Source organism: Gigantopelta aegis, chromosome 4 (genome assembly GCF_016097555.1).
Source record: "Gigantopelta aegis isolate Gae_Host chromosome 4, Gae_host_genome, whole genome shotgun sequence".
Lineage (NCBI taxonomy): Eukaryota > Metazoa > Mollusca > Gastropoda > Neomphalida > Peltospiridae > Gigantopelta > Gigantopelta aegis.
Window position 1 is genome coordinate 65,153,168 of NC_054702.1, and position 72,089 is coordinate 65,225,256.

Below are 72,089 nucleotides of genomic sequence, written 5' to 3' on the forward strand. Positions count from 1 at the left end.
CTCTCTCTCTCTCTCTCTCTCTCTCTCTCTCTCTCTCTCTCTATCTAATGCACGTTCTTCTCTTTCGTACTCAAGCTTTTTAAAAGCTAATTGTTGTTCCACACTTAACTCATTTATCTCTATCTCTGGAACAATCTCACTGTCTTCCATAACAGGCCTATCACCAAAAACTTCCTGGATAATAATTGTCTTTATATCACCTAAGGTTTTAGCTGATGTTAAATCTTTTATGCACCATTTCACAGACAGAATAGCACATACCACGGCCTTTGTTACACCAGTTGTGGCTGGCTGGAACGAGAAATAGTCCAATGGGTATCTTTCAGTCGAGCACTGAGGAATGACCCCCTCCTCCTCTCTAATGTTTGCGGACCCAATTTCAACAAAACTGACCAAAATCATATAGGCTTGTGTTATGTTTATACTTTGTAATCCCATATTATAGCAAGTAGAGACATGTCACATTATTTTACATCACCCACTATTGATAAAGAAATAAATGAGTCTGCCACTTATAACCTAAGAGATCGCAAATGTTCAGCAGAAAATTCTTTATTTAATTAAAATACGTGTTCTGGTTGAAGAATCGCCTATAAGTCAAGTCTACACGCATAAAATACGCCGCGGCTGTCTTTCTGTTGTTTTGTGAACCGAATTCAGCAGAATCGTTTCCCTGTTTACGTCATCACAGCCAGTAAACGTCGTGACCTTTTGAAATGTTAGCATATTCGTGTCCAAGTTGATGGATTGAGTAGGTCTCTATGGGAAACGCGGATGGTTTATTTGACACTGTGTATGAAAACAGTCGTATTCCACTGGCAACAGATCGATACGGACATTCAACCACAGGTTTGATGAGACCTTTTTTTATGTGTATCGGGTCTCAAGTTAATATCTGTTCAAAGTATGTTCAAGGCTGCCTTGTACTAAATTAAAGAGTTCCGGGTCAAAAAAGTTTGAGGTGCATCGTCAACTATTTACGAAGTAAAGACAGCTGCGGTTTTGATTGGTAGTAATATATGTGGTATTAATTAGTGATGCAAATGTTATTATCTATTAGTAATAAATTAATACACTTTTAATTGGAATACATTTGTTTTGTAGTATATACTAGAAATTGAAAATTGATACCAGAGAGAGAGAGAGAGAGAGAGAGAGAGAGAGAGAGAGAGAGAGAGAGAGAGAGAGAGAGAGAGAGAGAGAGAGAGAGAGAGAGAGAGAGAGAGACAGACAGACAGACAGACAGACAGAGACAGAGTCGGTGCTAATAAAAACGTTCATTAACTATATCTTAAATCTCATGTGACCCGTGATTTCAATGTAGGTAGATTAAATGTGAGGTGCCACACATACATTTTATTGGTCTGAGCTACCGCCTGGGCGTGTTGATAATTTGATAAGCTGCTTTTATCAATTTTATTAGAAAACGTTAACATCATCGGCAATGGAATTTGATTTGGTCCAAGTAATCCTGAATTGGAATTTAGCTCAGTGGTAGAAAGCTCGACTGGGGTGTGATGGGTGATCACCCAATTGGCTCTTCCCATTCCAAACACCATCCCATAACTAGTATACTGAAAGCCGTGGTATTCGCTGCATATACAATTTTACATATGCAAATGATCTCTTCTGTTAATTAAACTGTATACGAACACATACTAGCCACTAATTAAACATGTGTTGACTGTCATAGCACAGGGTTCCTAACCTAATATATAATAAAGACCTTGACTTTTGTTTTGAAAATCCATGTCATGTTATCTTCTCAGATCCACGATGACGTCAGTACTATACCAATTTAATGTTGACTTTTTAATAACACAAACACAGCAATCTGTTTTTCAACTATTTTATTCGTGTTTATAGCACTTCTTTTAAACATCACAAAACACGAATACAAAGGACACTGATAACCTATAATTATCTAGTTATTTAGTCTGAAGCAATAGTTACCCTAAAATTAATTAAATTAAAAAAGAATAGGCTACAATTGCAATAGCTAAACCAGATCGCGAACGACAAATGCTATGGGTTTAATCGAAACGTATTTGTTAAACGCACAACAAAATGACTTTAAATATTGTGTATATTGTATTAATTCGTAATTTTTCTAACATTATATATTTTCTGTAGTAGCTGAAAGCTATTTTTGAAGTTGACTAGACGATTTGCTTACAGTTAATTTTTGTAAATTTAATTACCCAAAATTGTCTACAAGTAGGCTACTTGTTGCGCGCACGCACACACATAAACAAAACAAAATAAAAACACACGCACGCACACACGCAAACACGCACTCACACACGCAAACACACACACACAGCAACCATACACGCAAGAAAACAAAAATAAGATCAGTAACTGTCCAGCAGGAAAAGTAAAACAATTATAAATTTTTAAAATAACTGTCGAGCAAAAACACAACAAAATTCGTTTACTCAATTTACTAGGCTATTCTTCAAAGTTCATAATTATACTAGACACTTTTGTACATGCATTTCCAAGCACTAAGATATGTTTATTTTATGTTAATATTACCACAACAAACATGTTCGCATTACTGTTATACAATGTATAATCTTGACAACATCATTCGCATTACTGTTATACAATGTATAATCTTGACAACATCAACTAACTTTCAACATAGCTACCACTAAAATACACATCACAAATATTCAGTATCTTACAAATCGTATGTTGGTACGAATACATTAAGTCCAATGAATATGAATGAGAACAAAATGCGCATGCCAGTATTTTATAATAATAATAATTACGTTATTTAGGGTATTATTTACGTAGCACAGAGGCGGTTTTTATTGATCTTCAGAAACTAAATGGTCACGTTCAACGGAATATGAAGAACCTCATATATTATCAACAATAAAAGTATATATTTTTGCTTCATTAAAGTGCAATAATTGAGGCATGATTATACAGTTGTTGGTCTGGTACATCTTGAATTACAATTTCAGTAATGTGAAAAAATTAAATGATGCTAATAATTTGTGATGATTAATTATTTAATAGAGCAGTTGTAGTTTGAGACCATGACCCTTAACAAGAAACACAATACCTTGACATTGAGTCTTATGTGCCCAATGGTGGCCTTTAAATAAAACAGTTTTTTTTTTTTTTTTTTTTCACATATAATTATGTTTTACGATGGACCTAATCGCAACTTGCAGGAACTCTTTCACTAACCACAGTTTTTGCTAGCGTTTTATATTTAACAGTAAAGCAGCTGTTATTTAAATACACAACATTGGACACAACTGACAAGGATTATTGAACATCGATTTCAACAGTTACTTTTTACAGCTTCTTCCATAAATAATAAAGACAGCAGTTTAACCATTTCACCCATAATACACCCGGCATTAACCTCCAGCATCAAGACTGTATGCTCGGTAATTTCGAATCGGGTATATTATTCAAGTTAACGTGGAAGGAAAAGTCGTTTATGCACCCTGACGTTATGGTGTCAATGTTTCTAGAATCTTCCACGACGCTGTTTACGCCGGTTGCCGACGATTCTCTGGCTTTAATAAAGTCTTCGATCTTTAGAGGAGGTCTCTGGTTTTGAGTCCTTTCAGCAGTGCGAGGCGTCAAAACATCTAAGTCGATTGACTCATTGTCTATAAGATTGTCGTCTGCTGCTATTGTTGAGTTATCCACTGAGGAGTCAAGTCTGAAGGAATATAATTCCACGTCAGTTTCACTGTCCTGAATAGGAAACAACAGCACTTGAAGATTGAAAAGAACATTACGCAGTCTACTAGCTGTAAACCCAGGGTCTGACTGAAGCTCTATTTGGAGGAGGTAACACTCAAACTGAGTGGGTGCTGTAAGCAGGGTTATACATGTAGCAATTCAACTCTTGATGTTCTGGATAGGAAACAACAGCACTTGAAGATTGAAAAGAACATTACGCAGTCTACTAGCTGTAAACCCAGGGTCTGACTGAGGCTCTATTTGGAGGAGGTAACACTCAAACTGGGTGGGTATTATAAGCAGGGTTATTTATACATGTATCAGTTCAGCTCTAGCTGTCATGAATAGGAAACAACATCACTTGAAGATTGCAAACAACAAATATGTAGTCCACTAGTTGTAGACGCAGGGTCTGGTTGAATCTCTGTTTGGAGGAGGCAACACTCCAACTGGGTGGATACTGTAAGCAGGGTTATACATGTATCAGTTCTATTCGCATTTTTCTGGATAGGAAATAACAGCACTTGAAGATTGAAAGGAACATTACGCAGTCTATTAGCTGTATACCCAGGGTGTGGCTGAAGCTCTATTCGGAGGAGGCAACACTCAAACTGGGTGGATACTGTAAGCAGGGTTATACATGTATCAGTTCTATTCGCATTGTTCTGGATAGGAAATAACAGCACTTGAAGATTGAAAGGAACATTACGCAGTCTATTAGCTGTATACCCAGGGTGTGGCTGAAGCTCTATTCGGAGGAGGCAACACTCAAACTGGATGGATACTGTAAGCAGGGTTATACATGTATCAGTTCTATTCGCATTGTTCTGGATAGGAAATAACAGCACTTGAAGATTGAAAGGAACATTACGCAGTCTATTAGCTGTATACCCAGAGTGTGGCTGAAGCTCTATTCGGAGGAGGCAACACTCAAACTGGATGGATACTGTAAGCAGGGTTATACATGTAGCAATTCATCTCTCGCTGTCCTAGATAGGAAACAACAACACTTGTAGGTTCGGGGCAAAACGTGCAATCTACTAACACTGTTGAATCTTGATCCTGCTGAAGGAGGTAACACTCAAGTGGGGAGTAGGGTGTGTATTAAAAGCAAGGTATACAGATTCTGGGTCGAATTTTGCTGTTCTGGATAGGAAACAACAACACGTGAAGGTTTAGGGCGAAACGTGCAATCTACTAACACGGTCTGTTCAATCTTGGTCCTGCTGAAGGAGGTAACACTCAAGTGGGGAGTGGGGTGTACAGATTTCGGGTCGAATTCTTCTGTTCTGGGTAGGAAACACGGTACTTCTTCTAACATTGTCTGTTGAATCAGAGTCCTGCTGAAAGAGGTGACACCCAAGAGGAGGGGGCTGATAATTGAAAGCAAGATGTACAGGTTTTAGGTCGACTTCTGTCGTTCTGGGTAGGATATAACAACAATTTAAGCTTGGATAAAACCTACAATCTACTAGCACTGTCTGTTATTAAAGGCAACACTCAAAGGGGTGAACACAGTTAGCAAAGTGTAAGCAAATTCTGTCTTAGTTTGAGTCTCATCGTTCTAAACCTTGAACATTGGGAAAAAGGACACTGTATACATACAAGGTTTGTGAACTCGGGGTCTTGTTGGAACTATAAATAAAAGAGGACACACTCGAATGTGGTGGATATCATATTTTAGCAAGCTGAATGTAATTCATTTGAATAACCGTGTGACCGTCCTCAAACAGGAAACAATATGTGGAAGTAACAAATAACAAAAAAGTCTACAGTCATCACAGTGTCCTGCTGTAGGTCTAATTACAGAAGGCAACACTCAAAGGGCAGGTTGGATAATATACAAGTTGGCTACACGCAATTCAGTTTCGTTTCTCATCCACTTCACCTCTTCACCATCTCGAAGTAAACTTGAAGGTTAAAGCCAGGTGCTTTAACAGCATCGCATGTAAAGTCTCAATCGTGCAGAATCTCTGGTTATAGGAGGAGGTAACATTTAATCGGGGGTGAATCATATAATCAAGATATGTTTTTATTACTTCGCCATCCATCAAAGGAAACAGAACTTGAAGGTTGAAAAAAGGGTGTACTTCTCTATAGAAGAGTTAACACTCAAAGGGTTGGACATTGTAAGTAAAGTGTACACTGAAGCCAGGAAGTGGAAAAAAAAAATCCAAAGGTTATGACGTCCACGTGGTTAAGCAGGTGATGATAAAGGTTAAAAGGGAGGAACGGTGTTGAAAACGATGACGGAACCATTTCATACGGCCGTGAGGTCATCTTTTCCCGTGAGGGGCTTGGACACAACGACAATGTCTTTCTGACCTAGTACCTTAACATGGAACATCCCTTCTCTCTGCTTGCACAGTTCCTCTTTGGCCACCTTGGCGATACGGCAGCTGATTACCGTAGAGATGATGCATACCAGACACTCGATGCCCGCCGTGCCGAGCGCTATGAAGATCAACACGTCCTTGTTCTCCTTCTGGAAAGTGTGGCCGTCCGTGGTGTGGTTTATCAATCCGAGTCTGAGCAGCTGGATACTGACCACGGCCGTCACCAAGGAGACCACGGAGAATGCGGTGAAGCACATTATCTGAAATGGGGAAGGAGGATGCTGTAAATTACGTTTGATAGAGCTTTGGTCACATTGTCGTTTTGTAATCTACAAAACCATTAGCATCACAGAATTGCATCTCTTTGAATAAGCGATGGATTATGGATGAAGGGTGGTGGATGGATGTATGGATGGATGCATAGGTGGATGGATGGATGGATGGATGGATGGATGGATGGATGGATGGATGGATGGATTGACGAATGAGTGAGAGGGTAGGCGCTTTAGATGGGTGGATGGGTCATGGGTGGATATGTATGGATGATGGATGGATGGTTGGATGGATAAGTAGATGCATAGATGGGTGTGTTGGATAACTGGATATCATTGGTACGGATTGAAGGTGTATTTGGGGTAGGTGGGTAGATTGATGGAAGGAATGGGTTTGGATGGATGGATGGATGGATGGATGGTTGTTTGGATGGATGGACAGATGGATGGATGGATGGTCGAATGAGTGGGAGGGTTGGCGCTTTGTATGGTTGGATAGGTCATGGATGGATATGTATGGATGGGTGGATGTTTGGATGGATGGTTGGATGGATGGATGGATGGATGGTGGATTTGGGGTGGGTGGGTAATTGGATGGAATGAATGAGTTTAGATGGATGGATGGATAGATGGATGGAAGAATGGACGAATGGGTGTGTTGTTGGATGGATGGGTGGGTGGATGGATGAATGAGTGTGGAGGTAGGAGCTTTAGATGGGTGGATGGGTCATGGGTGGATATGTATGGATAATGGATGCACAGATAGGTGTGTTGGATAACTGGATGTCATTGGTATAAAGATACAATCGAACATAATTCCAACTTACAATAAACTTTATACAGGGCATTTATTTATCTTTGCATCCATTTAAACTTCTAGGATGCTGTTATGACCTTGCCATTGCACCACCCAGACAATAACAGAACGGCATAGTTTTCTACTAGTTAAAAGTTCGTATTGTTTAAAGACATCACTAGAGCAAGCGGCTATTGGGTGTCAAACATTTGGTAATTTTGACATATAGGCTTAGAGGAAACTCGCTATTTTTAGATACTGTACAGATATCGGAAGTTGAATCTCATAAGCATCTGGGCCTGACATTTCAACGATCAGAAGACTGGCATTATCACATAAACAGTCTTATCAATAAAACAAGTAAAATGATAAACTGCCTCAGGTCTTTTAAATATCGTCTTTTTAGAAAGTCATTAGAAATAATATATAAGTCATTTATTCTTCCAATATTTGATTATGCTGATATTATTTGGGATAACTTCTCCTTTCAGTTAGCAGAAAACCTTGAAAATATTCAGTTAGATGCTCTTAGAACAATTTGTGGTGCTGTTAGGGGAACTTCACACGATCTTATTTATAAAGAAACCGGTTTCGCACCACTCTCAAAAAGGCGTGAACAACACAAATTATGCATGATGTTTAAACTGTCAAATAACTTGTTACCTACTTATCTAGCTCTTCATTTACCATTACATGTCGGTGAAACAAATCCATACTCTTTACGTAATGCAGATCACTTGAATACTTACTTTTGTCGTACAACGCTCTTTGCAAATTCGTTCTTTCTTTCGTCAGTTAAATTATGGAATAATACGTCTTCTAATTTCAAAAACTGTAAATCACTAACTAGGTTCAAACATGCAATTAATGTAACTGAACCTATTCCATCATACTTTTATTATGGTGAAAGACGTCAGCAGATACTTCACTGTCGACTTAGAATGGGTAACAGTAACCTAAATGGTCATAAATTTCAGGTCATATCTTGGATAATCCAAAATGTGTTTGTGGGCATCATGTGGAAGATGCCGAACATTTCTTGTGTCATTGCTTTCTGTTCAGGGTGCATCGAAATACCCATCTACAGAAATATCTACATGTTAACTATAACATTTTATATTTTGGCGATCTACACTTAACTAATCAGAAAAATATAGACATTTTTAAATCCGTTCATGACTTTATTGTAAGCTCTAAACGTTTTGGAACTTATTAGCACTTTTACATTTCTCTACCTGTATTATTTCTATGTACTTGCCTGTCCTTTCTGTAGCTCACTTTTATGTTATTCATCTACTATTATGTTTTATTATTATTATTGTCAGTTATTAATTGTACTTTGTCTGTCATCTTGTCTGTTTGTTTTTAACAAAAATGTAGGGAAAGGTCCTAATATAGACTTGTAGCCTGTCGACCAATCCCACCAGCAAATGGAATGAAATATTGTTTAAACTAAACTCGCTACATTTTGTCATTAGCAACAAGGACAAATCATAGTTTATATGCACTTTACACAGGCAGGACAGTACATGCCATGGCCTTTGATATAGTACTAATAATATATTAGGAGCTATATGTGCAGAAATGGAGCAATATGGAAATAATTAGTTAACGAATGTTAAACAGGAATTTATTGCACATGGCCTAACTTATACATGGAACTTAACTCGTGTGGAAAAGAAAAAAAAAGAAGAAAGAAATGTTTTATTTAACGACGCACTCAACACATTTTATTTACGGTTATATGGCGTCAGACATATGGTTAAGGACCACACAGATTTTGAGAGGAAACCCGCTGTCGCCACTACATGGGCTACTCTTTCCGATTAGCAGCATGGGATCTTTTATTTGCGCTTCCCACAGGCAGGATAGCACAAACCATGGCCTTTGTTGAACCAGTTATGGATCACTGGTCGGTGCAAGTGGTTTACACCTACCCATTGAGCCTTGCGGAGCACTCACTCAAGGTTTGGAGTCTGGATTACAAATCCAATGCCTCGACTGGGATCCGAAGCCAGTACCTACCAGCCTGTAGACCGATGGCCTAACCACGACGCCACCGAGGCCAGACGTGTGGAAATGAGTATTTACAATGTAAATAAGGAAAGGTTATGTCATGTGTTTAAGCAGCCATGTTATAACAGAATAACGGCAACGTAATAGATGCATCTGTATCAATATTTGGTCAATGAATTTAACTTAAAGACTTATCTTTAAAAAAACATCAGGCATTTGTCATTTAAAAGAAATAGCCAAAATTATAAATTGTGCTCATAAGTCAAATATAGAATTGTGTAGATACAAAAACAGTGAAATATCTCAAAGAATATACACACTTAATTTGTTTTTAAATGAAATAGACAATGAGTATTATTTTATTCATAACTCTCCAATGTCCTAGATTCATTAGTCTAAGAACTAAATTTATAAAACATTTTTACCAGAACAGACTAGAACAGAACTTTATTACACTCAGACCAAAGACGTCCACGAGTTTTCAAACGTATTGTCACTGAGTGAATGATAACACTTTTATTTCACAGATAGTTTAAGATATTTCACTAAATGTTACATAATAAATTATATAATGTTAGTATTGTTGTACAATAGAGAACCTGTACCCAGGTAGCACTATAGTATATTTCACCTCTGGTTATGTTCAATAACGACATATATCTAATTAATTTATTAGTCAGTAAAGTATTTATTCATTATATCTTTGTTTATATAATGTCGATAAGTTGTAAAAATGCAAAGCAATAAAGAATTTGAATTTGATATACCAGTCGTAGGGCACTAGTTAGGAAAAGAAGAAAAAACAAATGGGTCGACCAAGGGAGATTCGATCCTACAATCCATGTACCTCAGGTGAGCGCTCTACAAAAGCAGCATCTTCTTCTTAACTTATTTTCGTGCTTATATTCAATTAAGGTTCAAGCACGCTGTCATGGGCACATACCTCAACCATCTGGGCTGTCTGTCTATGACAGTGGGTTAGTTGTTGGTGGTTAGTGAGAGAGAGAAGAGGTTGTAGTGGTCTTACACCTACCCAATGAGTCGTTAAAACTCGCTCTAGGTTGGAGCCGGTACCGGGCTGCGAACCCAGTACCTACCAGCCTTACGTCCGATGGCTTAACCACGGCATCACCAGAGGAGCTACATTACGCCCCGATTTGTACCAGAATCGATTTATTCGGCGCCAAAACGTTTTGAATAATTACCCGCATCTCGCAAAACATATATCGATTTTTTAATGGAAAAAGAAGACTACTATATTTAAATTTTAATAAATAGTATTGAAAAGCAGTGACTCAAGAACGGAAATGTTTCGTTCAGTATTGTCAGACCATAAATCATTAATGAGAGGAAATTGCATTTTATAATTAAACCGACTAGAAGAAGGAAGTCGTTCGCCTGTTGTTTTACGTGTTCTCCTGTCGATCTGTATTGTTTAAAGGGACTGTTCTGCGTTTCCTGCATTGTAAGATGTTTCCGACTAATAACATATTTTAACGTCTAAAAATACGCATCAAATATATTTTCTTGTTTAGAATACCAGTGTCTGTATATTCAGTGTGTTTCTGGTTGTCTTAATATTGACGCTATTTTTGTATTACAATCTTTAATAAACAGAACTCTGAAAAATAGGAAGCGATTATATTGCTGTTTTGTAGACTACAAAAAGGCTTTTGATTTTGTAAACAGACAAAATTTGTGGTATAAATTAATTCAACAGGGCATAGGAGGAAAATTGTTATCTCTTATAAGATCTTTATATGATAATGTTAAGTGCTGTGTAAAATATAATGACGTAGTTTCTGATTATTTCGTATGTAGAAACGGTCTATTACAGGGAGAAGTACTATCACCAATATTATTTTCCATGTACGTTAATGATTGTGAAATGCAATTTTTATCAGACAGTTGTCCATATGTTGAAATACAAACGTTAAATATATTCTTAATAATGTACGCTGATGATATGGTACTTTTCTCCGAAACTCCAGGCGGATTACAATCAATGTTAAATTCACTTGCAAATTACACCCAAAAATGGGATCTTACCGTCAATACAAATAAAACAAAAATAGTTGTCTTTAGAAATGGGGGAAAAGTAAGAAAGAACGAGAAATGGTCATATAATGGCCACCAATTAGAAGTTGTAGATGAATTTAATTACCTTGGATTATTACTTCGTTTCAATGGCAAATTTAATAGTACACAAAAAAGACTTGCTGAACAAGGACTCAAAGCCCAATATTGGATATCAAATATCTGTAGTAAGAATTTCTTTAATATTGAAACAATGTTAGCCGTGTTTGATACTTATGTCAATAGCGTTCTTAGTTACGGATCTGAAGTCTGGGGTTTTCACTCAGCTCACGATATTGAGAAAGTACATATACAATTTTGTAAAAAAGTATTGGGTGTGCATAAAAGAACATGCAATTATTTTGTTTATAACGAATTAGGGCGATATCCTTTAGCAATTATCAGAAAACTTAGAATTTTTAAATATTGGATAAAGCTTAGTAGTACCAGTAACTGTATCTTAAAAGCTATATATGAGGAAATGTATCAGTACGGAGATACCTGGTTAACGAACATTAAACAAGAACTAGATACGCTTGGGCTAAGTTATATGTGGGACTCGACCAATATCAATTCTAGTTTTTATGTCATAATAAAAGAACGAGTATATGATGTTTTTAAGCAAAATGCCTATAGTACAATAAGGACATCGCCAAAGGGATTGCTATATCAGCACTTATTATTAAATGGATTTACTTTACAAACCTACCTTACAAAACCAATAGAATCTCGCAATTTAAGACAAATAACAAAAATGAGAATTTGTGCACATAAATTAAATATTGAGTCTGGTAGGTATAAAAATATCGAAAGGGCACAAAGAATATGTACTTTATGTAACTGTAATGAGATTGAGGACGAATTTCATTTTATCCTTCAATGTCCAAGATACGAAACTTTAAGAAAGAAATTCATTAAAAAATACTACTTTAAGCATCCCAGTACTTTGAAATTAATACAACTCTTATCAACCGGAAACAATAAAGAGATAAACAACCTAGGAAAATATTTATTACAAGCAAACAGAACTAGGGATCAACTATTACTGGAAATAAACTAATATGTTCTCATTTTATCATTACCCTAGCCGCTGAGGATAACCTGTAAAATAACTTATCTTTATTCTGTTTTGTTTTTTCTATTATATATGTGTGTTTGTGTGTTTGAGTGTGTATTTGTGTCTGCGTGTGTGTGTGTGTGTGTGGGTATGTGTGTGTATCTATGTATATATGTAAGTCACTCTCCACCATTGTTCCGCACTATTGTATATATTAATGTTTGTTCATTGTTATAATGCTGATAAGTTGAACAACTTAAAGCAATAAAAGAACTTGAACTTGAACTAATATTTGTAAGAAGCCCAAACTGGATTTTGTCTTCAAATAATTTCGTAGGTACGGAGAAACAAAAGAGGAAATAAAATGAAATTTAACCTAGTACAAATACTAGAACGATCAGAAACACGCTTAATATACAGCCACTATGCAGAAAAATATATTTGATATGTAATTACAGTCGTTAAAACGTCTGTTAGTCGATAACATCTTAAAAATTGCAGCGAACTCAGGACTGTCCCTTTAAGTTCGTTCTGTGTGGCTGTATACTTGGTCACGGCAGTTCGTTCAATCTATGTACGTCTTTGCTTAAGTATTCGGTCGTCTTCAGACGGTTTCCGCCAGTGGAATTAAATTAAAAAGTTATTTAAAGATCGCCCTACTTGAACAAATACCTTGATCTTCATTTGGTCAAACCTGATTTGTTCAGGAGATGGCACGGTTGCCATGGGTCAAGACAAAAATGGTTATAACGCATGCAGTCTAGAAATACATTGGGGTGGAGGGGATCAGTTTTGAAAAATCCACTTGTTTACAGCTAGACTAAACGGATGTAAGAAAAGAAAGAAATGTTTTATTTAACGACGCACTCAACACATTTTATTTTCGGTTATATGGCGTCAGACATATGGTTAAGGACCACACAGATATTGAGAGAGGAAACCCGCTGTCGACACTTCATGGGCTACTCTTTTCGATTAGCAGAAAGGGATCTTTTATATGCACCATCCCATAGACAGGATAGCACATACCACGGCCTTTGATGCACCAGTCGTGGTGCACTGGCTGGAGCGAGAAATAGCCCAATGGGCCCACCGACGGGGATGTGAGGGAGGAGACCACTTACAACAATTAAATATTTGACCAAGTATTTTATCTCTAAAATATCATACCAGTATTAGCTAAAATCATTATAAATGTAATTGAAAGTTTCCATGTTTTCAGTTTACGTTTAAAGTTTCGTGTCACTTTTATTAACATAGAACTTTCAAGTGGAAAAACTAAGTATGTAAGAATCTCAAAATCTGAACATTTATGAAATCACAACTTGCCTTAATAATATATCAGCAGAATTATAAAATTATATTCTCCCATCACTAGTGAATAAGCTCAAAGTAAATCATCTAATTTTAAAAATACAAAGTACAGTTTAGATCGAGTTAAAACTCTCGAAATGGTAATACGACGTTACGTTCGTTCCACGTTGGGTTTCTTTAAATATATCTTTTTATATTTATATACAGTAACAAGATTAGCAGATTTGGGTCCTACAGGTATGTAAAATAATTTTAAGTAAACGCTAAATAGCTTGTAACATTACACCAATACACGTATCAAATTGTTCGTGAGAAAATACAAAAATGTTTTCCCCGTTATCAGGGCCAGTGGAATGAATTTGAAAGTGAGGAGGTCACTGTCATTTCGATGGTCTGGGGGATGATAATACATCAATTTGAGGGCCCGAACCTGTTCATGCTCCCCCGAAAAATATTAGAATTCTAGGTGTTAAAATACGGTATTTGTAGCCGTCTGGGTACAGTAACAGGGAAAAGTGGGAAGCATGGCCGCACACCTCCTCTCTGGTCCATGACCCCTGTTTGTGACTGTACTGTGAGGTGATAATTATAATTTTATAGTACAGTCATAACTTTGTTTCTACATGTATGCTGTCGATACAAAAGTCAAATAGTTTTCATTTACTGTTAGCATGCATAAACCGAGATGGAAAACAAACTTACCACATAGGAAGACTTCTTCCGGGTACAGAGTATTCCAAGAATTCCAGTGATGATGAACTGGAAATGAAAAAGATCATATTTCCTACCATTAAGACATTAAAATATCAATATTAGTACTACTATAATTCATCAATATCATAATCATCAACATCAACATCAACATCAACATCATCATCATCATCATTATTATCATCATCACAACTATCATCGTTACCATCATCATCATCATCATCACCATCACCACAATCATCATTATCATTATCATAATCATCATCATCATCACCATCACCACAATCATCATTATCACCACCATTATCATCATCATCATCATCAAACTCCACAACAACCAAGCATTTTCAGAAGCAAATACTGATTTACAGTTCATGATCCATAATCCCAAAGGTGCCCACAAATGTCGTAACGACCACAAATGTCGCAACGACCACAAATGTTGCAATGTAACGCCCACAAATGTCGTAATCGACCACAAATGTCGCAAAATCGACCACAAATGTCACAAAGGTCTCCAATCTAATTAAAATTAGCTCCACTATTACATGTGGATCTAACACCAGCCAGTTGGAGCTCATATCCACCAATCAAAACCTTACTTGCAGAATCCTGCCAGTGATTTAAAACTAACAACACTGCGTAGTCCCCAATGTCCAGGTAACATTTCGTCTGTAAATAATAATTTAAATATTGACCAATCACACTTCGCCTTTTATAACGTTATTTGGGAGCATACAAATTCTAAAAATATCGGGCGAGTCTATTTTAGTGGCCGCAGTACAGCGAACCATACCAATACGTACGGGGTGGGTTATCAGTTTTCAGTTTTACATTACACATTATTTATTTTATAAAATAAAACATGTTTTCTAAGGCATTCGTAATTCACACGAAACATGTCGTATACCCTCTGGATAATTCGGAATGTTTTCAAATTATTTTTAAATCACTGGCAGGATTCTGCAAGTAAGGTTTTGATTGGTGGACATGAGCTCCAACTGGCTGGTGTTAGATCCACATGTAATAGTGGAGCTAATTTTAATTAGATTGAAAGGTCTCGACCACAAATGTCGCAACATGATAACCACAAATGTCACAACCACAAATGTTGCAACTCATCAACCACAAATGTCACAATTTACATTGGCGGTTTTTGTGATTTTTCTTCTTTTGTCGTTTTGGGGCGATACACTTAGATCAAATATAGTGTCCCTTGCTCGGCAGGATCACAGGTTCAATCCCCACTGTAGCATCTCCTAAAGTGCTACATTATTAGCACCAACTTAGTGGTTTGAAAACTCGATAATAAATCAATATTACATTGAAAAAAAAATACTCTTGTACTATATTCAGCACTATATAAGTAATGTTCGTGTGAACAAGACTGACATGTTCGGTTGAACCTGTTACATGGACATTTTGATTTAACAACCACTCCTCTATAGCGGGCATTTCACACACTACCTTATGCATCTATTTTAATTGTATATAACGACCACCTGCTAATAGAGTTGACTTTTTGTAACTTCCTTTGTAAAGCAGCAATACAGAGATTTTACAGGAGAATGCCTAGAAAGTAAAAAATATGTGCATAATCCATTTGTTGAGGAAGTGTCCACTCATGGTGCAGTGAGTCGTCAGATCGATCTCACCCAGTGGACCCATTGAGCTATTTCTCGTTACAGCCAGTCACCACAATTGATGTAATAAAGGCCGTAGTATGGTGCTAATCGGAAAGAATATCACATGTGCTTATGACATCTCTCTCTCTCTCTCTCTCTCTCTCTCTCTCTCTCTCTCTCTCTCTCTCTCTCTCTCTCTCTCTCTCTCTCTCTCTCTCTCTCTCGGTCAATCAAATACTGAATGTATACAATTTCCTACGAACTGTGATATCATAATAGTAGGACGAGTTCAGCGGAAGAGCGTCCGAATGCGGTTCGAGTAATGTAAGGTCGATCCTCCTCGTTGGACTCATTTAGTTAGGAGCGGGACGTAGATCTGAGGTAGAGCGTCCGCTCACGGTACGGTGAGACGTCGGATCGATCCCACCTGGTGGACCCTTTGAGCTATTTCTCGTTCCAGCCAGTGCTCCACAACTGGTGTAAAAAAAAGCCGTGGTATATGCTATCCTGTCTGTAGGATGGTGGATATAAAATATTCCTTGCTGCTAATCGTAAAGAGTAGCCTATGTGGCGGTAGCGGGTTTCCTTTCTATCATAATGGTCATTAAACACATGCCTGACGTCATATAACCATAAATAAAATGTGTTGAGTGCGTCGTTAAATAAAAAAAAAATTCTCTTTCTCTCATTTAGTTATGTCATGTGTTCCAACCAGTGATCAATAAATCGTACATCAATGGACCGTGCTATATGCTGTATATATATATATATATATATATATATATATATATATATATATATATATATATATATATAAGAATTGAACGTGAAATTTTTTGAGTTTCATGCTAGTATGAAACGCAAAACCGCTTTACACACTGTATGAATGGCGTAGCGCGTTAGCGCGAAGCCATTCATACTAAAGTGTGTTCTATAATGGGACTCAGTTGCCCAGGAAGGTATATCTGTGGACTTTTTTCGATGATATTATGCACCTGTTCTGGATCACCATCAAGAGATACGTAATGGATGCCATGTGTCCCAAAATAATGACCGGTATCATGTCATCAAATGTTGATGAGCCAGTAGGACTGATCAGAGTGGTACCATGTTGAAGCGATGAAATAACCAAAATCTGAACATTGTATATCTCACTTACATCTGATCCCCAAATGTACCATCTTTTTCCATTTCTGACAGGTACTGCTCACTTGATACAGTGAGGCTTGCGTTCCACCTTGTAACGTTTCCAATAGCCATAGCGCTTTGCGCCAAATACGGGTGAAGCTTTAAGTATTTTACAATTTCTTGCCTCAAGGTTTCGGCAGATCTATACACTCCGTGTTTTTGGAGCTGATGTGCAATTGCACTGAACTGGCAATTGCCATCCCTAGCGGGGTAAAACACTATGCTTAAACCAAACTGTTCAGAAATATCTTGCAATGCATCGTTGTGATATTTGGATATAAGATACTTAGATTTTCTAGTCTTAAGTCTTTTACCAATTTCTTGGATCCGCTGAAATTGCACCGTAGCCGCTGTCATATTTTTTACTGAAACTATACTTGTATTACGTGAACCGGATGATGTTTTAAAAGTCACTTTGTACATATGTGTGTCTAGATTTCGTTTAACAACATGAGCTTTCAAAATTCTTTGTTTTCGTTGTATTTTATACCTAGAATTTTTATATTTTATGAGAACAGAGTCACCCACTTCATAAATAGGGGTACGCATTCCTCGCATACGAGATTTAAAATTCTGTTCATTGCATTCGAGGGTGGCCTTATAGGCCTTAGCTCTGTATTCTTTTAAATGATGTAACCATTTATTTACATTACTTTTGCTTGGATCTTGTATTCGTTTCCGTCCGATAAAAATTTGAAATGGTGTTTTCCATTTGAGACATTTACGTGACGTTTCGTTTAATATCGTTTCATACTGTGACAACTGTTTTGCCCAGTTAACCCCTAAACCTCTCCCCATCGCTATCAGATCGAACGCAATTTTATTGCGAAGTGTTCTATGGCATCTTTCTACCTTTCCTTGTGCCTGCGGATGGTATGGTCTGCTTGCTATATCTTTTATTCCCATTTTCCTTAGAAATCGTTTTACTGCCCCTCGGAATTCACCACCTTTGTCATGTTGCACAATTACTGGCAATCCGAACCACTGAAATATATTTTGCAGTTCATGTTTCACAGAAGCACTTCTTTTGTCAGATAATGGTCGAAGTCATGTATATCTCGTAAAAATGTCCATTACTGTTAGTATATACTTATATATGTTGCCTTTGTGCCGCACACTGTCTTTAGTCATGTCTAGTAAATCGATTTGTAGATGACCATACACACGTTTACATGTCACTGAACGAAGGGGTGCTGCGTTCGAAAAGCGAACTTTTAACATACGATTTATACGATTTGTTTCCAGATGATGACGTATGTTCGTTTCCCCTAAGCCACAAAACTTTTTCTAAGTTTATGATGTAAACTTCTCATTCCACTTCCTTTGCTTTGAGTAAATTCAGAATTTATGATTGATAAGATTTCCGACTGCTTGACAACTGGTTTACCTTTAAACAATAATATAAAACGATTTCCTTCCACGTAATAACTGTAATAGTCTTTATAGCGGTAGAATTGTCTTAAAGCATTCGCCTGTTTGTTTGTTCTTTCTTTAACGGGGATATTAAAGTCTTCCCTCAAAATCTGAACAAGAGTGTCATATATATCGTCGTCCATTGCAGAAACACCTCTTTTCCCTGCACTGTCCACTACTTCGAATGTTAATATTAGCAACGAAAGAATTATAAGTGTATCGATACTCATCATTAATGGTATTTTCAAATGTATCGACATTGAAATTCCTAATGAAAACTGCTAAATTGCTTTCGCACAATTAAACTGGCCAATGCCCAACAGTTATTGTTACACTGCTGGTTATACCTATTTCCCCCACTGGGGGTATAGAACGTATTAGGCTTTTCGGGAAAGACACCTATATCATACTGATGAACTGTAAAAACGCAACACTGATTTAGTAATATAGATTTTCTTATTTGACGCTCAGAGTGAAATTAACCAACTATTGTGATATGCTGAGATACACGAGTGTAGAAAATGGATACACGAATGTAGAAAATGATATGCCTGGTTCATTCGTATAGGTCTGATACATTGTAATTAAATTTTCAGTATTTTATATGTCAGTTTCCAAGTTGGTGTTGCGTTTTCATAGTGCATCACTATATCATCGGTTAGTTAGTGGTAATTGATGTGCCGCTTTCATCTTGCATGTTCAGTAACAAAGTTTGCCGACCCTTTGAATGCCAGACATAAGAGATTCATGAAGGCTTTGCAAATATATTTCAAACATTTTTATTTTATTTGAAGTGTTAAATTTACCGACTGAAATTATTAGGCTGTTAACTACGCCAATTATAATTGTATAACACTGCTTCGCTAAGACCTTAGTGTAAATGAAAATAGCGGTCCGGGGGATACACAATAAAATATCCAGAGTGTGAATATAGACAGAGACAGACAGAAAAGAGAGACCGAGAGAGAGAGAGAGAGACAGAGAGAGAGAGAGAGAGAGAGAGAGAGAGAGAGAGAGAGAGAGAGAGAGAGAGAGAGAGAGAGAGAGAGAGAGAGAGAGAGAGAGAGAGAGAGAGAGACACGCACTCAACACATTTTATCTATGGTTATATGGCGTCAGACATAGGTTAAGGATCATTTTGATAGCGAGAAAGGAAACCAGCCGCCGCCACATAGGCTACTATTTTCGATTAGCAGCAAGGGATCTTTTATATGCACCATCCCATAGACAAGATAGCACATACCACGGCCTTTGATACACCAGTTGTGGAGCACTGGAGAGAGAGAGAGAGAGAGAGAGAGAGAGAGAGAGAGAGAGAGAGAGAGAGAGAGAGAGAGAGAGAGAGAGAGAGATTTAACGACGCATCCCTAATGCTCAGCACATGGGATAATTTTTCCGATTAACAGCAAGGGGTATTTTATATTCACCATCCCGCAGACAGAATAACAAATATCACGGCTATTACTACACCAGTTGTGGATCACTGGCTTGAAGGAGAAAGAGCTCAAATGGTCCACTAGGTGGAATTGATCTGATGACCCAATGCACCATGAGTGGATGCTCGTGCGCTGAGCTACGTCCCTCAACAAATGGATTAGACACATATTTTAACTTACTAGTTAGGTCTTCTGCAAAATCTCTGTATAAATGCTTTACAAAGAACTTTTAAAATAGTCAACTTTATTAGCAGGTGGTCGCTATATATAGATTAAAATAGATGCATTTGTATACGTAATGTATAATGTGAAATGCCCGTTTTAAATTAGTTGTTAAATAAAGGTGGCCATTATAGCAGATTCGTCCCAACATGTCAGTCATGTTCACACTAACATTACTTATATAGTGCTGAACATGGTACAAGAGTCATTTTATTCAACAATGCTTTTTTCAGTGTAATATTGATTTATTATCGTGTTTTCAGACCACTAAGTTGGTGCTAATAATGTAACATTTTAGGGTATGCTACAGTGGGGATTGAACCTATGATCATGCCGAGCATACATTCAGTATTTGATTGACCAAAATATATGGAGAGAGAGAGAGAGAGAGAGAGAGAGAGAGAGAGAGAGAGAGAGAGAGAGAGAGAGAGAGAGAGAGAGGGGGGGGGTGTTATTAGCACATGGGATATTCTTTCCGATTAGCACCACACCACGGGCTGGATAGCACATACCACGGCCTTTATTACGTCAGTTGTGGTGACTGGCTGTAACGAGAAATAGCTCAATGGGTCCACTAGGTGAGATCGATCTGACGACTCACCGCACCATGAGTGGACACTTCCTCAACAAATGGATTATGCACATATTTTTTACTTTCTAGGCATTCTCCTGTAAAATCTCTGTATTGCTGCTTTACAAAGGAAGTTACAAAAAGTCAACTCTATTAGCAGGTGGTCGTTATATACAATTAAAATAGATGCATAAAGTAGTGTGTGAAATGCCCGCTAAAGAGGAGTGGTTGTTAAATCAAGATGTCTATGTAACAGGTTCAACCGAACATGTCAGTCTTGTTCACACGAACATTACTTATATAGTGCTGAACATAGTACAAGAGTATTTTTTTTCAATGTAATATTGATTTATTATCGAGTTTTCAAACCACTAAGTTGGTGCTAATAATGTAGCACTTTAGGAGATGCTACAGTGGGGATTGAACCTGTGATCCTGCCGAAGCAATGGACACTATATTTGACCTAAGGGTATCGCCCCAAAACGACAAAAGAAGAAAAATCACAAAAACCGCCAATGTAAATTGTGACATTTGTGGTAGATGGTTGCGACATTTGTGGTTGTGACATTTGTGGTTATCATGTTGCGACATTTGTGGTCGAGACCTTTGTGACATTTGTGGTCGATTTTGCGACATTTGTGGTCGATTACGACATTTGTGGGCGTTACATTGCGACATTTGTGGTCGTTACGACATTTGTGGGCACTACACACGTGCACATTTTATTGAATTCGCATGCCAGACAGTCATACACAAAAACATGTAAATTAGTTAAATTAGTAAAGAGTCATGAACAAATGTAAAAATAGCTACATTAGCAAAGAATCAGCAACAACCCCAGTAAAAATAGCTGCCCCAGTCAATATCAAGTCTAGAATCGTGCATATTTAGCCATCTGAAATAGATTTATTATTATATGTTACGTCTAGAGTATATATACTCTTCAAAAGAAGAAACACAAAACCACATTGTCGTAACATTTGGAGAATTGATTTAATTATTGAATGGTGAGTCCGATAATTACCAAATGTTGCAGGATTGTTCACAATTCACTCTAGTCCATTGTGAGTAAGTGATAGGACACACCACCAAGGTCAAGGTCATCTGGAGTCAATACCGGGTGTGGCCTCCGCTTGTGTTGACAACTGCCTGGCACCGCCTGCCCATTGAAGCAACCAGAGTACGGATGACGTCCCGGGGGATGGTGGCCCACTCGGCCTGCAAGGCTGCTGCCAGCTCGGGCAGGATCTGGGGCTGTGGTTGTCGCTGTCGGAGGCGTCGGTCCAACTCGTCCCATAGATTCTCAATTGGGTTCAAATCCGGTGATATCGATGGCCAAGGAAGGACATTAATGTTGTTGTTCTGTAGGAAAGCCGTTGTGAGACGTGCTGTGTGAGGCCTGGCGTTGTCATGTTGGAAACACTGCGTTGGCGTTGGCCATAACTGGAACGATGTGTGGCCGGAGGATCTGGTCAATGTAGCCCTGTGCATTCAGGTTGCCCTGCACGTGGACCAGGTCAGTTCTGCCAGTGTGCGAGATGGCTGCCCACACCATGACACTACCCCCGCCGAATCTGTCCACTTCCTGCACGCAGTTTGCCGCATAACGTTCACCACGACGCCTATACACGCGACATCTTCCATCATGACGTCGGAGCAGAAATCGGGACTCGTCACTGAACCACACCCGTCTCCATCGCAGTTGAGGCCATTGTCGATGAATCTGGCACCACTGCAGTCGGAGTCGACGGTGTTGTGGTGTTAAGATGACACCTCGAACTGGACGTCTGGCACGAATTCCTACCTCACATAGGCGGTTCCGTACGGTCTGGTCGGATATCCTGCGCAAACCTGGTATTGCTGCGGCTGTGGAGGTGGCAGTAGTCAATCGTTCCCGAAGGTGGCGTACCCGGATGTAGCGGTCCTGCCCGGGGGTAGTGACCCGTGGTCGACCGGATCTAGGGAGTTCACGTGTTGATCCATGTTGCTGGTAACGGTCCCACAGTCTGGAGATGGTGCTTGGGGACACATGGAATGCCCTGGCAACGGCCGTTCTGGATTCGCCTGCGTCTAGTCGGCCGATGGCATTGTTTCTCTGCGGTTCACTGAGACGTGGCATGTCCTGGATTGTCAACTGTCGGCCAGATACAGAGGCCAGGCAAGCGAACACCCTGCACTTTTATACTGTCGGTGTTCATGTTGCACGTGCAGACAACGCACGTGCAGTGGTGACATGGTTTGCACGTGGCTGCGTTTTTGCGAATATTCACATTTTGGAACTTTATTGTACAGTAGCTGCGTTTTATCGAATGTAACCGTGGGAATGTGTTTGGGACATGCAGTGACCTTATATTCACAAAGCATGAACCGGTAGGAAACATAAAATCGGAGTTATAACCCATTTGTACCCTTTTGCGTTTCTTTTTTTGAAGAGTATATGTCTCATGACAAATATAACGTTGTTTGATGAAATGTTTTTGATATAATAAAAAAAACGTGTTTGGTGTGTGTGTGTGGGGGGGGGGGGGGGGGCGTTCTTAAAATAAAAACAAATGCGTCTATTCTATATTAACTTATTTATTATTATTTTATTTCATTTGTTTTAGAATGTCATATATATTGGTGGAAAGAAGGGAACATGCGCAATTGTTGACCAGATTTAATTTTTTACTAACGTAGTAATGTCTTTACTATTACTACTTCTTCTACTACTACTACTACTACTACTACTACTACTACTACTACTACTACTACTACTACTAACTAACTACTACTACTACTACTACTACTACTACTAACTACTACTACTACTAACTACTACTACTACTACTACTACTATTTTTACTACCACTAACTACTACTAACTACTACTACTACTACTACTACTACTACTACTACTACTACTACTACTACTACTACTACTACTACTACTACTACTACTGCTACTAACTACTACTACTTCTACTACTACTACTACAACTTTTACTACAATCTAATTAAAATTAGCTCCACTATTACATGTGGATCTAACACCAGCCAGTTGGAGCTCATGTCCACCAATCAAAACCTTACTTGCAGAATCCTGCCAGTGATTTAAAAATAATTTGAAAACATTCCGAATTATCCTGAGGGTAACGACATGTTTCGTGTGAATTACGAATGCCTTAAAACATGTTTTATTTTATAAAATTAATAATTTGTAATGTAAAACTGAAGACTGATTTAGCTCGGAGGTTTTATAAATAAATAAATAAATTTTAATGTAAAATTGAAGACTGATAACCCACCCCGTTCGTATTGGTATGGTTCGCTGTACTGCGGCCACTAAAATAGACTCGCCCGATATTTTTAGAATTTGTATGCTCCCAAATAACGTTATAAAAGGCGAAGTATGATTGGTCAATATTTAAATTATTATTTACAGACGAAATGTTACCTGGACATTGGGGACTCCGCAGTGTTGTTAGTTTTAAATCACTGCCAGTATTCTGCAAGTAAGGTTTTGATTGGTGGACATGAGCTCCAACTGGCTGGTGTTAGATCCACATGTAATAGTGGAGCTAACTTTAATTAGATTGCTTTTACTACCACCACCACTTCTTCTACTACCTCTACTACTATGGTTAAAAATCTATAACGTTAGTAATGTACCAAGTCTCAGATTGCATTTTAGGAATGAGAAAAGTTTGTTTTGTTTAACGACATCACTAGAGCACATTGATCTATTAATCATTGGCTATTGGATGTCAAATATTTGGTAATTTGACATATAGCCTTAGAGATGAAACCCGCAACAATTTTTCCAATAGTAGCAAGGGATCCTTTTTATACACTATCCGACAGGATAGCACATACCACGGCCTTTGATATACCAGTCGTGGTGCACTGGCTGGAACTAGAAATAGCCCAAAGGGCCCACTGGCGGGCATCGATCCTAGACCGACTGCGCATCAGGCGTGCGCTTTACCACTGGACTACGTCTCGCACCAATAGAATGAGAATGACATGGGCCACTTTTAGCCTGGTTATATTTTAATAAAACTATAACGACACAACAAATACAGACTATTAACAGCGGTGTACAAATAATAAACTATAACTTGAATATAACTTTCTAACATTTAATAAATGTCAAGTGTTTGATTATGAGATCATTTTAGGAATCAGAGGGCCGGGGGAGGGGTAAAATTTGAGGACGAAAATGTACGGTTGTTATATTGGGGTTTTTCCCCTGCTCTACATAAACAAAATAAAACTATGGCTTGTCCCAACCCCCAACGCCCCCCCCCCCCCCCCCCCCCCCCACACACACACACACACCTCCAGCTAGAGATTCCACACACACCACTTCAGATGAGATTTTTCTACAGGTCTAAATGGACAAAATGACCCTCCTGCTCCTACCCACCCACCTCCCAGCGTTGCCTGTGACGATGGTACCTGTACAATACTTACAAAAGCGCCGCTCCAAATGGGTGAGACCCTGTGGGCGAGCCAGACCTCGGCCTTGATGCTGGAGATGACGCCGATCACCACGCTCAGGAGGCCGATGAAGGCGTGGAAGCCGGACACGACGTACACGGCTTTCTCGACTGGCCGCATCGTTTACCTCGTCAACGTGTACAGACTGAACAAAACCGTGTGTAAGCTGGTCCTGGAATTACGTAACAAATCTTGCTCCTAGAATTGGGGAACTAGTCTTATTCCTGGAATTATGTAAATAGTCTTGTTCCTGGAAATATGCAACTAGTCTTAATTCTAGAATTATGTACCTGGTCTTGTATTTGGAACTAGGTAACTTGTCTTCTTATATAACTAAGTACTGTTCCTGGAATTACTAAAATGGTTTTGTTTCTAGAATTATGTAGTCTTGTTCCTGGACTAGTTTTTGTTCCTGGTCCTACGTATCTAGTCTTGTTTCTGGAAATTATGTATGTAGTCTTGCTCCCGAAATTACGCAACTAGTCTTTTTCCTGGAATTACGTATCAAGCCTTGTTCCTGGTGATACGTATCAAGTCTTGTTACTGATGTTACATATTAAGTTTTGTTCTTGGAGTTAAGTACAAAATTTTGCTGTTGTTCTATTCTTCGGGTGTTCTTTGGTCCTGGAATAGAATAATTAGTTCTTTACTAATGTGTCAATATCCCACGAATACAGTATGAAACGTATCTATAAGAAATACTTGTCTTATAGTGTCCGTTTGATATGCGTAACCTGACCTGTAGTGGTTAAGCCATCGACCATAAGGCTGGTAGGCAATGGGTTCGCATCCCGTTACCAGCTCCCACCCAGAGAGAGTTTTAATAATTTCATGGATTGGTGTAAAGTCGCTAAACCCTCTCTCTCTCTCTCTCTCTCTCTCTCTCTCTCTCTCTCTCTCTCTCTCTCTCTCTCTCTCTCTCTCTCTCTCTCTCTCTCTCTCTCTCTCTCTGTCTCTGTCTCTCTCACTCCGACTAACCACTAACCACTAAAGCACTGTTCTGGACACAGATATGTGTGCCCAGGACAGCGTGCGTGAACCGTAATTGAATATAAACAAGAAAATTAGTGTAAACAAAACGAACGATATGTCTGAATTGATGTTCCACGAATATTAACAAACATAAAACTTGTTCAATAAAAAACAAAAAAACCCACATTAATTAATAATAATGATAAGAATAATATCCTTCACATTGATCGGTTTTCATTTGAAACACCTAAGAACTAAAATTAGTTTTACTAATCGTGCGTAGTAACCAATCACAAACCGTACGAACTTACTGTCGTCTGCTACATGTTTTCGTCACTCCTTCCAGAATAAAGCGTGCGCATCCGTGCAGTATAGCGACCGCCAGCTATCTGCGATTTGAGATCGAAGAGCTTGGGATGCAGACAATATGTCGAGGGTTCTGAAAATAGAAGAGAAATTGGACTTTGTACGTCCATAATTTTGTTTAGTGGTGCTCGAGGCTGCTTCGTGCGATTCCGCCATATAACAGTGCTACTGGGGAACTGTAATTAAATAAATTTACAGTCATACTGCCTTGAAAGCAGACATCGAACGAAATAACCAAAAAATTGCCTTCTTTATGCCTCAGCCACAAATGCATCGTAAGTGGGTAAGATGCTCGTACGATGTGTGTTTTTGACGATATCCAACGAATATCCTACGGACATCGTTGAGTTTTTAGCCGATTTTGGGGCATCGTAGGGTCATCGTAAACTTTTAATGCGGAATTATACTTTTTTGAAGACCGTACGATTTTTAAAATCAGAAACCCACCGCAGACATATCGTAGGGGCACCTTGCGGCCTTGAGGTGACCTTGCGGCGGCCTTGAGGTGACCTTGTGGTATCTGGAGACATCGCAGGGAGGCCACACGATGTCTCTACGATGTCGGGACAACGTACGGGCATCGTATGGTGACCGTACGGTGGCCGTAAACACACCGTATCTAATGTGACCATGGCACAGATTTTTGGGAGAACCCTACGATTCTTTCCCGATGTTGCGGACGACAGGACACCGTACGGTTACACACACACACACACACCGCACGGCGACCGGTGCATTTGTAACTGAGGCCTAAGACAAGTGACCGTCTAATAAAGGGTAATACTTTACTAATGGAAACTAAAGATGTCAGAGGGACCCCAGGGGCCCGGGCCCCGCTTAATTTTGCGTCAGTTATAATTTTATTGCATATTAATTTTCATTTTTTTACGATCCCTACGGGAAACCTCACCCAAAGTTCCCTTGGCATTCCGCCTCATGTCATTGCCCCCCTCCCCCCCCCCCCCCCCCCCCAATGGATTTTCTGGATCCGCCACTGGATGTTCCAGTCTCGATATGGTTGACTAATTTCGTTGGCTCCAGTTCCCGACGAATCTGCTTGTTTGGTTTTGCTTCAAACTAATTTCTTGTTACTATCAAGGGGGCGGAAAGTAGCCCAGTGGTCCAGCGCGCGGTCGGTGTGGGATCGATCCCCGACAGTGGGCCTATTGGGCTATTTCTCGTTCCAGCCAGTTGACCACGACTGGTATATCAAAGGCCGTGGTATGTACTACCCTGTCTGTGGGATGGTGCATATAAAAGATCCCTTGCTGCTAATCGAAAAGAGTAGCCCATGAAGTGGCGACAGCGGGTTTCCTCTCTCAATATCTGTGTGGTACTTAACCATATGTCTGACGCCATATAACCGTAAATAAAATGTGTTGAGTGCGTCGTTAAATAAAACATTTCTTTCTTTCTTTTTTTGCTACTATCAACATCAGGCCGACCAAAAACTGATAAGTTATATATAGTGTCAGACGATCCTAATTTCACCGGCCTATGTGGTGTAGTGGTTAAGCCATCGGACGTAAGGCTGGTAGGGATTGGGTTCGTATCCCGGTACCGGCTCCCACCCAGAGTGATTTTTTTAAAGATTCAATGGGCAGGTGTTTAAGTTTGTTTTGTTTAACTACACCACTAGAGCACATTGATTACTTATTCATCGGCCATTGGATGTCAAATATTTTTGTATTAGTAGCAAGGGATCTTTTGTATGCACCATCCCACAGACAAGATAACACATACCACAGCTTTTGATATGCCAGGTGTACTGGTTGGAGCGAGAAATAGCCCAATGGGCCCACCGACGGGGATCGATCCCAGACCGACCGACAGCACATCAAGCGAGCGCTTTACCACTGAGCTACGCCCCACCCCACCCCCCACCCCGGGCAAGTGTAAGGTCACTACACTGACTTCTCTCTCACTAACCACTAAATAAACTAACCCTCTGTCCTGGACAGACAGCCCAGATAGCTAACAGCGTGCTTTAACGCACGGTCTGACGCACAGTCTGCTCCCCATCAGTGGCTGGTATATCAAAGACCGTGGTATGTGCTATCATGTATGTGGAATAGTGCAAATAAAAAATCCCTTGCTACTAATGGTAACATATAACGGGTTTCCTATCTAAGATTTATATGTAACAAATTACCAAATGTTTGACATTCAATAGCCGATGATTAATCAATAAATGTGCTCTAGTGGTGTCGTTAAACAAAAACAAACTTTAACTTCAGTAAACAATGGAATACAGCTGTATATTGATCAGCTTGTGTCAAATTGGTGTATTAAAGTGTTATGTATTCGATGAGAGGTCTTTCACACCGAGTTAGCTGTAGAAATTTAAAAAGTTAATTTTATTAACTTTTGTTGCACTAAGTCACAATGTTCTAAAATTAATGCATGCGGTATACCATTCTTAAAATAATACATTTATTTAATATCTTTTGTGTATACACTTCGTTGACTAACGTTTTCAATTTTCCTTTATTATATACATATAAACCTGAATGATTGTGTTTAAATATCCTACTACTATCAAATCTCCTTTGGCCTTTAAAATTATTGTTATTGTTATTGTACAAGTTTTGTTTTCTGACCCGATCCCAACCTGTAGCATATAACCGATTTGTTAGGCCGCAAGTTGTATCCTGGCCTGTGGCTTATTGCGCATTGTGCGTGTGCGTGTGCGTGTAAGTTTACGTGTGCGTGTGTGTGCTTTTTTTTTTTACTCCAGAAAATAGCATACACATCTCAAGGTTTAATTTGTATATTATTTCATTTGTTTATAAAAAGTAGTGCCCCCCCTAGGATTTTGATCAGGGTACGGCCCTGCACATCATGTTTACTTCAAGTATAATTCCAACTGCAATTACTAGCTACGGATTCTTGGCGAAGCGAGTAAGCCTATTAGAACGTTACAAGATTCGTTTTATCGTGTTGTTTAATTACGTAAATATTATATAAGATATCGATTAATTTGAAGGTGGTTTGTCTGAGTTTGTTTTCTTTGTTGTTGGTTTTGGGTATTTGTTTGTTTATTTTTGTTGTATTGTGTTGTGTTGTGTTGTGTTTTTTTGTTTATGATAGTTAAATGAGAGAGAGAGAGAGAGAGAGAGAGAGAGAGAGAGAGGAGAGAGAGAGAGAGAGAGAGAGAGAGAGACGCTGACATACCACACACACACACATATATACACACACACACACACAAGCACATATACTCATGCGTACGCATACATTATGAAAAACGAATTTGTTAATTTTCAAACTCCATACCGAGGACTCACCTTAAACTCGTCGTGTCTGTTTGGTGGCAATAAATACCGCGGTTAATCAACGGTCCGTTCTGATGGATTCCTTAACACAACACTCGTCTTTTAGAGATAATGTCAACACTCGTCTTTTAGAGATAATGTCAACACTCGTCCAGACTATGGGTCGCCCTTATGTAGGTATCAGAGATTAGACGTAATAGAACTTCGATCTCTGCCCGTCGTTCTTTAGACGAGGAACGATACAAACATATGATGCAGGCCTATACTTTGGCCTTCCTTGGAATCCCTCTGCGATCAATAACTGATTTATACCCAAGTAATTGCGCTCAAGTCAAAATGTTTACCATATTTCCTCGGAGCCGTGATTAATTTTCTACCGTCTGGACTTAACGTTCTTCAAAATGTATGTGTTCCACTCATACCATTTTGTGTTTATTAAAATTAAGCTATATAATTGGAAAGTCAGGATGAGTTTTGGGGCAAAGCTGAACTTCTAAGATAGCAATTTCTATGACTGAACAATTAAGACAGAAAGGGGGGGCTAAGGCTTACCTTCTTTGTGGAAGGGGGATCACAATAAAGCTTCTGTCGTGAGTCCAGAATTACCAAGAAATTTGTTTTCGATTTAAATCCATTTTTTCTCTTTGACGTCTGCGCCGCACGCGTTCAGGCGGCCATGATGGAAGTAGATCTGGTCGGCAGGCAGTGGTTGAGTTTATTGATCTCCCCACGAGCAGTTCTCACTTCGCATCGATCCGACAGATCTAAGAACTGTTCTAAAATTGGAATGTCACTGAGGCAAATAGCTCTTCAATCGCGAAAGCTTGTTACTTAATATATTAAAAGCAAAAAAAAAGAAAAGGTTCTGCCCGCAGGATATGTTTTTTGTGTTTATTTAAAGCAGGGGTTATTTTTGTGTCAGAAAAAGCCATGGCTGAAGGGAATAAGAAAATATTCTCCCTAGAAAAATTCTACATTATACTCCAAAATAAAGACAAGACACTTTGCTTGTAATCAAACGTCTGTATGTATATATTGATGTATGAATATTTATATATTGTATGTATGTTAGGTTTGACTATTACATACATAGATATTAATGAATTGGCGCAGGGGATAATTAAATCCTTTTTGGTCTCATCAGTTGTCTCATGGCGTTGCTGGGACTCGAACCTGTGGCACTGATTCGCCCGCAACTTGCATACTTGCTACGATACATTCTGAGCTATCGAGTCATCCTTAAAAAGAATGCTCTTTAACTCAACCATATGCATGGGGCCTACATGCAATGCGGTCGATCCCGTTTACATGCATTACAGATTGGGCAAACCTAGCACTGGCTAGTATGTACTGATGTATGAATATCTATAATATATTGTTTGTATGTATGTATGTATGTATGTATGTCTGTGTGTGTGTGTGTGTGTGTGTGTGTGTGTGTGTGTGTGTGTGTGTGTGTGTGTGTGTGTGTGTGTGTATGTATGTATGACTGTATTCAAAATAAATAAATATATATATATAATATATATATATATATATATATATATAAATAAATATATATATATATATATATATATATATAATTCGTTTACATAGTATACAGACAGACAGACATGATTTATTTAACGACGCATTCAACACATTTTATTTACGGTTATATGGCGTCAGACATATGGTTACGGTCCACACAGATATTGAGAGGAAACCCGCTGTCGCCACTTCATGGACTACTCTTTCCGATTAGCAGCAAGGGATCTTTTATATGCACCATCCCACAGACATGGTTGTACATACCACGGCCTTTGATATACCAGTCGTGGTGCACTGGCTACATAGTATACACTCGTTATGTAGTATTATACACTACAGGTTAAAACCAATATAGAGTACAATATTTAAAAAAGGAACGGCGATTTTCTGAAAAAAAATCGATTTAGTATTCGAATAAATGTTACAAAATGGCAATTCCAACATTTGTTCTAGCGAATGAAATAAGTGGGGTGGGGGGGGGGTCAGACAGACAAACAGGCAGGCAGGCACACACACACACACACACACACACAGAGGGGGAAGGGAGAGAGAGAGAGAGAGAGAGAGAGAGAGAGAGAGAGAGAGAGAGAGAGAGAGAGAGAGAGAGAGAGAGAGAGAGAGAGAGAGAGAAACGATGACTCACACGAGTACTCTTAAGCTGTATCCTAACCGGCCGCGAGCGACGCGAGCGATGCGAGCGATTATTTTAGAAATCATTGATTTCTCGCGGCCGGTTAGGATACAGCTTTATCATCATTCGGCAGCGAGTATCAATTTATATGAACCATCTCACAGACAGGATCGAAATGTCCTCAGTCTGTTGCCATTTAACATGTTTACGAGTAACAGAGAGCCCTTTTAACAACTATAATTACATACTACATACATTTTCTATTTATAACGTCCTTCTTCTGATCGATCTGATTGTTGTAGGTGAAGTCCATTGGCGGGGAAACTATGCATCACATAACAGGTGTACAAAACCAGTTGCATATGTTATCTGTAAATAAATAGATGATTAAATTTTCACTTTAATTGACGTCTTACTGTTTTTGAAATGGTGTAATGTCAATAAATTGGTACTCCTTTGAGAAGCTACTCAATATCTACGCACTGCAAACGACGGTTCGCATGACCCACCATTTTCTTTTACTACATCTCGTTACGCCTTTTTTTTTACTTTATCAAGAGTTATTTCCCCTCAACATTTCGAGATTTCTATATAGTTGTAGAAGTGCCATACTTTTCTACTTTTTAATGTATTTTTTTAATACATTTATGATTTTTTAAATAACAACAAATGAATCGAAGTTTGTTTTGTTTAACGACACCACAAGAGCAGTTTGATTAATTAATCATCGGCTATTGGACATCAAATATTTGGTAATTCTGACTCGTAGTCAACAGAGGAAATCCGCTACATTTTCCTAATTCAGCAAGGGATCTTTTATATGCACTTTCCTATAGACAGGAAAGCACATACCACGGCCTCTGACCAGTTGTGGTGCACTGGTTGGGACGAGAGAAAAAAAACCTCAATCAGTTGAACTCGGCACCTCAGACGAGCGCATAACCGACTGAGCTAAATACCGCCCGACAAATGAATCGATCCCACACATAATCTTTGCATGAATAACTCAAGAAGATCGAAATTGTACTGTACTATTTCTTACTCCAGCCTGTGCTCCACGATCAGAAAGAACTGAATGTACAGACATTGATATTCTAAACAAGAATATTTATTTACTATGTAATTTTAGTAATTAAAAATGCTCTGTTAGTCGAAAACATCTTAACTATGACAGCAAAGAGAAAGAAATGTTTTATTTAACGACGTACTCAACACATTTTATTTACGGTTATATAGCGTCAGACATATGGTTAAGAATCACACAGATATTGAGAGGAAACCCGCTGTCGCCACTTCATGGGCTACTCTTTTTGATTAGCAGCAAGGGATCTTTTATATGCACCATCCCACAGAGAGGGTAGTACATACCACAGCCTTTGATATACCAGTCGTGGTGCACTGGCTGGAACGAAAAATAGCCCAATGGTTCCACCGACGGGGATCGATCCCAGACCGACCGTGCATCGAGCGAGCGTTTTACCACTGGGCTACGTCCCGCCCCTCTATGGCAGCGAAGTCAGTATAGCCTCTTTAGTATGCTACTTAGGGAGGAAGAAAAGTTAGGAGCACATTAATTAATCATCTGTTGTCAAACATTTGGTAATTTTGACAGTCTAAGATAGGAAACCCACTATATGTGTCTATTGGTAGCAAGCGATCTTTTATGTGCGCCATCCCACAGACATGACAGCACATTCCACGGCTTTTGATACACCAGTCGTGGTCCACTGGCTGGAACGAGAACTAGTTCAAAGACAGACGAGCGATTAACCAATGGGCTACTTCTTACCCCGTTGGACAGATAATTAGACAGGACACCCGCTTCCGCTACGCCATGGGCTATTCTTTTCAATTATTGCAGCAAGGGATCTTTTATATGCACCATTCTACAAACAGTATAGTATAGATCACCGCCTTTATTATGCCTCGTTCCAGCCAGTGCACCACGACTGGTATATCAAATACAGTGGTATGTACTACCCTGTCTATGGGATGGTGCATATAAAAGATCCCTTGCTGCTAATCGAAAAGAGTAGCCCATGAAGTGGCGACAGCGGGTTACCTCTCTCAATCTGTGTGATCCTTAACCATATGTCTGGCGCCATATAACCGTAAATAAAATGTGTTGAGTGCGTCGTTAAATAAAATATTTTCCTTCTTTCTTTCTTTCTTTCTTTCTTTCTTTCTAATAAGATTCTCATTAACAGCTAACCATTACAGATATTTATATCCTCTTTATTTTTTCTTCTTTCTGTTATTCTCTGAAACAAGTTAAATTCAGGAGCCGATTTAGGATGGGGTCAAAGGGACCCGAGTCCGCAATATTTTTGGTTAAGTAATTACATTTACATTTGTATCAGGTGATAAATCTTGTTATCAACGCCACCGAAGGACTTGACATTAATGTTACGGGCCCCCTCTATAATTACACAAACCTAGATCTACTCGTGAAATTATTGTGTGTTTGTGGTATTGTTTGCAAAAATAAAAATATGTATTGTAAAATGTAGGAATAGGTCTTGTTTGTTAGCAAGTCCCCAAACCGCTCATTTTGTATGACCGTAATAAATGTTTAAAGTAAGCTTTTTTTTTTTTTTATTTTTTTTTTTTTTTAACCCTTCTCTCACCCCACTACCCTCCATTTTGTCCTCTCCTCTCCCCTCTCCCCCTCTCCACTCCACTATTCTTCCCTCATCTCCCCTCTCCTCGTCTCCCCTCCCCTCTACCCCCCCCCCCCCCCCCCCACTTCTCTGTCAAAATAAATATCAAAATTATTAATTACTGGTCGAAAATTGTTAGTCAGATAAACATGTTTGAAAACATTGATATCCGTTCCGATATTACGGTTAACAGAGGCGGATCGAAAAGGGTGTATGTGGTCTGGAGGTCAGTCACCCTTCCCCCTCCCCCCAAATATATTCAAATGCCTTTGTTTGTGGCTTTTTTTGGGGGGTTGCCCTTTTTATAAACTGGTCCATATGTTCTTTCCCCTTAGTTCTCTGCCTCCCCCACCCCAATCCCACAACAAATGTACATATTTTCACTGGATCCGCCCTTGGTGAAGGTATTAGTGCATTTATATTGATATACGCTGGTTCTAAATACATTTTTATGAAAAACTATTAATTTTAGGCGATTTGAGGACAATGTTTCCGTACTCCAGAAATATTTTTGTTCTGAATCGGGCTATCTGGAGGAGTATGTGTGTGTGTGGGGGGGGGGGGGGGGGGGGAGCACTCTCCATACGAAGGAGAACAGTCTCTACGGGGGCGCAAGGCATATTTTATCATTATCTATATACAACAGGACCAAAAAACACAACGCACCCACGTACATTTTCGTCCTCCAGTGTTTTCTTCGGGCCTGTGAACAACAATTCATTGTTGATATGCCTTTCTCCATTTCCATTCCCTCTTCTCCCCCTCCCCTCCCTTCCTCTTTTCTCTACCAATTCGCTCTACATATTCCTTCTCTTACCCTCAAATCGCATTCCTTCCTCTACCATTTTCACCTAAAAATAAAACGTTTACGTACACATTTTGTGTAGTGTATGTCTGAAATACGAGAGATAAGTTATCTCATAACATTTGTTTAATCCTCTTTGAATTATCTCCCTCAGCCTGCTATACGATTAGAAAATGAATGAAAGTTATTTTCAGATGCTTACGCGTCTTCTTTACAAGCCAATGTACTGTATGGTAAATACAATATACGATGTGGAATGGTATCTTGGTTTACGAAGATCAGACGACTATGCAGATGGGGGATTTCGGGACTTGAACTCCAAACCCAACCCACCCCATCCTACCCCGCTCAAATTCATTTTCTTTTTTTCCCGGGAAACCGTAACACTTCTCTCCGAAAGTCTAGACCCCTCTCCGCACCTGTTCAGTGTTTGATTTATACATATATTATACACATTAGTATTGTATTACAGAAGCAGTGATACTAAAACGTAAGTAGGGCTAAATCATAAAGTGTAAATTTATATTATTTTGGGGAATATAGCCTAGATATTTCTTCCGTTGTAATTTATTTGGCCTATTATTACATTAAAACATCAAGGAGTAGGAAAAAAACTAAATACAAAAAATCCTAAATTATTTTGTCTGTACCCCCCCCCCCCCCCCTCCTTTTTTTCTCTTTCTTTCTTTTAAGCCATATAATGTTAGAATGTCAATCTTCCAGTTCTGCTGGGACATGCTCACACATGTAGATACTAAATGCGAACAACCCTGGCATTCTGTAGAATGGCTGTCATACGAGTCACCGAATAGCATGTTGACAAATTTAAGTCGTGGAGGTAAGGAATCTCGCTAGAAAAGACTCCAACCTGGTGGTGCAGGCTGTCAAAACGAGAAGCGTCCTAGCATTCAATCAGTTCCAATGATCGCATACATCCCAGCTGAAAACTCAATTTCGCTGACAAACACAAAACAAAAATGGAGGATTCCCATATCAAAGCAAGTGAACGCACGTGCAGTGTGCATAGGCGAACCAAACGCGACTTAACCATGGTGTGCTCCTGATTGGGAATAAATTCTGATAGGCCTATAGGCCCTAATTAAAACTTTGATTAAAAGCCCCTGGAAACATGCTTCAAAAAAGGAGTTTTTAAACAAAACAAAAACAACAAACAAAACAAAACAAACATAATATTAAAATGTAGCGCAGGGGCGTAGCGTGATCTGGACCGGGGGGGTGGGGGGGGGGGGGGGGGGGTGGTGTGTGTTCGAATATGAACCAAGTGGACCTTTTTCTATTTTGTTTTTGCACCACCCAAAACTCCATATTTATAAACCTGTATGTTTTAGTACTGAAAGCGGACCATTTGCTTCAGCGGGGGGGGGGGGGGGGGGGGGGGGTCGTCTGAACCCCCCTCCCAGCCTACGCCCCTGTAGCGGATGTTCATAACCGATTCTGTATATATAAAATGATTGATTCGATCGCCGCCGTTTGCGAACGTGTACACCGTGTACACCGTGGGAGAGAATAATTATATCTTACGTACTATGACGTCATTGGTTTATTTTCAGAACTATGACGTCGCAACGTTTATTCGATGTAAACAGTTTATATAAAATACTTTTTCTCCTGGGAATGTCATTAAAATCCTAAGTTCGTGATAATAATAGCAACAATGACTTTGGTCGATATAAACCAGTGTACAGTTAGGACTTTAATCTCCAAAGTTGGTTTACCACTTGATTTGGCTCGCAACATTGTCATGTACAAAAGAAAACGAAGATGCCGTCCTGCCATAGCTCATATGGACGAACTGTGGAAAATCCCAGGTATGAATTGTAAGTTTTTTGAGATGTTAATGAAGCATTACAAATCAAGTAACTCGTCTATAACATCATCTACTACTTCCTTTATGATGCCTGCAGTTATCGATTCGAAAAAGAATGTTAGTGTGCCTAGTGAGATGATGAAAGAGGACGAATGTCATAGAATGACAACACGGCAGTCGACAAAACGGAAAATGTCGAACTCGCCGAATAGGATAGGGCCATATAAGAGAAAAAAGTCACGGAAAAGGACAAAGTTGCGGAAGAAACGCCCTGTGTCGAAACCCACTGCTAAAATTTATCCGATCAGTCAAACAAACACGAACGACAACAGTCACAAGGAGGTGAGCGGAGTGCACTCCCTTGCGTTGAACCCTGTATCGGTATGCACCTCGAAGTCTCGTAACAGGCTTTTCGTGACCTACAAACCTGGTCTGTCGGAGCCCTTCGCCCTTCTGTCAAACTTAGAATCATGTAAGACGTCGGCACCGGAAGAGCCACTGCTACCTCCATCATCACCTGCAAAATCTCAGAGAAGCCACAGATCAATTAAGTCTGCGAAATCTCCCGGAACAAGGAGATCAAAGACTCCTCAAAATTCCAACAGCTCTAACAAGTGGGGTGCACAAACGGCGCATCGATACTTCGTGAACGACCTGATCACTGCGCCCGACGCCAACGAATCGGAGAAAAGAAAGTTTGTAGAAGCTTGGATATCCGAAGTCGAAACTAGCAGCCCTCACAAACGTCACAAAACTGACGGATCGCGATCACGAACACTAACACGAACGCGAACGCGAACGCGATCGCGATCGCAATCGCCATCACCCGAAGGTTCAGATAAAAATGAAATTAGAAGTCCTGCCATGCGATCGCTATCACCCGCACGTTCAAATAAAATTGAACATAAAAGCCATGACAAGCGATCGCCATCACCCGTACGTTCAAATAAAAATGAAATTAGAAGTCCAGCCAAGCAATCGCCATCACCCGTACGTTCAAATAAAATTGAACATAGAAGCCATGACAAGCGATCGCCATCACCCGCACGTTCAAATAAAATTGAACATAGACGCCATGACAAGCGATCGCCATCACCCGCATGTTCAAATAAAAATGAACATCGAAGCCATGACAAGCGATCGCCATCACCTGCACATTCAAATAAAAATGAACATCGAAGCCATGCCAGGCGATCACTATCACCCGCAATTCCAAATAAAACTGAATCGAGAAGACAGCATATTGTGGAGGACAAACAGGTGCCAGGGACGAGTGGAGAAAACTACCACAGGGCTAGGTCTTCCAGGTCACCGAAAGCCAAATCGCCCCCGCCACCAAAAGCGTCCATGTTGCCCGCTTCACCACCATCGTCCAAGCAATCGGTGTCATCGGAGAGTCAGAAGACGATGTATGTGAAGTCCAGGACCGTGGACCAAGAACCGTCGGACAAAAATATTCAGGACCAGAGGAATCGAAGGCATCAGAAACATCATAAGGAAAAGAAGCACGAGAAGCTTCAAAAATATCAGAAGGATGAAGAGTATAAGAAGGACGAGGAGTATCAGAAGGATGAGGAATATCAGAAGGAGTATCAGAAGGATGAGGAGTATCGGAAGGATGAGGAGTATCAGAAGGACGGGGAGCATCGGAAGGATGAGGAGCAAGAGAAGGATGAGGAGCACGAGAAGCATGAGGAGCACGAGAAGCATGGGAAGCACCACAAGAAGCACCACAAACGTAAGCACTCCCACCATGACCAGCACCACCAGAAACACAAGAACAGAGTGCGATTCGACAGCAACGTCAACGGTCGGTCCTACAAGGTGGACCAGCTCATCCCGACTCCGAAAGACGACGTGCCGCTCATTAACAAGTCCACGGTGAAGGACTCGGGACCGATGGTATACCCGACAGAGCGCGACCTTGCCCGTCACAGGAAACGAAAGACGCGCAAGTCGCAAGGGAAAGCTAGTAGTCCCAAAGGACGCCCCAGGCGAACTCCAGCCCGACAAGGCCAGGCGCCGCCACCCTCCGCGGGATACTGTACCATAACGTAGAGTACGTCCAACCGAAACACTCAATGCCGTAGACTGTCCAAAAATAAACTGTGGATTGTTTAATGGAAACTATGCGGATTGTCTATTAATAGAAAATTATGCTTTTGATGGGTCATTGTATCATAGAACCCCTCGTGGGAATATTGTATCACAACGTAGAGTGAATCTTTTAAGGCATATACCTGGGTTGTATATATATAATGGTAACAATTTAACATAGATCTAGATAAGTCTGATTTAGATCTGTAACAGAATTCATTCTTAGATACTAGCTATATATGTAAGATCTATGGTATTTAATACATTACTGTTTAAAATTTCGCAACAAAAATAAGTGTATCTTATAAATATGAAACACCACAAGTAAATTCAACTGTGTTTCTAACAAAAACATTACCCTATTGTTTTGCATTGATATATGTTCATGATTAAAAAGAAATTATGAATAAACGCTAACAAAAAAAAGGTTATATACAAAGTAATATAAAATACAGACACAGCATTAGTGTATCTCCTTGTTTCCTACAGTTCATATCTAATACCTAAATTCTATCCAAACTGATTGATGAAAACGAGCAATTATCTTCAAAATATCCAATCACATTTATCACCTGAAGTAACTCTATTTAGATATGGTTGTATATATCATTCCAAAATGAAATCCCACATTTTAAAATCAAACTTTAAAAAATATAGCTGAAGTATGTGAAGGAATTGTTGGTTACTCAGTCTTCAAGTCTACGTTATTTGGTAAACATTTTATAAATATTTACTTGAATGCTGGAGTCTTATATAGATTATTGTTTTAAGTTTATTTTAGAATTATGAATTTTTATTTAAGTAAATACAATAAGATATGTTTAATGTCTTCTATAACAAATCTCGTTTCGGACATCAACAATACGGGAAACAAAATACAGGTCAATAATTGTACATTTTAGAGGCAATTTATTATACTACGAAACATTACATAATATTTTGATATTACATAGTTTACATGTCTTAAAATGTTACTAACATGTTAATAAATTATGATGGTTTATCAACTGTGTTGCTGTTATTAGTTTTGCGAGTGCGAGTGCGAATAATTTGTACATGCTCATATACCACTAGAGTTTCGAGCATGTCCGTCCCGGGGCCTGTCTCTGGATAGCCAGGGGTTGTCCCGGGACAGAAATAAAATAAGCGGACAATTTTGAAATTTACATCCAAAAATTAAATAGTGGGCCTTTAAAATTTTGATGCGCATCTCTAATATAATTAATAAAGAAAATTCTACTCATTAAATTTGGTCGCTAGATTAGATCGGGTGGTTAAAAAGAAATTAGATAAGATGGGGGGGGGGGGGGGGGGGGGGTAGAGTTGAAAATGGTCAGAATTTTGAAAATAGCAATTAGTAAAAAAGTTAATAGAATTATAAAAAAAAAAAAAAAAAAAAAAAAAAACAATTACACGCCAAAAAAAAAAAGAATTGACTGCTCGGTCGAATATTTATATAATTTGGAGCATTTTAGAAGGACAGTCCAAAAATAAATAAGAGAAAGAAGAGAGGATCGGACTATTTAATAATATTAAAAAAAGAGAGTAATTTCGACATAAACTTTTGAACGAAGGTCTAAAAGTTTAAAGTCCGATATATATGTCCACGTGAGTGGCCTCGTTAAGGCCGTTAGGTTGGTTTCTACTTCGGAGAGGCTGGAGATTCCCGGAGTTACGGCAGTTGGTTTTTTCGCTGACGTAGTGTCTGAACTACACTGGAGTAGCCGGGGCCGCAGACTGCACTGATCATCTTGTGTATGGATCTGTTGTCGATCTTGGCGAACAAGATGCACCGTCTGTAGGTCTGGTCCCTCCGGTGCGTGACGACTACTCCAAGTATTCCACTCAAAGATCTTGTTGTGTAGCTCGTAGCTGCTGCCGTCATCCAGTGGTCTCCAGTCCGCATTGAGGTATCCTCCCCGAAGTTGTTTGTGGATAACAATCGCGTGTCCCCCTGCATATACTGTTTTGCAGTTGGCGTCGAAAAAGTCCGTTGATGGCAAGGACCCATTTGGCGTCGTCAGGGGCGGGGCTACCGGCGGCGGCTTGGTCTTGGCTGGTTGGGTGGCTCGGTGATGTCGCCTTCCGCTTCGCCGCCGCAACATTTACGTCCAACAACATGTCCCGTGTGCCGACTCAACGGGATTTACGGTCGGTATAAATGACCGCTGCACTCCGGAGTCGGCGTCCAGGTGGTGGTCGGTGATGTAGCGCCTTCCGCTTCGCCCCCTGCATATACTGCCGCAACAACAACATGTCCCTGTGCCTAGTGCAAGTCGGCGTCCAGGTGGTGCGGTCGCCTTCCGCTTCGCCGCCGCAACAACAACATGTCCCTGTGCCTAGTCAACGGGAGCGGTCGGTATAATTGGCCGCTGCACCGGAGTCGGCGTCCGGGGAGTGGAGGTCGGTGGTACCGCCCTTGGAGGCTGGCACATCGCGATGTCCAGGCTCGAATACGGCTGATCCGGGGATGCAGGCGCCGATGGCGATCGCGTCCTCTCCGGCGAACTCGGTAGGGGCGGCGACGCAGAAGGGAGCCGCCAGCTTTGTCTCTCCCCCCCCCCCCCCCCCCCATCCGAGCCGTCCCTGGCACGGGTTTCTTCTTCCTCCTTCCTCTTCCAGTCCCTCCGTTCTATTAGTTTTGGATTTATTTTTTAATACCTTTGAGTGAGTTACGTAGCCCAGTGGTAAAGCGCTCGCTTGATGCGCGGTCAGTCTAGGATCGATCCCTGTCGGGCTATTTCTTGTTCTAGCCAATGCACCACGATTGATATATTAAAGCTCGTGATCATTGGTACGTCTTCGAAGATGTCTATTAAACCTGTGTTTTCCGATTTGTACAGCAAAGATAAGTACCAGTCATATATTAAAATCTTGCATGAACGCTATCGTTCTCGTAAAAAGCAACAACAATTTCTGGTATTATTAAACGGATCTTTCTATCAGCTACATAAGGTAAATAGTAGCAATCAGAATACAAAATGATTTTAGGTGCGCTGTTTGTTAAGTGGTACTTAAGTGCGTTATTTTTCACACTCGCCAGATTGAAATTACGTGCGCTGTACGAGCGCGATCGCACCCGCGCACCTTAAACGGCAAGGTCTGGTGGTATGTGATATCCTGTCTGTGGGATGGTGCATATAAAAGATCCCTTGTTACTAACGGGGAAAATGTAGCGGGTTTCCTCTTTAAGACTATAGACCTTATGTCAGAATTACCAAATGTTTGATATCCAGTAACCGATGATTAATACATTAATGTGCTCTAGTGGTGTCGTTAAACAAAACAAACTTTTAACTTTTAATAACTTTGTTACTGACCTCTGTATCTACATGAAGCTTATCACTGACTATTTTATTTTGTGTATTGTGAAGGTATGTAAATATAGGCGTACGGGCTCCCTTTTTTTTTTCTTTTTTTTTTTGGGGGGGGGGGGGGTTGCAGGCTTGTTTTTGCCCCAATTAAACAAAAATACTCGAATCTGAATATCAACATTTATTCATATCAGCATTATTGTCAAACAGTTATACAGAGTTAAAAATGAATCACTACGCATTTTTACATTGGTTAAACTAACTTTGATGATGGAAATGCATGGTACAAAGGTCTCAGATTAGCACATTGGGGTGGGGGGGGGGGGGGCAGTTACCCCCATCCATCCCCTCTCTCGTACGTTATGTGTGGAAACACTTTTAGTTGACATCGTACTTATAAAATCTGGAGGAAAGGATAGGCGATGGATGTCTGTTGAACAACATCCCAGCACAGTTGTTTACATTTCAACTTATTTTCATGGCTTATATTCAATTAAGGTTCAAGATACGCTGTCCTGGGCACACGCCTCAGATGTCTGTTCAGGACAGTGGGTTGGTGATGTATGGTTACATAAGATATAAGGTGTTTCGATGTTAAAACATATATTATGTATGGGTAAATAAGAAAGAAATATTTTATTTAACGCCGCACTCAACACATTTTATTTACGTCAGACATATGGTTAAAGACCACACAGATTTTGAGAGGAAACCCGCTGTCGCCACTACATGGGCTACTCTTTCCGATTAGCAGCAAGGGATCTTTTATTTGCACTTCCCACAGGCAGGATAGCACAAACCATGGCCTTTGTTGAACCAGTTATGGATCACTGGTCGGTGCAAGTGTTTTACACCTACCCATTGAGCCTTGCGGAGCACTCACTCAGGGTTTGGAGTCGATATCTGGATTAAAAATCCATGCCTCGACTGGGATCCGAATCCAGTACCTACCAGCCTGTAGACCGATGGCCTAACCACTACGCCACCGAGGCCGGTATATGGGTAAATAATCTCCATGACTGTCTAAGGTCGCACAACTGAAATAGGTTTGATTCACGTTCTGGTTAAAGCTGTGAAGTATGTATGTATGTATATATGAATATCTATATATTGTATGTATGTCGAGGTTGATTGTTACATATATAGATATTAACCCACTGGCGCAAGGGATAATTAAATTATTTCTGGCCTCACAAATTGTCCCGTGCCTTTGCAGACTTGCCACGATACCTTTTGAGCTATTGAGACATCCATATGCATGTATATATGTCTGTCTCTCTGTCTATATGTATGCCTCACAAATTGTTTCATGCCGTTGCTGGGATTCGAACCTGTGGCACCGAATCGCCCGCAAATTGCAGACTAACCACGATGCGTTCTGAGCTATATAGAGGCATTCATAAGAAGGGTGCTCTTTAACTCAACCACATACTTGGGGCTTATGATCTACGTGATCGATCCCGCTTATGTGCATAAACAGTGGGCAGACCTGGCACTGGCTAGTATGTATAAACGTATGTATGTATGTAGCCTATGTATGTATGTATGTACTATGCAATAATGTGTGTGTGTGTGTGTGTGTGTGTGTATTATGCATGAATGTGTATGTATGTATTATGCATGAATGTGTGTGTGTGTGCGTGCGTGTGTGCCCACAAAAGACCGTCAGGCCAAATGCTGGAAATTAACGTGCTTATATCAAATAACTGTTCAAATACGCTTGTTGTGAATACAACGTCTAACTTAGGACAGGTATTTTCACAAAACAAGACGTGGGGTGAAGGGCAAGTTTGCACGTTGAAGACAGTGACTCATTCTTACTAATCAGTTTGCATCAGCGAACCTCAGTAATCGCCCATGGATGGGCTGAGGCTGGTATACTTGTTGTCCTTGCATACCTTGAATTTAGATTGTTTGTATGCACTAAATTTAATATAATTATACTTGAAACATAGGCTGCTATTTTCGAGTGGGTTTTATCACGTGGGCAAATATGTTGCATAGCACTTGGGAAATGTTTAGTTTTTCGGCTAATTCAGGGCGTAAAATTTGGCACGAACGATTCTGTCGTTATGCAAAACCAATATCAACATACACGACCGATCGTTCCTGCAAAAGCTGTAATTGCTCGTCAGAAAATAATGTTAGCTAATATCATCAATGTTTTGGAAAACTGCGTACAGTGGAAAAATCCCTGACCACGTAGTTGTACGTCATACCAGTATGTGCTTGATGGTAATGTTGTAACCAGCTTTCCCTTCGTCGTTCAACGTGTCCAGCTATTTTCGTCATGACTACCGTCACTTTCGTTATAAAACGCTACCTACGTTGGCATGCCACCGACATATTTACAGTTTGCTGACATGTGCACGCGTCATGATATTCGGTGTTTGAAGCACATAACAGAACTTTTATGAGTAGCTTCTTAGAATATTATATTATATACAGATGCAATTTAATGACACTGATGAAAACAAATTATGTTTTAAAAATAAAAATAGACGTGTATCATCATAAGCGTACGAGCAAAACCTCAAATTCGGGCAAAAATAGAAGAGATATTCGGGCTAACCCGATACTTTTTTCAGGCCGTACGCAGGGGCGGGGGGTGGGGGAGGGGTGCGTACGCATCCCCCATAGTCTGCCGAGGTCCGTCCGTGGATGTGTGAAAAAAAAAAAAAAATAGTCATTTGACATATTTTGAGGCAAAGAAACATTTCAAATTTACTTCCCAGAATGCAGGAAAATGCATCTCCTGCATTCTAGATTTTTTTTAATTTCGGGGGGGGGGGGGGGCACGCCCCCCCGTACCCCCTAGCAACTCGATTACGCCCCCACCCCATATAAATTTCTGTGTACGGGCCTGTTTTTACTATATATTTCCATCATTCTGCCATCAAAATTAGTTGTAATCCATGTAAAAATGCGTAGTGATTCGTTTGCAACCCTATATAACTGTTTGGTAGTAATACTAATATGAATACATGATGTTATCCAGATTAAGGCATTTTCGTTTAATTCGGGCTAAAAACAGCCTGTCCCGTACACAAAGGGAGCCCGTACGCCTATGGGTGTCGTGAAAATCTTTCTCACCGCTACTCCAAGCCAATCGGAATAAGTTGGCTGATTACGGATTTTCCGTGGAGTTCAACACTTGTAGCTTCTTCCAGACTGATTCGAGTCTATTAATAACAAACGCGATGACATTCTAGCGACTGTACCTAGTGTCGGACAACATGACCTCTATTAACTGTGCAGCTACCGTTAGATTGATTAGTTTAAAATCCATTTTGCCTGTCACAAGAGCATGTAGTATTATTAACATGCACCGCGGTGCGCGAGATCTCGTGACAATCGTGTTCTCGTTACTATAAATAGCATTTGACAAAATTCCTAATTTCCAACGAATCGAAACTAGCCTGATTTTTATTTTCGCCTGGCAGCTTTCAAGTTAGTCCTAGCACACAAAAAGTATATTTTCGTAATAGAGAAAAGCTACAAAAAGCACTCATATTAGATTCTCGTTTGATTATCGTTGCCCATTAACCTTTTCATTTTTATCTAACTATTGAAGAAAATCGTTCGTGTAAACCACACGACGACATATTGGTTGTCTGAAAAATTCAAATTGTATGCCCTGTAATTTGTTTGTTTTTCCGATCCCTGTGTCACACGGTGACAGAATTTACATAATCAGGCAAATGTTGGATTTCCAATACCTATATTTTCATCAATATGTATCCAAGCTTATATGTTCAGCATAGGGGTACGGGCTTCCATTTATGTATGGAGGCGGGGGAGGGGTGCAGACGGGTTTTTGTCCACATTAAACGAAATGCCCGAATCTTGGGCCTAATTCACAAAGGTCTCTTAGGGTCTGCTACACAACAAAGCATCCTCATTGCAAGTCTTAGCATTGCACAGCGAGATCGCAAAGTTGCGAGAGTTTAGTGAATTAGGCCCCAGGATAACAACATTTATTCATACTACCAAACAGCTATATATGGTTGCGCACGAGTCACTACGCATTTTTGCATGGATTACAACTAATTTTCGGGGTAGAATGATGGAAATACATGGTAAAAAGGTTTCAGGTTAGCACACTTTGCCCGACTATTTGTATAATGTTTGCCAGAATTTGAGGTTTTGCACACACACACACACACACACACACACACACACACACACACACACGCCCTTGTCTCGTACGCTTATGATTTTCATAATAGAGAACTGCAATAAAACCCATCAGACTCTCTTAAAGGACTACTTCTCGTTCCAGCCAGTACACTACGACTGGTATATTAAAGATTGTGACGGAACGTGGTCTTAAATTTGTTTTCGCCTGTGGCGATATTAATTGTTTTAGAGGGCCGTGTGCAGTTCCAATATGCACTTAAGCACAGGTGGGCACTTTGTTATGTAATACCTCTGCGCGACGGTGGTCGTGCTCTTTCCAATACACACCCAGACCAGGTGCGGAGGCCATGTGGCCAGTAGTTACGTAATACCTCCGCGAGTGCGGTTTTTACGACGGTGATTTTGGCGACTAGGCGTCAACAAGTCTGGCCATCTAAGAAAAATATGCCGGCTTGGTCGCTGTGGAAATATCACTTGATAGGGGGAGGACCGCGTTGTACCCCCAGGCGATATTCGGTTTTATGATAAATAGCTAGGGTTTTAGAGATATCAGGGAAAAAACATAGGAAGGCTTCCAGGGGGAACGTTGTCCGTCCGGACTGGTAAATATATTATTTCTGCTCTGTTGTATAACCTTGATGTGATTGATGTGACTTTAAATATTTTAATACTGTATTATACCAATATTATTTAGACGGTGCTGCCGATAATCTGACGAAGTAAACTGTAGGCTCACTGTCTAATATATATAAAGCTTAACCAGTGATCCTAGAGGACCTAGGTAAACTGTAGGTTATTGTCTTTATTGTGATAGGTACCAGTATTAATTCTGTATTACAAGGTTACTGAATGAGTAGTTAAGGGTTAATTAAAAATTAACCAGTTAGGAATAGAGTTGTAATTCCTTTATTAATTAAGTTCCCCTGGAAGCGTTTCTCAATTATCACACGTGTGGGTGTTGTGTTACGGTGAAGTGATTAGAATATTGTATAAACTAGACACCTAGTGATTACCTAATTAAGTGATCAGTTCTGGGTTGTTACTATTTGTTGTTGTTAATTAACTACTGCGGCAGTACATTTGTCAGCGTAGGTTAATACAGATTCCAAAGTGTATTGTGTTTTTGTTGTGTTTTCTAGTGAACTAACGTGCTATATTCTATATACTTGATATAAGATCTTATCTCTGATCATACCTAGACGAGCCATGCGGGTATAACTGCCCGTTACAGAGAGATCTAATAGATATACAGTTAGGAGAGATATTTGGATAATCGTGTGTTTCATTCAGTTACGGGTATTATAGGATCCCCGTGACAAAGATCGTGGTATGTGCTACCCTGTCTGTGGGATGATCCGTCTAAAAGATCCCTTACTACTAATGGAAGCATGTACTGGGTTTCCTCTTTGAGACGATATTAAAAATTACCAAATGTTTGACATCCAATAGCCGATGATTAATAAATCAATTTGTTCTAGTGGTGTTGTTAAACAAAACACACTTTTAACTCTTAAAAGACCACCGAAGCTTACATTAAAGATCTTACCCATTACTCCAGCTGGTGATTCAGTCAAAGCCAATGTGATCGCGTGTCCACATTTAACTAATCAAAACATCTCATATAATTTATAGCAAACTGAATACATTCGGTGGGAATAAATGCTAGTGGCGGGTGATAGTTCTCGCACTAATCATTCAACAACTAACCATCAACTCCTGTCTTGGACAGACAGCCTAGAGCAATACGATTTGTGCCCAGGACAGCGTGCTTGAACCTTAAATGGATATAAGCACACAAATAAATTAAAATGAATGAATGAATGAATTTAAGAATGAATTTAAGAATGAATGAATGAATGAATGAATTAATGGAAGTAATGGGTGTGAGATTTACTAATGGATTCCAAGGCAAAGCCAGAGGCGTGTTCGGGAGAGGGGGCGATCGCGGTCGCTCGCTACACTGGTTTTTGTCCCTAACGTTAGATGAATGTGATATGATAAAAGATGATGGCACACGTCAAATTGTTAGTGAGCACTCGTTCTCCTGAACTCGCAGCAGATCTAATTTCAGTCAGATTGCAATTATTCATACATTGCACATATTTTTGTTATTCCTCCTTAATTTCCTCCTTTGTTAGGCAGCGGTCCTCTGGCGCTGTTTAGTAGATTGGTAACCACGCACAATCCTGAAGCAGGACATCGCAACAGGACCTTGGTATAATGATATCGAAAGCGGCAGGTTAACCGACTGATTGGAAGACTAGCTAGCCCCATGTTGAGTTGCCTGTACCGCGGCACTACTTGATTTATTATATGTCTCTACACGATACAGGTGGCACCACAGATCATTTTTCTTGCGGCCATCTTGGATGTACTTAAAGTTCGGCTAAACTGACTCGAGACAGACAGCTGCTGGGCAATGTTAGGTGTGTGGGTGTCTGCGATTGTTAAGAATGACTTACCGACAGCTGGACGCCACGGACAAAACAGGCTAATGAAACCCCAGTTATTTAGCCCATTCGTTTATTGAAGTGTCAAGGCGAGCAGCACACTGGAATGTATTTATTGTGAACGCTGTGTGGAATCCTTCAGTTAAAGAGATGGTTTCGTCTTTGATTCGAAATTTTTTATATTAAGTCGTATTCAAAAGTATTAAAGGCATATTGACCGGCCTCGGTGGCGTCGTGGTTAGGCCATCGGTCTACAGGCTGGTAGGTACTGGGTTCGGATCCCAGTCGAGGCATGGGATTTTTAATCCAGATACCCACTCCAAACCCTGAGTGAGTGCTTCGCAAGGCTCAATGGGTAGGTGTAAACCACTTGCACCGACCAGTGATCCATAACTGGTTCAACAAAGGCCACGGTTTGTGCTATCCTGTCTGTGGGAAGTGCAAATAAAAGATCCCTTGCTGCCTGTCATAAAAGAGTAGCCTATGTGGCGATAGCCGATTTCCTCTAAAAAAAAAACAGTGTCAGAATGACCATATGTTTGATGTCCAATAGCCGATGATAAGATAAAAAAAAATCAGTGTGCTCTAGTGGCGTCGTTAAATAAAACAAACTTTACTTCTTCTTTTTTTAAAGGCATATTGTCACAGACCACTGACCTACTTAATGGTTTAACAAAGTATTACCTGAACAAAAATAATTCGATTTGTCCTTAAATGTACTTTATTCAACCATCTTCATAACCTCCATATTCCATTTATTAATGACATTTTGTAAAAATAATTGAATTATGGCAATGGTCCATAATTCAAAAACTAAAGTTGCCGAGAGGGATGACATGGATTTCACTCCATCATGGTTCAGTTAAGGTGATGCGATAGCTAGATTTGGTTTCCAACAATTAATGTCATTTTTATTTATTATCCATTTTTTTTTAGAGAAATAAGGTCCTTAAATCCGTGACAGTATGCCTTAAATAAAAGTGGAGTTAAAATGTATGCTACATCCATTTGTATACAAACAAAAGTATATGGTATAAAGAAACAAGGGAGGAAGGAAATGTTTTATTTAACTACGCACTCTGATATACATTGTGCATTGATTGGGACGGGGAAACGCCCTAAAGAAACAAAGAAACAAAGAAAAGAAAGAAAAAAGAAAAGACATAAATGTTTGTAAATAAACTATAAAACTTTGAAACAAAACAACACTGTTTACGAGTGAGCCCAAAGTGAGGTAGGATTTAACAGGTCATGACCGATTTTTATTACTTTGGCTATTTTTCATGCTACATGCAATGCTTATGTCATCAGCAGGGCACACTGGAAAGTTTTAGACAAATCCGTCACCCATTCCTGATAAAGTGTCACCCCATACGTTAATGGAGAGATCGGTTGGAGTTTTGAATGATATTTGTTCGAGTACAACGAGAGAAATTCCTCGTTTGCGAGTTGGAGGAAGTTGTAATATCCCGCGTAGGAAACTGGGAGCGAAGTATGATGTGTCATAGGTGAGAAACAGCACTGGATGATCCGTTTTGAATGTTGAAATATTAAACATATTCTAGAGTCTTAGCTTTAAGCCCTATTATTGCAATAAAGTTGAAATTAGTTTTGTGCAACATAGAGAACATTGTTTTATTAATCATCTTCAAATATAATTTTGATAATTCGGACATATATTCTTAGTGAAAACTCGCTAAATTTTTTCCACTAGTAGCAAGAGATCTTTTATATGCATGATCCCACAGACAGGATAGCACATAGTACGGCCTTTGATATGCCAGTCGCGGTGCATTGATTGGGACGGGGAAACGCCCAAACATAGAATGGATCTACTGAGGGTATTCGATCCCACGACGCAAGCATCTCAAGCGATTACTCTACCAACTGATCTAGATCACGCCCCCTATCATTGCAATAAACCATCAACATTTTAATTAATCCAACCATTGTCTATTGATAATACAAAACAACTTTTTATACTATGTGTATTTTTGAATGAATGAATGAATGAATGAACGAACGAACGAACGAACGAAAGAACGAACGAAAGAACGAACGAACGAACGAACGAACGAACGGACGGACGGATGAATGAATCAATGAATTAATGAATGAATGAATGAATGAATGAATGAATGAATGAATGAATGCATTAATTAATTAATTATGATAATAAAGAAGAAATACAAATGATGATGATGATGTTGACGATGATGATGATGACGACGACGATTATGATTATGATGACGATAATGATGAAGGTGATGACGATGACGACGACGATGACGAAGAAGAAGATGATCATGTTTGGCTATCCCATAAATCACTGATTAACAGACGTAGTAATTGTTATTGGCAGGTGTTAGCAGCAGGTGACATTCAAAGGTCAACTGATATGTGATACAGTTAAAAGAATTATGTCAGTGAAGCATCAAAGTGTTGGCGTTCGTTAATGTCAATGATCTGTCTAACTTATTACACCATTTGTAACAACGCTGACATGTGAAGCGATTTTAAGCTGGAAGGACAACGTCTATGATAAAATACATATGTCATTGAAAGAAAGAAATGTTTTATTTAACGACGCACTCAACACATTTTATTTACGGTTATATGGCGTCAGATATATGTTTAAGGATCACACAGATTTTGAGAGGAAACCCGCTGTCGCCATTACATGGGCTACTCTTTCCGATTAGCAGCAAGGGATCTTTTATTTGCGTTTCCCACAGGTAGGATAGCACAAACCATGGCCTTTGTTGAACCACTTATGGATTACTGGTCGGTGCAAGTGGTTTACACCTACCCATTGAGCCTTGCGGAGCACTCACTCAAGGTCTGGAGTCGGTATCTGGATTAAAAATCCCATGCCTCGACTGGGATCCGAAGCCAGTACCTACCAGCCTGTAGACCGATGGCCTACCACGACGCCACCGAGGCCGTTTATAAGTAATTGCGAGCGAACCAGGATTTTGTCAAGGGAGAGTAAAAAAATTCTTTAAAAAAGCAAGTGTTTTTGTAGGGGGGTTTTGTTGGGTTGTTTTGGGGGTTTTGTCTAAGGGAAATGAGTCGAGCTTTCAAAGAGAGCAAGATCTGTATGGGAATGGGGAGAGTTTTCTGGGGGCATGTTCCCTGAAAATTGTAATGCTGTATAGTGTTGATGATGAATTTAAAAACAGATAAAAACGTAATTATAAAGGAATTTTAAACGAGCGAGGGGGGAGGAAGACTGTTTGGAACATATATATATATATATATATATATATATATATATATATATATATATATATATATATATATATATATATATATATCACAGACGATTACTGATTCCTGTTTATATCTGAAGCTAGCAGCACAGCCCCATATTTCTTTCATTTGCGTTAAAGGACGTTTACGATGTGTGCGATGTCTTGGAATTTGATTTGGAGGTATACACTTTACAACAACAAAAAATAATAATAAATCTGTTTTATGTTTTGTTACTAACGCTACGCGCGTCTTCATAACAACGAAAGGTTATTTCATTAAATGCTATTAATGGAGTTTGCAAATTCCCATTGTCCAGTAATTAACGATCATATTATCTCCTCGGATTGTGACATTTGTTAAGAGTGGCGTGATAACCTTTAACAATGGTCCGTTGTAATTGCAGGTGATTTAATGGCCACAGACCGCGATATTGGTCAGTTCGCGAATCTCCGGCACATCCTATCGGCGCGTCGGAAGTACGCGCTGACATTTAAGAGGTGCCAATATGGTGAACGTAGCGCTAAACAATTTCTGTTTTGTCAATGAATTCCGTCAGATATTGCCCTTTAGCATTTCGCTGTCTTATTCCGCCCAACAAGGAAGGAATTTGGTCTCTCAAAAAGTTGATTAAAGAATAATTGTATCGAGTTAAAGCCAGCACCGCAAATTTCACATATCCTACATAATCGGTGGCGATAAATTATGACGTATTACTGCAAATCTTGGAATTAGGTGTCTCGAATAATAAACTGGGTTTTGGAAAACAGGCTGGGTTAGCTTGTGCTTCTCCTGGCACCACCATTACTTACAGATTGTAGATTGCGCTGTTTCAAACCCGGAACTTAATTTGGTGTGTGTCATAGTTCGAGCGACACCGTCAAATATTCTACGGAGTAAAAGCAACCTCGGCTCTGATTGGTAGTAATATATTTATTTGTGCATATACTAGTATATATATTACTTACATATTGTAGATTGCGCTGTTTCAAACCCGGAACTTAATTTGGTATGTGTCATAGTTCGAGCGACACCGTCAAATATTCTACGGAGTAAAAGCAAACGCGGCACTGATTGGTAGTAATATATTTATTTGTGCAAATATATATATATTTTTTTAATTCTTTATATCAAAGGGACATACCCCAGAGAAAGGATCCATCGAAAAGATCAATCCTACCACCCAAGTATATCTACCACATGAACTACATCCCGTCCCAAAGAATGAGAAAGTCGACACCCAGTCTGTATTAACTCTTGTAACATAAATATGCAAATTTTAAATCTGTATTTATTGACGTCATAAGTGCCTACAGTCCAATCAGGTGTATATATATATATATATATATATATATATATATATATATATATATATTATATATATATATAATAATAATAATAATAATAATACAATGGCCGATGTTCATTAAAATATTATTTGGGTTATTTTGGTTTAGTGAGTTTTGTTCTTGTAAATATAAATTAACTTAAATAGGCCAAGTTTACGAAGCCTGTTTTTTCTTGAACGCATGTGTTTAAGCATTGTAAATGTACGTAGTTACACGCGTGTAAGACATAAACAGGTGTTTGAGCATAGCAAATGTATGCAGTTGCACGCGTGTAAGACATAAACAGGTGTTTGAGCATAGCAAATGTATGCAGTTGCACGCGTGTAAGACATAAACAGGTGTTTGAGCATAGCAAATGTATGCAGTTGCACGCGTGTAAGACATAAACAGGTGTTTGAGCATAGCAAATGTATGCAGTTGCACGCGTGTAAGACATAAACAGGTGTTTGAGCATAGCAAATGTATGCAGTTGCACGCGTGTAAGACATAAACAGGTGTTTGAGCATAGCAAATGTATGCAGTTGCACGCGTGTAAGACATAAACAGGTGTTTGAGCATAGCAAATGTATGCAGTTGCACGCGTGTAAGACATAAACAGGTGTTTGAGCATAGCAAATGTATGCAGTTGCACGCGTGTAAGACATAAACAGGTGTTTGAGCATAGCAAATGTATGCAGTTGCACGCGTGTAAGACAGAAACAGGTGTTTGAGCATTGTAAATGTATGCAGTTGCACGCGTGTAAGACAGAAACAGGTGTTTGAGCATTGTAAATGTATGCAGTTGCACGCGTGTAAGACATAAACAGGTGTTTGAGCATAGTAAATGTATGTAGTTGCACGCGTGTAAGACATAAACAGGTGTTTGAGCATTGTAAATGTATGTAGTTACACGCGTGTAAGACATAAACATGCTTTGTAAATTCAGCCCATCATGTGTATGGTTTATATTGACCTAATGTTATTCGTAGGGCTTAGCTACGAGGGGGAGGGGAAGGGAGGGAGCGTTGTCTTTAGGAGACCGAAGGAAGGAAGGAAATGTTTAATTTAACGACGCACTCTACACATTTTATTTACGGCTATATGGCGTCAGACATATGGTTAAGGACCATACATATATTGAGAGAGGAAACCCGCTGTCGCTGCTTCATGGGCTACTCTTTTCGATTAGCAGCAAGGGATCTTTTATATGCACCATCCCACAGACAGGGTAGTACATACCACGGCCTTTGATATACCAGTCGTGGTGGACTGGCTGGAACGAGAAATAGCCCAAATGAGCCCGTCGACGGGGAGACGGGGAGACGGATGCATGTACCGGAATTTACCATAATTCGGAATATTTTCTGGTGAGACCGCTTATCGTCATTAACGACTACCGATCCAACTAATTGTTTCTGGCTATGCATTTATTAATGATCTATAGGAAACACTTCGTGCTCGAATGACGTCTTTGTGTCTCGGTCGTGTTCGGCTAGTGCTATTTATATATTAATATAGTATTCCGCTAAAAACAGTTCACGGCCATAGGCTATCGTGTTTCAAAATTCTCTTGCATTAATAATTTCCATTACGATCGTTATAACGATATCTCATGTCTGGGCAAGATTTGTCACTTTCGGTGTCCACCACAAATAGTTCCAGTTTGCTTTCTTTCTTTTTTCTTTTATTTTTAACAATATTACTTTTAATCTCGCCGTAATTATTATTTATCGTAGAACATCAAAGATGGCCGACATTTTACGACTTGCGTGTTACGGCAAAAAATTGCTGAACTTATTTTTATGCAAAGCACTGATTGATGTATATTTTAGAAATACGCGTTTTAACTTGTATGCTTGTATCCGGTATTTTGCGTGTGTGTGTGTGTGTGTGTGTGTGTGTGTGTGTGTGTGTGTGTGTGTGTGTGTGTGTGTGCGCGCGCATGTGTGTGTGGGTTGTGGGGTTTTTTGGTGTTTTTGTTGGGGGCTTTTGTGGGGGTTTTTTGTTGTTGTTGTTGACCACACAGAAATAAAGGATTACCAGATATAATGTACATAGAGAATAATACATTCGTGTCCGTTAGATAACATTTATCTCACGAGTTGTTTTAAAATGTATCTAACGAGCGAAAGCGAGTTTGATACGTTTTTAAAAAACGAGTTGTGAGATAAATGGTATCTAACGGACACAGATGTAATATTCTATTTTTTAGATATCCTCAAAAACCAGGTTTTAAGCAAATGTTAACATCTTTTTCGACTGAAAGTTATTTACAGCTGTTGCGCTTGTAGCTAACTTACGCGTCACAGATACATGATTGTCAGGTTAACTATACGTCACAGTGTAATATATATCCACCGTATTGTTTTTCATTGGATGCATGGCACTGGTGACCTGGTCATCACCTAGGAACAGCCAGTCGTATGTCTTGGAATTGTTAACACACGTACGAGTGTGTAAGAAAGAAAGTAGTCTAGGCACATTTTGGAGATTTGAGACTTGTTAAGGCATTTTGGGGTAGAATATGGTAGACAGTCGTTTTTACATGACTAGGACTTGCTGATTCCAAAAATGTCATGTCATTCCAGAAAGGTCATGTCAGTTTGCAAGGTTGCTTCTCAATACAAGAAGACATTGCATTGTTTCTCTCTATAAATATGTAATTTGGCCTTCACTGTCAATGCAATCACCTGCACATTTGCAAGCACCAGTGCATGACAGTTTTGCCTTTCTGCATTTACATTTCTGAGAGGAACACATGGACGTGCAGCCGCATGCAATTAGTTACAAACAGGATGCTGGTACAGATGGTAGGGATACTAAAACTGGTTGGATTTGGGTCATCTTTCAATTCCCATCTGATAGTTCTGGCAGGTGGAATATTTGTAATGAACTGGCCTAAAGCCAAATGCTGGTTTGATAATGAGCTCTTTGCAGCATCACTTGTTGGAGGGAGCATTTCTGGACGGTGTGCATTTTTTAACAGTACATATCTGGCCTTGTTTGTAGTGGTTGCATTGAGAACTTTATAGATCTTACAAATTAATGACTCAGCATTATGCATTGTATGTTCTGTTAGAGGCTCTTTACCAAGGCCATCAAGCAGTTCTTTGTACTTGTAGAAGATATCAAGAGTTGTTTTCTTGGTGTGACCAGACACGTATGAAGTTGTATCACGGCCTGTTAGCGCATGAAAAGGAAGAGGTTGAGCTGTTGGGAGGTCTAAACCATGTGTAATGATAACCTCGCTTACTGAAATGAATTTTTGTGATTTGTGTGTCCCTCCCTTTAACCACAAATTGGTGCACTTCATTCTTGCATAATGTCACGGGGATTCTATAATTCCCGTAACTGAATAAAACACGATTATCAAAAGTATCTCTCCTAACTGTATATCTATTAGATCTCTCTGTAACAGGCTGTTAAACCCTAGTATGGCTCGTCTCTAGGTATGATCAGAGATACGATCTTATATAAGTATATATTATTATAGCCCGTTTAGGTCACTAGAAACACAACAAAACACAATACACTTTGGAATCTGTATTATCCTACGCTGACAAATGTACAGCCGTAGTAGTAAATTAATAACAGCAATAATAACAACCCAGAACTGATCACTTAATTAGTTAATCTCTAGGTGTCTAGTTACACAATATGCGAATCACTTCACCGTTACACCACACCCACACGTGTGATAATTGAGAAACGCTTACAGGAGAAGTTAATTAATAAAGGAATTACAACACCATTCCTAACTGGTTAATTTTTAATTAACCCTTACTACTCGTTCAGTAACGTGTGATAATTTAGGAACGCTTCTTGGGGAACTTAATTAATAAAGGAATTACAGCTCTATTCCTAACGGGTTAATTTTTAATTAACCCTAACTACTACTTCAGTAATCTTGTAACACAGAATTAATACTTATCACAATAAAGACAATAACCTACAGTTTACCCAGGTCGTCTAGGATGACTGGCTAAGCTTTATATTACCAAATACTCGTATAATGTTAGAACAAAAAGTCTACGATTTACTTCGTCAGATGACCGAAGACACTGTCTAAAGAATATTGGTATAATACAGTATTAAAATATTTAAAGTCACATCAATCACATCAAGGTTATACACAGAGCAGAAATGATATTTACCAAGTCCTAACGGACTACGTTCGTGATCCCCTGGAGCCGTCCTAATTCGTTCTCCTAGATATCTCTAAATCCTAGCTATTTATTCCAAAATCAGAATTGGCCTGGGGGTACAAGGCGGTACCTCACGTATCATCTCATATTCTACATCTCCTAGAGTCTGTATATTTCTCTCTGATCGTCAGTCTGGCTGACGCCATCGTCGCCAAAATCACGGTTGTAAACCCCGCACTCGCAGAGGTATTACGTAACTACTCGCCACATGGCCTCCGCAGCTGGACTAAGTGCATATTGGAATGTCCGATCGAGGACGGTCGCGCAGAAGTCTTACGTAACAAGTTGCCCATCTGGGCTACGGGCAATAAACTGCACACGGCCCTCTAACACAATTAAAATCGCCACAGGCGAAACAAATTTAAGAGCATGTTCCGTGACACACACCCACCTCAAAAAGGATATTTCCTCTGCTCTAGGAATAGGGAAATATACTACATTAAAACAAAAAGGTGCGTTAACCGACGCATACGGACATTTATAACACATGTAATAATAACGTGACTACCAGTAATCACACTGAGTCTCTGAGTCCCTGGTATACAAAAAAATATATATAAACAAAACAGAAATAAAGAATGTCAACACATTATCATAACGTTCAACTTCGGGACAGGGCATCAGCGATTACATTGGATGTGCCCTTGATATGCCCAATGGTAATTGGTATTCTTGCAGAAGAAGACTCCATCTCAAAACTCTCTGGTTGGAGGCTTTCATTAGGATGGTCCAGTCCATCTTCGTCTTCTTGGAACAAGCACAGCTCCAGCACCCACGTCACTGGCACCCACAGCTAGCTTGAACGGCATTCGGTAGTCTGGTGCTGCCATCACGGGAGACGAGTAGCGCCTCTGCTTGAGACGGTTGAATGACTTCTCGCATTCACCTGACCAATGGAACTTCGTTTCCCTCTTTTTCAGCGTCGCACGTTTTCCAGGTTTTCTCCGATAGGCATGCTGTCGACGCGGTGTAGCGTTGGGTTCCAAGCGCACATCTTGGCTTAAGGTATTGGTAACCGTTGGAAGGTTCTGACAAATGGAAACATTGTCTTGTTTCAACGTAGTCAACTTTGCTCGCTGGGGGCTCAAGTCTGCTAGAATCTGGCCGTTGGCCAACTTGACCTCTGCAGTCTTGACGTCATCACAGGAAATTGAGTGTCTCTCAATTTGGACCGGTCTCTCTGGAACTATCGGCAGTCTGTCAAAATAACCTTTTAGCAAATTGATGTGATAATACCTACTTTTCCTAACGCTATCAGGAGTGTTTATCATATACCCTGTCTCATTAACCCGTTTGTGCACAACATAGGGCCCGAAATACCTGTTCTGCACAGAACCCCGTTTAACGGGAAGGTACAGCAGCACTTTATCCCCTGGTTTAAATTCCCGACTCCTAGTCTTCCTATCAAACACTGATTTTATTTTGCTCTGAGCATGGCTCAGTTGCTTCCTAGCCTTCCTATCAAACTCTGATTTTATTTTGTTCTGAGCATGGCTCAGTTGCGTCCTAGCTAGTTCGGTCGCCGGCAACCTCCGATCTCTAACTCTCTTATTTATTAATACTCCCTTGTCCACAGTTAACAAGGTAGTGCGAACTGCCAACAATTTTGGATCAGCCCCCTGCTCTAGAATTAACTCTTGTCTATTACAAGGTAAATCCCCTCTATCAAACACAACTGGTTCAATTCCCCTCTGCGGGAGATCAACAAGTTCCACCACATTTAATTTGTCAGTTGACTTATCTACCATTTTACTGATAACCTCATCCACTCCAATTTCATGGCTCACACACGTATCAGACAAATCACAAATATCCTCTAGATCCCGTGATAACCTACTGGCCATAGCCCTAGTCTTTACACACGCAGGATATCTAATATCATCAACCTCACTCTCTTCTACTGGTAAAGGGCTGTCTTTAATTAACAATTGGTCACATGTCGGCTGACAACACTGACTAGTCAAATCATTACCTAACAAAACTCCTATGTTTTCAACAGGCAAGTCCTTCACAACACCCATAACGACTGGTCCCGTCACAAACTTCGAACACAAGAAAACCTTATGTAACCGGACAACCATTTTTTCAACAGTAACCGAGGTTAAAACCAAACTACGTCCTATGTCTGAATTTCCAATACCAGCTAAACACTTTGCGTGATCAAACTCTGACTACACCCGGTATCTCTATAGATTGATATAGCCTTAGGACTCAATTCTTGTTTCACATCACAAACCATACCAGTGGACACATACGGGTTTACTTTCTCTGCCATGGGACTAACCATTAACTCTCTCGCTAACGGAGCTGACGTCACTAAACCGACCACTTGCGCATTATCGCGTTTCCTTTTAAAACAGTCCCCGATAAGATGGTTATCCTTTTTACAGTAACTGCAATGTGGACGAAAAGTTCGTGCATTGGCTGATAATGCAGGTCTATCCTTACTTTGCCCACCAGGTGCATTCCTGGCCTGACTAGCTGACCAACTAGATGACTCTCCCCGATAGTTACTTTCCCGGGAAAAACCTGGCTGAAATTTCTTCTTATCACCCTGTTGTAAAGAGCTACCCGGTACTGCCTGAGCTTTGTGTATTAACACGTAATCATCTGCCACTATGCCTGCCTCCTCTATCTTTTTGACATCACGATCCTCTAAATGAATACGTAAGCTAACTGGTAATCCATTTTTAATGTCCTGTAAGATCAACAACTCCCGTAACTCGGTATATGACTCTACCTGATGAGAAACAACCCATTTATCAAACATCCCTGCCTTCTTAGCCACAAACTCACTATAAGACTGACCCTGCGTTTTTCTCAACTCGCTATACCGTAAACGATAATCCTCAGGACGTAATTCATAAGCCCTCAACACTGCAGGCTTAACTAAGTCGTACTGACTTGCTCGCTCATCACTCAATGAATTATAAGCTATACTAGCCTTCCCCTTAAACTTAGACACGGCTAACAATGTCCACTTAGACACCGGCCAATTTAGCTGCTTAGCGGCCCGTTCAAAAAGTTGAAAGAACATATCTACCTCCTGATCGTCAAATACAGGCACTGATCTATAAGCCTCCGACATGTTAAAACCATTTCCTGCCTCACGTCTAACTTCTTCAGTATTCAACTTTAACTCATGTTCCACTTTTAATTTTTCTAACTGGAATTCTCTATTCCTTTCTTCTTTCTCTCTATCCCTATCTTCTCTTTCTCTCTCTTTCTCTCTATCCCTATCTTCTCTTTCTCTCTCTCTCTCTATCCCTCTCTTCTCTCTCTCTCTCCCTTTCTCTATCCCTCTCTCTATCTTCCCTATCTCTCTCTCTATCTTCTCTATCCCTCTCTCTATCTTCTCTATCTCTACCTTCTTTCTCTCTCTCTCTCTCTCTCTCTCTCTATCTAATGCACGTTCCTCTCTTTCGTACTCAAGCTTTTTAAAGGCTAATTGTTGTTCCACACTTAACTCATTTATCTCTATCTCTGGAACAATCTCACTGTCTTCCATAACAGGACTATCACCAAAAACTTCCTGGATAATAATTGTCCTTATATCTCCTAAGGTTTTAGCTGATGTTAAATCAATTTCTCGCTCACCCGCGATTTCAACTAACTCGGCCTTACGAGCTCGCTTAATCTCCACTACACTGAGCGTAGGCCCATCCAGCAAATTCTTATCCATGTTTAGATATGACACACTTATTATTAATTAATTTTCTAGTGAACAACGTGCTACTTCTGGTAAATTTGTAAAATTAATTTATAAAGCCCCCATTTACAAACAATACTTTTTTAAATATGCATGTCCCGTTTCAGATCCGGGACGAGCGCCCCAATTTTCTACTCCTGTCACGGGGATTCTATAATTCCCGTAACTGAATAAAACACGATTATCAAAAGTATCTCTCCTAACTGTATATCTATTAGATCTCTCTGTAACAGGCTGTTAAAACCCTAGTATGGCTCGTCTCTAGGTATGATCAGAGATACGATCTTATATAAGTATATATTATTATAGCCCGTTTAGCTCACTAGAAACACAACAAAACACAATACACTTTGGAATCTGTATTATCCTACGCTGACAAATGTACAGCCGTAGTAGTAAATTAATAACAGCAATAATAACAACCCAGAACTGATCACTTAATTAGTTAATCTCTAGGGTGTCTAGTTACACAATATGCGAATCACTTCACCGTTACACCACACCCACACGTGTGATAATTGAGAAACGCTTACAGGAGAAGTTAATTAATAAAGGAATTACAACACCATTCCTAACTGGTTAATTTTTAATTAACCCTTACTACTCGTTCAGTAACGTGTGATAATTTAGGAACGCTTCTTGGGGAACTTAATTAATAAAGGAATTACAGCTCTATTCCTAACGGGTTAATTTTTAATTAACCCTAACTACTCTTTCAGTAATCTTGTAACACAGAATTAATACTTATCACAATAAAGACAATAACCTACAGTTTACCCAGGTCGTCTAGGATGACTGGCTAAGCTTTATATTACCAAATACTCGTATAATGTTAGAACAAAAAGTCTACGATTTACTTCGTCAGATGACCGAAGACACTGTCTAAAGAATATGGGTATAATACAGTATTAAAATATTTAAAGTCACATCAATCACATCAAGGTTATACACAGAGCAGAAATGATATTTACCAAGTCCTAACGGACTACGTTCGTGATCCCCTGGAGCCGTCCTAATTCGTTCTCCTAGATATCTCTAAATCCTAGCTATTTATTCCAAAATCAGAATTGGCCTGGGGGTACAAGGCGGTACCTCACGTATCATCTCATATTCTACATCTCCTAGAGTCAGTATATTTCTCTCTGATCGTCAGTCTGGCTGACGCCATCGTCGCCAAAATCACGGTTGTAAACCCCGCACTCGCAGAGGTATTACGTAACTACTCGCCACATGGCCTCCGCAGCTGGACTAAGTGCATATTGGAATGTCCGATCGAGGACGGTCGCGCAGAAGTCTTACGTAACAAGTTGCCCATCTGGGCTACGGGCAATAAACTGCACACGGCCCTCTAACACAATTAAAATCGCCACAGGCGAAACAAATTTAAGAGCATGTTCCGTGACACATAATGTGCAATGAGCAGCAGGAAAACATCAGTGTCTCTTTCAGAAACCACAATGGTGTCAGAACTTCATTCACACAGTATTCGAGTATTGGCCTCCTCATGGTAACCTTGTAACTGTGTGATGTTGCTGTCTGGAATGTTGCTTCTGACATCTGTTCCATCTGTGAATCCTCCAGCAACTACAATACTCTTGTCTGATGGGGATGTACTGATCAGTTCATCTGATAAAAATCAATTTTGTTGTCTTGGTGGGATAGAAACCCAGGCCAGTCATGTGGTAAGGGTATTTGTCTTCACTCAATCTTTCGACTGTACTTTGCACAGATTGGTAGACTGCCTGTAAAAGAATATCTGCAAAATCACCAAATGTTAATGTATTTTGCGGCTTCCCTAACGAACAACCAATGCCTGGCCATCAATTATAAATGTTGCACTATTAGAGATTTCTATGGTCGCTAGACAAGATATGTTTTTTGTTAGGTCTTCCATAAGCACTGATTTGTGTCATGTGCGAAGACTACCATCCATCTGTGCAAGTGACAGAGGTACTGGCAGAAGTTCGTGCTTTAGTATGTTTTTCAAGTCAACATTTCGACCAGCTTCAGAAGCAATGAGTAGTCTTTGCAGGATAGACCTGTCTGCTTTTAATGTCTTCCCCTTGTCATTAGTCACCTTAGGAACATCATAAATGCCAGTGACTTATTCTTTTGCAAAGGATCTCTGAACTGTTTTCCAAACTGTCCTTCACCAGTAAGAATCAGTTTGTCCCTATCAAATTCTCTAACTTGCTTCTGCCCTCTGTCTCTTGCATGAAGCAACGACTCAGTAATATCTTTTGTTGCCTGATCCTTCGTTGCAATGTTGCACAGTGTTGCATCATCATGTTCAACTTCTTGGAACACACCAAAAGTGTTTAGAACCTGTATAACTCTTTCTTCATCTTCACAATCTCTCTGCCTTCGGCTCTTGGTAGCTTCTTTGTGGACTAATGAATCATCGAGTGCAAGATCATAGAGCTGCCTAGTGACTGCTGCAATCTGTGCTCGTAGGTTAAATGATAACGCCCTTCTACTTAAAGCAGATACGGTCTTTGTTATTCCAACTATTCCACCTCTTCTCTTACCTGTTCCATTCACCCATTCTTGAGACTGATCAGGATCCACTTGGTTGAATCTGAAATTCCCCACCTTCACTACAAAGGTTTCTCTCTCTGAACTGGGCAATTGATTCATCTCAGCAAGGTATATAATACCCCATTTTGCATAATTTGTATGATCATATATGTGAAAATAGGGAAGCATACATTGGAATGCAAAGAGGTGTAGCTCCCAAATGTCATCTCGTTGAGCACAGATAAACATCAACAGCACTTTCACCATATGTAGATATTTCCACTACAGCATAAAGTTAGAATCTTCAGCATGTCTTTGACCGAACCGAGATAGTGCATTGCTAAGTCTTGGTGTATGCCAGGGTTATATCAACAAAAATTCTGCTGGACCAATGTTAGAAATCTAAGGATCTTTTTAGAATTTCAAATGTGGTCATCTACTCGTACCCACCCCCCCCCCCCCCCTTACCCCCCCCCCCCCCCCCCCCCCCCCCCACCCCCACACCGCTATTAGGTGCACCAATACCAAACATAAATACTCTATTGTAAAGACAAGTTGGAATATTTAATTACATGTTTAAATAAATTGTTTGTGTAAGAAAAACACTATAACAGAGTTGGGCTATTAGCTATTACACCTTAGCTGAGAAAAATAATATGGTTCTTCTTGTATTGAATTGTTCTTGAAAATGTGACCTTGACCTTTCCTGTAAATATTTACGGTTATATCTTACATACTTGAATTTGCTTTTATTGAACTACTGGGTACTTCAAATGTCAAAAACAGATCTGAGATGATTATAATATCTCAATTAGATGAGAAGTAATGAAATGTTATATAAAATATGGTGGCCATCTTGTTTTGGGGCTTTAGGGGGTTAACAACACAAAATTCAGTTTGGTATACAGCATTTCTGGAATCAGCAAGTCCAAATCATATAAAAACAACTGTATACCATATTCTACCCCAAAATGCCTTAACAACCATTTTCTAGAACTCTTTTCCAGTTTTGTGCCTAGACTAAAGAGAAGGTAATGTCGAGGTCATTAACAGTAACATTAGTGTAATTATATGTTGGTCACTATTCCCGTTAGAAAATCATTACTAAGTCTGGCCGTCCTTTGTCAATAATTTAACCCACGTCAATACGCACGTGGTGGTTTAAAACAGATGCAAGTTTAAAAGCCCGACTGAGGGGCGGAATATAGTTCAGTCGGTTGAGTTCTCGCTTGAGGTGATTGCGTCGCAGGATCGAATCACCTCGGTGGATCCATTCAACTGATTGTGTTTTTTCTCGTTCCAACTAGTGCACTACAACTGGGCAAAGGCCGTGGTATGTGATTTCCTGTCTGTGGGAAAGTGCATATAAAAGATCCCTTTCTGCATTAGAAAAAAAATGTAGCGGGTTTCTCTGATGATTATGAGTCAGAATTACCAAATGACATCCAATAGCTGATGATTAATTAATAGATGTGCTCTAGTGGTGTCATTAAACAAAACAAACTTTTAAACTTTAAAAGGCCGACTGGTTATTGCGCCTTGTGTTAAGCCAGTCAAATTGTTCGCGAGCACATTTCTGTCTCTGAGTGTGTGTGTGTGTGTGTGTTGTGTGTGTGTGTGTGTGTGTGTGTGTGTCTGTCTCTCTGTCTCTCTGTCTGTCTCTGTCTCCGTCTGAGTGTGTGTGTGTGTGTGTGTGTGTGTGTCTGTCTCTGTCTCTCTCTGTCTCTCTTATCTCTATGTTTTTCTCTCTTATCTCTATCTTTGTCTCTCTCTCTCTCTGTCACTTTCTCTCTCTCTCTCTCTCTCTCTCTCTCTCTCTCTCTCTCTCTCTCTCTCTCTCTCTCTCTCTCTCTCTCTCTCTGTCTCTCTCTCCTATCTCTTTCTTCTCTCTCTCTCCTCTCTGTTTTTGTCTGTCTGTCCGTCTGTCTCTCTCACTCTTCTCTCTACCCCCTCTCTCTCTCTCTCTCTCTCTCTCTCTCTCTCTTTCTCTCTCTCCTCTCTCTCTCCCTCCCCCCTCTCTCTCTCTCTCTCTCTGTCTCTCTCTCCTATCTCTTTCTTCTCTCTCTCTCCTCTCTGTTTTTGTCTGTCTGTCCGTCTGTCTCTCTCACTCTTCTCTCTACCCCCCCCCCTCTCTCTCTCTCTCTCTCTCTCTCTCTCCTCCCTCTCTCTCTCTCCCTCCCTCTCTCTCTCTCTCTCTCTCTCTCTCTCTCTCTCTCTCTCTCTCTCTCTCTCTCTCTCTCTCTCTCTCCTATCTCTCTTTTTTCTATCCTCTCTCCTATTAACATGACTGCCCGACTGTAATAGAAGACTACGTAGGCCATATGATTTTTGTTTTAATGTGGGGTGGGGGGGGGGGGTGGCGTAGCTCAGTGATAAAGTGTTCGCCTGATGCGCAGTCGATCTGGGATTGATCCCTGTCGGTGAGCCTATTGGGCTATTTCTGGTTCCAGTCAGTGCACCACGACTGATATATCAAAGAGCGTGGTAATGTGCTATCCTGTCTGTGGGATTGTGTATATAAAATATGCCTTGCTACTAATGGAAAAATGTAGCGGGTTTTCCCTTTAAGACTATATGTCAAAATTACCAAATGTTTGACATCCAATAGCCGACGATTAATAGATCAATGTGCTCTAGTGGTGTTAATGTCGTTAAACAAAAACAAATTTTAACCTTAATCCTTTGTTTAAGTACATCAAATAATGGATAGAGATTCTAAAATAAGCCTTCGATGTTAGTTGAAATATTGCCTTGACTATGATGCCTACGTGAGTAAACGTCACTGCTACATAAAGTATGTTGTATCGACCCCATTTGGATGTTTTGTATAATTGTATAACTTTATATTTATAAATATTATTTCATATATCGGGTCCTGTAAAATGTAACCCAGCATACTAAGCACGGTGACTATTTGTGGAACTTTGGGATTGACGTCTGTCGTGTAATGTGTTATATTTGTGTGGTAGGGGTTGCTCTATTTGGCAACAAAGCGGTTTTTTCTGTCAGTTTCTAGACCCAGTATCGGAACAACCATTATGTAACATATCCAGTAGTCCTGACTGGTAGGTAACTAGTCTAATTAAGGTGTAGTAAAAAATTAAAAACATTTTTTAAATTAAATTAAAACAATAACAAAACGAACATTTTACAGTTAAATAAGTGGGTGGGTTTTGTTGTTGTTATGTTTTGTTTGTTTAGGGGGTTTTTTCAGCTTGACAAAAATGGTACTTTTACACTAAAAACGAACACTTTTTTTATTTTTCAACTAAACTCCCACCCCCATCCACTGCCCTAGCACCATAAGCGTACGGGATGGGAACACAGAAAACTGCATACACACCCCTCAGTACTAGAGCAAATCTTCTCATTCATTCATTCATTCATTCACTCATTCATTCTTTCATTCATTCATTCTTTCTTTCTTTCATTCTTTCATTCATTCATTTATTCATTCAACTCAACTTGAATGGTTTAATGTAATGTTTATCTTTTCCACTTTAGCCCTATTTGCTCCAAATACAGAGAATGGAGCCGACATCTGTTATGTATGTGCACGAGTGAAAAGCAACAGTAAGCAATTGTGTTTGGAATCAATGAATGGAATTATCGCAACAGCCAACATTCCGCAGCAATCTGTTATAATGTTCTCTATGTCGCCGCGGTGTCTTTCTATCGTCCACACCCCTGGTGGGTGATGTCAGGACATGCAGTCTCGTCTCCAAGAGATCGGAATACACCTATAATATACCAATTAGCGCAGATAATCTTACATTAGGAGTGGGGCAGAATGCAATAACAACTTTCTTGACGTTAATAATGTTCAAACGAGGAAAATCGCTTAAGGTTGCGATAGGGAGAAGGTCCGATTGATTGACCTCGATGGACTCTGTGGGGTTTTTTTTTTTCTGTTCCAACCAGTGCCTCACTCGCGACTAAAGTAAATAAAACATACAGTGGTATATACTGTGCTGTCTACTGAATAAAAAACTGGGGGTTTTCAGTTAGAGTAGACTATGTCGCGCGGCAGTGGGACTCTCTCTCTCTCTCTCTCTCTCTCTCTCTCTCTCTCTCTCTCTCTCTCTCTCTCTCTCTCTCTCTCTCTTCTCTTCTTCTTCTTCTTCTCCATCTCTCTCTGTCTCTCTCCCCCTCCCTCCCTCCCCTCTCTCTGTCTCTGTCTCTCTGCCGCGGGACAGACATGCTCGAAGCCTTAGTGGTATGTCAGCATGTTTAAACATTACCTGACCTGACCTGACTAAATGGTAGACTGATTGATTGACACATTCATTGACAGGCTTTTATCACTCTTTCAGTTTGATGTATTTGTTTCTTCCGGTATTATCAGTATAAATGGTGTATGAAAAACCGTGGTATGTCTACATATTGGTAATAACAAATAGTAACTGCAACCGAAAAGCCTCACCCACTGTATCAGAAAGTTAACTGTGTTACTGTTAGTCAATACCACAATACTGACATTCAATCCCACATAACATTTCTTTTATACAGGCATTACTACTCTAGTAGTAAATTAATTTTGGTCTCAAATGTCATGGGGCGGGACGTAGCCCAGTGGTAAAGCTTGATGCGCGGTCGGTTTAGAATCGATCCCCGTCGGTGGGCCCATTTTGTTATTTCTTGTTCCAGCCAGTGCTCCACAACTGGTGTAATAAAGGCCGTGGTATGTATTATCCTGTCTGTGGGATGGTGCATATAAAAGATCCATTGCTGCTATCGAAAAGAGTAGCCCATGAAGTGACGACAGCGGGTTTCAGACTTCAGACTTCAGACCATGATTTACATGCTTCTATCCACTAGGGTTCAGGCTTGTCTCCCCCCCCCCCCCCCCCCCCCGGTCTTATCCCTGGCATGGCCAGCGATTCGACCAGGGGGAGAAGGTTAAAGATGGGACAATTTTGACTTTACAACAAAATGGTTAGGGGACTTTATTATTTTAGATGTGTCTGTCAAAAAGAAATATATATGCTATTGGTATATGTAGAAATTTAGTAGACACATTTTTTGACCGGGCTTTTTAAAGTTTATATTATAATTAACATTTTAACTTTAATCTTACTTAGCCCTGGAGGAAAGGTTTACGATCGGGGTGGGCTTCGCGATCAATCCGGTCTCGCGATCCAACATCCGGGTGAGTTTTCACCACCTCACCGGGCCGGACATCTATGGCGTGCGGCTGGTTGGTGAGGGAGGCTAGACATTCCTAGCCCTATCCCTAACACCCAATCACCAACGCTCTATTTCTAGCGTTCTTCCTCCCCCCCCCCCCCCCCCCCCCCCCCCACAGATGGCTATACCGGTGGATAGTGAATAAGGGGTTCTTAGAATAGTTGAGTGGTGATTAAGAGTAATCACCAAGTGTTAAATAGCCATAAGGTGATGGCTAATAAGTATGGTGATGTCATAAGGTGATAATATCTAGTATTGGGTATTACATCCGCCGAGCCCGTGTAGTGGAGTGATCAGCTCTTGTCTATGATTAAAATATAATTAAAATATAAGATAATTAATAAAAAATAAAGGCAAGAACCAAATAAAACGCACACTAGATGATATTTTTGAAGGTATTCCTCAAAGGAGTCTTCTACATTCGCCGCAAGTACACTTGTACTACGAGTCACTTATACGGATGGCCCAGACAAGCCATTAATGTACAAATGCCCTGTCTGCACGATGGAACTATAAAGTACCTCAAGCAGACAGGGGAGCGATCTAACCCTATGATCGCTTTAATTGTGAAAAATAAAAACATGTTATGCAATTAGTTAAAAGCAAATTTATATATTTATATAAAACATTAGTAAGCTTAAAAGTGCCTGTAATAAAAAGCATGCAAGGTTATAAAAGAACAGATAACATATATAAAAAAATAAAAGAAGACCTATTGGTGAAAGCTTCTGCCAGGAAGGCATTCACCCAGGTGGACATGACAGCTAGTTGTTTAATACTAATTTTCAAAATTAAAATAATTCATAAAACACATAATACTCATACCAGCCTGTTCTTACCACTTGGCTAGTGAAAATATATAACACACTAAAATATATTAAAATATATATAAAACATAAGGTAATAGCAAAGCAATATATTCACAACACCATAGGGCCTCTGCCAGGAGGCCATCAGGTGATTTGTAGGCAACTGTACCATTAATATCAACAAAACTATATATAAAAGCTTAAATAATAAAGCAGTAAACAAAAGCAGTAAAAAAGCAGTAAACAAAAGCAGTATAAAAGCAGTAAAAATCATATAAAACAAGCCCTTTACCTTAGGTTGATAAGTAAGGTCATACTGTCCATTACTTACAAATGGACAGTGTAATATCAAGCTCATGCCAAAAATGAGAAAGATAATACCCATAATCCGGTGCGAACCTATATATACAAAAGGAAAAGATGTTATGTTAAAAATTATAATATGATGATCATCTGAAAGCAAAGATGGTTAATGAATTGTACAGTATGGGTCAACCCCACAAATCTCGTCTAATCTCCGGGACAGCGGGTTTCCTCTACATATATATATATATATATATATATATATATATATATATATATATATATATGTATGTGTGTGTGTGTGTGTGTGTGTGTGTGTGTGTGTGTGTGTGGTGTGTGGGTGTGGTCCTTAACCATATGTCTGACGCCATATAACCGTAAATAAAATGTGCCGAGTTCGTCGTTAAATAAAACATTTCCTTCCTTCCTTCAAATGTCACGTGTTCCCATATTTCTTTCCATCAATATATATTTTGTTGTTGTTGTTGTTGTAAAACTAAAAAAAAAAAATACTAACCCCTACCCCATACAAAAAAGTAGTGAAATGAAAGGTCTATCGAGAGGTGTAGATCGCGCGAACTCTCGTTCTCAAGGCGGGAGTCCTTACAACCGAGACCAAATCGGGCTGACATTGTTTTCAGTTAAACCACATGACCTGCGCCCACGCATCCAATATCATGTAATTAGAAAATTAATTGTTTGACAGAAAAGAGCCAGAAGCAGTGCGAATCCACTTCATTAATTTAGCATCCAGGAAAATACTTGTCCGCTGCAGACGATCCAGAAATACTTGTGGGCGTCCCTGCCTGGTGAATGTCCCAACCGCTGCCTAACACATCTCGGCGAGAAGGCTGGATAAATTAAATTACGGTTTCGGCAGATTAGAGAATCACATTAAACTCAGGACCCAACTGTACGACGATCGCCTTGACTTGTCTCAGAAGGAAGGACGCCGAAATTCTGATATATGTTCTGATATTATCTAACAGTTATAGTAATATGGAAAATGCAAAATTGTAATCGCCACTGTCAAAAATGTTAATTGATTGGATGACTGATTGGATTATTGATTGGGTGGATGGATGGATGGATGGTTTGTTGGATGGATGGATGGAAGGATGGAAGGATGGATGGATGGATGGATGGTTTGTTGGATGGTTTGTTGGATGGATGGATGGTTGGATGGATGGTTGGATGGTTTGATGGATGGATGGATGGATGGATGGATGGATGGAAGGATGGATGGATGGATGGTTTGTTGAATGGTTTGTTGGATGGTTTGATGGATGGATGGATGGATGGATGGATGGTTTGTTGGATGGATGGATGGATGGATGGATGGTTGGATGGTTGGTTGGATGGTTTGATGGATGGATGGATTGATGGATGGATGGATGGATGGATGGATGGATGGATGGTTTGTTGAATGGTTTGTTGGATGGTTTGATGGATGGATGGATGGATGGATGGATGGTTTGT

At 39.8% G+C, this 72,089-nt stretch overlaps 2 protein-coding genes across 3 annotated transcripts; one reads left to right on the plus strand and one right to left on the minus strand.

The window, feature by feature from the left end:
* Positions 1 to 1,835: 1,835 nt before the first annotated feature.
* LOC121370938 (transmembrane protein 196-like) lies at positions 1,836 to 35,739 on the minus strand. 2 transcript variants are annotated; one of them, XM_041496486.1, is made up of 6 exons: positions 35,333 to 35,739; positions 32,262 to 32,375; positions 26,516 to 26,643; positions 25,206 to 25,856; positions 14,287 to 14,343; positions 1,836 to 6,313 (listed from the first exon to the last, which is right to left on the minus strand). In XM_041496486.1, exons 4-6 carry the CDS (start codon positions 25,350 to 25,352, stop codon positions 5,978 to 5,980), a joined length of 540 nt encoding a protein of 179 aa, XP_041352420.1. In that variant the 5' UTR covers positions 25,353 to 25,856; positions 26,516 to 26,643; positions 32,262 to 32,375; positions 35,333 to 35,739; the 3' UTR covers positions 1,836 to 5,977. The 2 variants fall into 2 exon arrangements, with proteins under 2 accessions (XP_041352420.1, XP_041352419.1); XM_041496485.1 differs by lacking the exons at positions 32,262 to 32,375; positions 35,333 to 35,739 and adding an exon at positions 30,398 to 30,788.
* Positions 35,740 to 37,146: 1,407 nt separating this feature from the next.
* LOC121369944 (serine/arginine repetitive matrix protein 1-like) lies at positions 37,147 to 39,357 on the plus strand. Its single transcript, XM_041495027.1, has one exon. The coding sequence runs from the start codon at positions 37,147 to 37,149 to the stop codon at positions 39,355 to 39,357; it is 2,211 nt and encodes a 736-aa protein (XP_041350961.1).
* The last annotated feature ends 32,732 nt before the right edge of the window (positions 39,358 to 72,089 follow it).

Excerpts from the sequence above, each read along its gene's own strand:
- LOC121370938 (XM_041496486.1), bottom strand. The coding sequence starts at position 25,352 with ATGCGGCCAGTCGAGAAAGCCGTGTACGTCGTGTCCGGCTTCCACGCC. Across the intron at positions 14,344-25,205 it reads CCATTTGGAGCGGCGCTTTT|TTCATCATCACTGGAATTCT; the intron begins GTAAGTATTGTA and ends TTTCATTTCCAG. Across the intron at positions 6,314-14,286 it reads GGAAGAAGTCTTCCTATGTG|ATAATGTGCTTCACCGCATT; the intron begins GTAAGTTTGTTT and ends TCCCCATTTCAG.
- LOC121369944 (XM_041495027.1), top strand. The coding sequence starts at position 37,147 with ATGACTTTGGTCGATATAAACCAGTGTACAGTTAGGACTTTAATCTCC.